Source organism: Bos taurus, chromosome 7 (assembly GCF_002263795.3).
Source record: "Bos taurus isolate L1 Dominette 01449 registration number 42190680 breed Hereford chromosome 7, ARS-UCD2.0, whole genome shotgun sequence".
NCBI lineage: Eukaryota > Metazoa > Chordata > Mammalia > Artiodactyla > Bovidae > Bos > Bos taurus.
In genome coordinates this window covers 7,435,426-7,506,826 of record NC_037334.1, presented here as the reverse complement: position 1 = coordinate 7,506,826, position 71,401 = coordinate 7,435,426, and the positions used below count along the sequence as shown (strand labels likewise).

The following is a 71,401-nucleotide window of genomic DNA, read 5'->3' as shown; positions in this document are numbered from 1 at the left end:
ACTCTTCGCATGAGGTGGCCAAAGTACTGGAGTTTCAGCTTTAGCATCATTCCTCCCAAGGAACACCCAGGGCTGATCTCCTTCAGAATGGACTGGTTGGATCTCCTTGCAGTCCAAGGGACTCTCAAGAGTCTTCTCCAATACCACAGTTCAAAAGCATCAATTCTTCGGTGCTCAGCTTTCTTCACAGTCCAACTCTCACATCCATACATGACCACTGGAAAAACCATAGCCTTGACTAGATGGACCTTTGTTGACAAAGTAATGTCTCTGCTTTTCAATATGCTATCTAGGTTGGCCATAACTTTTCTTCTGAGGAGTAAGCGTCTTTTAATTTCATGGCTGAGGTCACCATCTGCAGTGATTTTGGAGCCCCCCAAAATAAAGTCTGACACCATTTCCACTGTTTCCCCATCTATTTGCCATGAAGTGATGGGACCAGATGCCATGATCTTCGTTTTCTGAATGTTGAGCTTTAAGCCAACTTTTTCACTCTCCTCTTTCACCTTCATCAAGAGGCTTTTTAGTTCCTCTTCACTTTCTGCCATAAGTGTGGTGTCATCTGCATACCTGAGGTTATTGATATTTCTCCATACCTACACCGAAACCAAGCTCCACCCAAGAGCCAACAAGTTTCAGACCAAGACATACCAAGCTAATTCTCCAACAATGTGGGAACATAACCCTGAGCATTATAATACAGGTGGCCAAAAGTCACACCAAACCTATATACATCTCAAAACTCACTAGTGGACACTTCATTGCACTTCAGAGAGAAGAGATCTAGCTCCGTCTAACAGAACCCGATGCAAGCTCCCCTAACCAGGAAACCTTGACAGACCAATTGTTCAACCCCACGCACAGGGAGGAACCTCCACAATAAAGAGGAACCACAAACTTCCAGCATACAGAAAGGCCACCCCAAACACAGCAATCTAAACAAGATGAAAAGGCATAGAAATACCCAAGAGGTTAAGGAACAGGATAAAAGCCCACCAAAGCAAACAAAAGAGGAGGAGATAGGGAGTCTACCTTAAAAAGAATTCCAAATAATGATAGTGAAAATGATCCAAAATCTTGAAAACAAAATGGAGTTACAGATAAATAGACTAGAGACAAGGATTGAGAAGATGCAAGAAAGGTTTAACAAGGACCTAGAAGAAACAAAAAAGAGTTAATCAATAAGGAATAATGCAATAAGTGAGATCAAAAGCACTCTGGATGGAATCAACAGTAGAATAACTGAGGCAGAAGATAGGATAAGTGAGGTGGAAGATAGAATGGTGGAAATAAATGAAGCAGAGAGGAAAAAAAAAAAAGAATTTAAAGAAATGAGGACAATCTCAGAGACTTCTGGGACAATGTTAAATGCCCCAACATTCAAATCATAGGAGTCCCAGAAGAAGAAGACAAAAAGAAGGCCATGAGAAAATACCTGAGGAGATAATAGTTGAAAACTTCCCTAAAATTGGGAAGGAAATAGCCACCTAAATCCAAGAAACCCAGAGGGTCCCAAACAGGATAAACCCAAGGTTAAACACCCCAAAGCACATATTAATCAAATTACCAAAGATCAAACACAAAGAACAAATATTAAAAGCAGCAAGGGAAAAGCAACAAATAACACACAAGGGTGTTCCCATAAGGATAACAGCTGATCTTTCTATAGAAACTCTTCAGGCCAGAAGGGAATGGCAGGACATACTTAAAGTGATGAAAGAGAAAAACCCACAACCCAGATTACTGTACCCAGCAAGGATCTCATTCAAATATGAAGGAGAAATCAAAAGCTTTACAGACAAGCAAAAGCTGAGAGAATTCAGCACCACCAAACCAGCTCTTCAACAAATGCTAAGGATCTTCTTTAGACAGGAAACACAGAAAAGGTTTATAAACTTGAACCCAAAACAATAAAGTAAATAGCAACAGGATCATACTTATCAATAATTACCTTAAATGTAAATGGGTTGAATGCCCCAACCAAAAGACAAAGACTGGCTGAATGGATACAAAAACAAGACCCCTATATATGTTGTCTACAAGAGACCCACCCCAAAACAAGGGACACATACAGACTGAAAGTGAAGGGCTGGAAAAAGGTATTTCATGCAAATGGAGACCAAAAGAAAGCAGGAGTAGCAATACACATATCAAATAAAATATACTTTGAAATCAAGGCTGTGAAAAGAGACAAAGAAGGCACTCCATAATGATCAAAGGATCAATCCAAGAAGAAGATATAACAATTATAAATATATATGCACCCAACATAGGAGCACCACAATATGTAAGGCAAATGCTAACAAGTATGAAAGGGGAAATTAACAGTAACACAATAATAGTGGGAGACTTTAATACCCCACTCACACCTATGGAGAGATCAACTAAACAGAAAATTAGCAAGGAAACACAAAACTTTAATGATACAATGGACCAGTTAGACCTAAATGATATCTACAGGACATTTCACTCCCAAACAATGAGTTTCACCTTTTTCTCAAGTTCCCACGGAACCTTCTCCAGGATAGATCACATCCTGGGCCATAAATGTAGCCTTGGTAAATTCAAAAAAATTGAAATCATTTGAAGCATCTTTTCTGTTCACAATGTGGTAAGATTAAGATGTCTACTACAGGAAAAAAAAAAAAGTATTAACATACAAACATATGGAGGCTAAACAACACACTTCTGAATAACCAATAATCACAGAAGAAATCAAAGTATGCATAGAAACAAATGCAAATGAAAACACAACAACCCCAAACCTATGGGATTCAGTAAAAGCAGTGCTAAGGGGAAAGTTCATAGCAATACAAGCTTACCTCAAGAAACAACAGAAAAATCAAATAAATAACTACACCTAATGCAAATAGAAAAAGAAGAAATGAAGAACCCCAAGGTTAGTAGAAGGAAAGAAGTCATAAAAATTAGGGAAGAAATAAATGAAAAAGAAACAAGGGAGACTATGACAAAAATCAACCAAACAAAAGCTGGTTCTTTGAGAAGATAAAATAAACAAACCATTAGCCAGACTCATCAAGTAAAAAGCGAGAAGAATCAAAAAAAAAAAAAAATTAGAAATGAAAATGGAGAAATCACAACAGATGACACAGAAATACAAAGGATCATAAGAGACTACTATCAGCAACTATATGCCAGTAATATGGACAACTTGGAAGAAATGGACAAATTCTTAGAAAAGTATAACTTTCCAAAACTGAACCAGGAAGAAATAGAAAATCTTAACAGACCTATCTGGGGAAGGAAATGGCAACCCACTTCAGTATTCTTGCCTATAGAATCCTATGGACAGAGGAGCCTGGTGGTCTGCTGTCCATACGGTCGCATAGAGTCAGACATGACTGAAGCGACATAGCATGCATGCATGCATTGGAGAAGGAAATGGCAACCCACTCCAGTATTCTTGCCTGGAGAATCCCAGGGATAGAGGAGCCTGGTGGGCTGTCGCCTATGGGGTCACACAGAGTTGGACACAACTGAAGTGACTTAGCAGCAACAGAAGAAACAGACCTATCACAAGCACAGAAATCGAAACTGTAATCAGAAACCTTCCAACAAACAAAAGCCCAGGACCAGATGGCTTCATGGGTGAATTCTACCAAAAATTTAGAGAAGAGCTAACACCTATCCTACTCAAACTCTTCCAGAAAACTGCAGAGGAAGGTAAGCTGCCAAACTCATTCTATAAGGCCACCATCACCCTAATACCAAACTCAGACAAAGATGGCACAAAAAGAGAAAACTACAGGCCAATATCACTGATGAACATAGATGCAAAAATCCTCAACAAAATCCTAGCAAACAGAATCCAACAACACATTAAAAAGATCATACACTTGGGTCCTAAAAAGGTGGAGGAATAGGACAGGGAGCCCACTTTCTTCCCCACAAATTCATTAAATGAACATTTGAAAGCTGAGTAGATTCCACAAAACAACTTCTGAATGCTGGCAGAGGACATCAGGCACCCAGAAAAGCAGCTCATTGTCTTTGAAAGGAAATTATGTGCCCAATGGTAACTCCCAGAGGAGAAGCAGCACAGACACCTGCATCCACCACTAGCTAGTGGGGGCTGGGCAGGGAGGCATGGGCTGCATTGCTTAGAGTAAGGACAGGCCTGAATGCCCCGAGGGCAATCTGAGGGAACTAACTTGAGATAGCAAATCAGACTGTGGGATAGCTATCCCGTGAAAAGCCCTAACCTAAGGGCACGACAGAGAGACTTCACTTTCACTTTTCACTTTCATGCATTGGAGAAGAAAATGGCAACCCACTCCAGTGTTCTTGCCTGGAGAATCCCAGGGATGGGGAAACCTAGTGGGTTGCAGTCTATGGGGTCGCACAGAGTCAGACACGACTGACGCGACTTAGCAGCAGCAGCAGCAAGACACTGCCAGGCCCGCTCACAGAACAAAGGACTGAGCAGAGCTAGCTGGCTGCAGACTGGCCCATCCCCCACTGGAGACAGGCAGGTGAGGGCAGCCAGAGCCAGAAGGGGGCACTCATGGCCCCAGAGAGGCATCACCTACCAAACTGCAAGCAGGCTTCATTGCTAACCAAGACTTCTTGATATTCTGGATGGTCGACATCCACCGGGAGGGTCACAGCCAGAGATCAGCTTCCCAGAAGAGACACACGGCACACCGGAAAAGGTGCCCTAGTTGTACACCCAGAAAACCGAGTGGCAGGGATGGGGGAGGTGATAAGTTGCAACGACTGTGCTTGCCAAGCACCTGGTCACCTGAGCTGCTCGGACCTGGGAAGGGCACAAAACGCAGGTCCAACCAAGTCTGCACCTTTGTGGAGCACCTGAGTACCTGAACCTGAGTGGCTTAGACCTGGGAAGTGCATACAACCCAGAACCAGCCTCAGACACTTCCCGGCAGAGCAACCCAGAGCCTAAGCAGTGTAGACAGGGAAAGCACACATGCCGTGAGCGAGGGCAAACCCACTGTGGCCGAGACACTGCAAGCACATGACAGTGTTGTTTGCAGTGTTCCTCCCTCCCCACAGTAAGACTGAACAAGTGAGCCTAAAAAAGTGTCCACCACCGCCCCCTTGTGTCAGGGTGGAAATTAGACACTGGAGAGACAAGCAAACAGAAGAAGCTAAACCAAACAGAGGGAACCGCTTTGGAAGTGACAAGTGCAGTAGATTAAAACCCTGTAGTTAGCACCAGCTACATAGGAAGGGGCCTATAGATCTTGAGAAGTATAAGCTGGATCAAGGAACTATCTGAAAATGAACTGACCCCACACTGTCCACAACACCAGAGAAAGTCCTAGATATATCTTTACTATTATCATTCTTTAAATTAAAAATTTTTTAAAAAAATTTTAAGTCCTCTATTACTCCTTTAATTTTCATTTTTATAACCTACTACTACTTTAAAAAAAAGACCTTATCTTTTAAAGCAAACTTCATATATATATATATTATAATTTTTGTAACTTTGTTTTTTTTCCTTTAATATTGTATTTATGATAATCTAACCTCTACTCTAGATTTTTAATCTTTGCTTATTGGTATTTGTTATCAATTGTGTACCTTTAAGAACCCAATCTTCAATAGCCATTTTTACTTGGGTGTGGGATTACTGGTTTGATTGTTCTCTCCAGCTTTGGACTCTCCTTTTCTCCACCAGGTCTCCTCTATCTCCTCCCTCCCCCTTCTCTTCTCTACCCAACTCTGTGAATCTCTGTGTTCTGGACTGTGGAAAACACTTAGGGAACTGATTACTGGCTGGATCTGTCTCTCTCCTTTTTTTGTTTTTCTTTGTTTTTCTTTTATTTTTTTTAATTTTATTTTATGTTTAAACTTTACATAATTGTATTAGTTTTGCCAAATATCAAAATGAATCCACCACAGGTATACACGTGTTCCCCATCCTGAACCCTCCTCCCTCCTCCCTCCCCTGTCTCTCTCCTTTTATTCCCCCCTTTATCCTGCTGGCCACCTCTGTCTCCTTCCTCCCTCTTCTCTTCTCTGTGTACCTCTGTGAACATCTCTGAGTGGTCCAGACTGTGGAGAGTACGTAGGGAAGTGATTAATGACTAGCTTGCTCTCGCCCCTTTTCACTCCCCCTCTTCTTCTCCTGGTCACCTCTATCTCCCTCCTCCCTCTACTCTTCTCCATGTAACTTTGTGAACTTCTCTGGGTGTCCCTCACTGTGGAGAAACTTTTTATCTTCAGCTTAGATGTTTTATCATTGGTGCTATATAGATGGAGAAATCTTGAGGCTACTGTAAGAATAAGACTGAAAACCAGAGGCAGGAGGCTTAAGTCCAAATCGTGAGAATACCAGAGAACTCCTGACTCCAGGGAACATTAATCGATAGGAGCTCATCAAAGGCCTCCATACCTACACTGAAACCAAGCACCACCCAAGGTCCAACAAGTTCCAGAGCAAGACATACCATGCAAATTCTCCAGCGACACAGAAACATAGCCCTGAGCTTCAATATACAGGCTGCCCAAAGTCACACCAAACCCATTGACATCTTGTAACTCATTACTGGACACTTCATTGCACTCCAGAGAGAAGAAATCCAGTTCCACCCACCAAAACACAAGATTCCTTAACCAGGAAATCATGACAAGCCACTCGTCCAACCCCACCCACAGCAAGGAAACTCCACAATAAAGAGGAACCAACAACTGCCCAAACACAGAAAGGCCATGCCAAACACAGCAATATGAACAAGATGCAGAGGCAGAGAAATACACAGCAGGTAAAGGAACATGATAAATGCCCACAAAACCAAACAAAAGAGGAAGAGATAGGGAATCTACCTGATAAAGAATTCCAAATAATGATAGTGAAAATGATCCAGTATCCTGAAAACAAAATGGAATTACAGATAAATAGCCTGGAGACAAGAATTGAGAAGATGCAAGAAAGGTTTAACAAAGACCTAGAAGAAATAAAAAAGAGTCAATATATAATGAATAATGCAATAAATGAGATCAAAAACACTCTGGAGGGAACCAACAGTAGAATAATGGAGGCAGAAGATAGGATAAGTGAGGTAGAAGACAGAATGGTGGAAATAAATGAAACAGAGAGGAAAAAAGAAAAATGAATTGAAAGAAATGAGGACAATCTCAGAGACCTCTGGGACAATGTTAAATGCCCCAACATTCAAATCATAGGAGTCCCAGAAGAAGAAGACAAAAAGAAAGACCACGAAACACTTGAGATAATAGTTGAAAATTTCCCTAAAATGAGGAAGGAAATAGTCACCCAAGTCCAAGAAACCCAGAGAGTCCCAAACAGGATAAACCCAAGGCGAAACACCCCAAGCCACATATTAATCAAATTACCAAAGATCAAACACAAAGAACAAATATTAAAAGCAGCAAGGGAAAAGCAACAAATAACACACAAGGGTGTTCCCATAAGGATAACAGCTGATCTTTCAATAGAAACTCTTCAAGGCCAGGAGTGAATGGTAGGAAATACTTAAAGTGATGAAAGAAAATAACCTACAGCCCGGACTACTGTACCCAGAAAGGATCTCATTCAAGTATGAAGGAGAAATCAAAAGCTTTACAGACATGCAAAAGCTGAGAGAATTCAGCACCACCAAACCAGCTGTCCAACAAATGCTAAAGGATCTTCTCTAGACAGGAAACACAGAAAGGGTGTGTATACTAGAACCCAAAACAATAAAGTAAATGGTAACAGGATCATACTTATCAACAATTACCTTAAATGTACATGGGTTGAATACCCCAACAAAAAGACACAGACTGGCTGAATGGATACAAAAACAAGACCCCTATATGTTGTCTACAAGAGACCCACCTTGAAACAAGGGACACATACAGACTGAAAGTGAAGGGCTGGAAAAAGATATTCCATGCAAATAGAGACCAAAAGAAAGCAGGAGTAGTAATACTCATATCAGATAAAATAGATTTTAAAACAAAGGCTGTGACAAGAGCCAAAAAAGGACACTACATAATGATCAAAGGATCAATCTAAGAAGAAGATATAACAATTATAAATATATATGCACCCAACATATACATCTATTTATAATTGTTACATCTTCTTCTTGGATTGATCCTTTGATCATTATGTAGTGTCCTTCTTTGGCTCTTGTCACAGCCTTTATTTTAAAGTCTGTTTTATAAGATATGAGTATTGCTACTCCTGCTGGGAGAAATACCAATAACCTCAGATATGCAGATGGCACCACACTTATGGCAGAAAGTGAAGAGGAACTAAAAAGCCTCTTGATGAAAGTGAAAGAGGAGAGTGAAAAAGTTGGCTTAAAGCTCAACATTCAGAAAATGAAGATCATGGCATCTGGTCCCATCACTTCATGGGAAATAGATGGGGAAACAGTGGAAACGGTGTCAGACTTTATTTTGGGGGGCTCCAAAATCACTGCAGATGGTGACTGCAGCCATGAAATTAAAAGATGCTTACTCCTTAGAAGAAGAGTTATGGCCAACCTAGATAGCATATTGAAAAGCAGAGACATTATTTTGTCAACAAAGGTCCGTCTAGTCAAGGCTATGGTTTTTCCAGTGGTCATGTATGGATGTGAGAGTTGGACTGTGAAGAAAGCTGAGTGCTGAAGAATTGATGCTTTTGAACTGTGGTGTTGGAGAAGACTCTTGAGAGTCCCTTGGACTGCAAGGAGATCCAAACAGTCCATTCTAAAGGAGATCAGCCCTGGGATTTCTTTGGAAGGAATGATGCTAAAGCTGAAACTCCAGTACTTTGGCCACCTCATGCGAAGAGTTGACTCATTGGAAAAGACTCTGATGCTGGGAGGGATTGGGGGCAGAAGGAAAAGGGGACGACAGAGGATGAGATGGCTGGATGGCATCACCAAGTTGATGGGCGTGAGTTTGAGTGAACTCCGGGAGTTGGTGATGGACAGGGAAGCCTGGCGTGCTGAGATTCATGGGGTCGCAAAGAGTCAGACACGACTGAGTGACTGAACTGAACTGACTGATGCACCCAACATAGAAGCACTGCAATATATAAGACAAATGCTAACAAGTATGAAAGGGGAAATTAATAGTAACACAATAGTAGTGGGAGACTTTAATACCCCATGCACATCTAAGGATAGATCAACTAAACAGAAAATTAACAAGGAAACACAAACTTTAAAAGATACAATAGACCAGTTAGACCTAATTGATATCTATAAGACATTTCACCCCCAAAGAATGAATTTCACCTTTTTCTCAAGTGCACACAGAACCTTCTCCAGGATAGATCACATCCTGGGCCATAAATCTAGCCTTGGTGAATTCAAAAAAATTGAAATCATTTCAAGCATCTTTTCTGAGCACAATGCAGTAATAGTAGATGTCAATTACAGGAGAAAAACTATTAAAAATTCCAACATATGGAGGCTGAACAACACGCTGCTGAATAACCAACAAATCACAGAACAAATCAAAAAAGAAATCAGAATATGCATAGAAATGAATGAAAATGAAAACACCAGAATGCAAAACCTGTGAGACACTGTAAAAGCAGTGCTAAGGGGAAGGTTCATAGCAATACAGGCATACCTCAAGAAACAATAAAAAAGTCAAATAAAAGCCTAACTCTATACCTAAAGCAACTAGAAAAGGAAGAAATGAAGAACCCTAGGGTTAGTAGAAGGAAAGAAATCTTAACAATTAGGGCAGAAATAAATGCAAAAGAAACAAAAGAGACCATAGCAAAAATCAACAAAGCAAAAGCTGGTTCTTTGAGAAGATAAATAAAATTGACAAACCATTAGCCAGACTCATCAAAACACAAAGGGAGAAAAATCAAATCAATAAATTAGAAATGAAAATGGAGAGATCACAACAGACAACACAGAAATACAAAGGATCATAAGAGACTACTATCAGCAACTATATGCCAATAAAATGGATAACTTGGAAGAAGTGGACAAATTCTTAGAAAAAGCATAAGTTTCCAAAACTGAACCAGGAAGAAATAGAAAATCTTAACAGACCCATCACAAGCATGGAAATTGAAACTAATCAGAAATCTTCCAGCAAACAAAAGCCCAGGACCAGACGGCTTCACAGTTGAATTCTACCAAAAATTTAGAGAAGAGCTAACACCTATCCTACTCAAACTCTTCCAGAATATTGCAGAGGAAGGTAAACTTCCAAACTCATTCTATGAGGCCACCATCACCCTAATACCAAAACCTGACAAAGATGCCACCAAAAAACAACAACAACAACAACAAAACCCAAAAAAACTACAGGCCAGTATCACTGATGAACATAGATGCAAAAATCCTTAACCAAATTCTAGGAAACAGAATCCAACAACATATTAAAAAGATCATACATCATGACCAAGTGGGCTTTATCCCAGGGATGCAAGAATTCTTCAATATTCACAAATCAATCAATGTAATACACCACATTAACAAATTGAAAAAATAAAAGCCATATGATTATTTCAATAGATGCAGAGAAAGCCTTTGACAAAATTCAATATCCATGTATGATAAAGACCCTCCAGAAAGCAGGAATAGAAGGAACATACCTCAACATAATAAAAGCTATATGTGACAAACCCTCAGCAAACATTATCCTCAATGGTGAATAACTGAAATAATTTCCCCTAAAGTCAGGACCACGACAAGGGTGCCCACTCTCACCACTACTATTCAACATAGTTTTGGAAGTTTTTGCCACAGCAGTCAGAGCAGAAAAAGAAATGAAAGGAATCCAGATTGGAAAAGAAGAAGTAAGACTCTCACTGTTCACAGATGACATGATCCTTTATATAGAAAACCCTAAAGACTCCACCAGAAAATTACTAGAGCTAATCAATGAATATAGTAAAGTTGCAGGTATAAAATTAACACAGAGAAATCTCTTGCATTCCTATACACTAACAATGAGAAAACAGAAAGAGAAATTAAGGAAACAATTTCATTCACCATTGCAACGAAAAGAATAAAATACTTAGGAATAAATCTACCTAAAGAAACAAAAGACCTATATATAGAAAACTATAAAACACTGGTGAAAGAAATCAAAGAGAGCACTAACAGATGGAGAAATATAATGTGTTCATGGGTTGGAAGAATCAATATAGTGATAGTGGGTATACTGCCCAAAGCAATCTATAGATTCAATGCAATCCCTGTGAAGTTACCAATGGTATTTTTCACAGAGCTAGAACAAATAATTTCACAATTTGTATGGAAATACAAAAAACCTTGAATAGCCAAAGCAATTTTGAGAAAGAAGAAGGGAACTGGAGGAATCAACCTGCCTGACTTCAGGCTCTACTGCAAAGCCACAGTCATCAAGACAGTATGGTACTGGCACAAAGACAGAAATATAGATCAATGGAACAAAATAGAAACTCCAGACAGAAATCTACATACCCATGGACACCTTATCTTTGACAAAGTAGGCAAGAATATATAATGGAGAAAAGACAATCTCTTTAACAAGTGGTGCTGGGAAAACTGGTCAACCACTTGTAAAAGAATGAAACTAGAACACTTTCTAATACCATACACAAAAATAAACTCAAAATGGATTAAAGATCTAAATGTAAGACCAGAAACTATAAAACTCCTAGAGGAAAACATAAGCAAAACACTCTCCGACATAAATCACAGCGGGATCCTCTATGACCCACCTCCCAGAATATTGGAAATAAAAGCAAAAATAAACAAATGGGACCTAATTAAAATTAAAAGCTTCTGCACAACGAAGGAAACTATAAGCAAGGTGAAAAGCCTTCAGAATGGGAGAAAATAATAGCAGATGAAACAGCTGACAAAGAATTAATCTCAAAAATATACAAGCAACTTCTGCAGCTCAATTCGAGGCAAATAAACGACCCAATCAGAAATGGGCCAAAGATCTAAACAGACATTTCTCCAAAGGAGACATACAGATGGCTAACAAACACATGAAAAGACGCTCAACATCACTCATTATCAGAGAAACGCAAATCAAAACCACAATGTGGTACTATTTCACGCCGGTCAGAATGCCTGCTATCCAAAAGTCTACAAACAATAGATCCTGGAGAGGGTGCGGAGAAAAGGGGACCCTGCTACTCTGTTGGTGGGAATGCAAACTAGTACAACCTCTATAGAGAACAGTGAGGCGGTTCCTTAAAAACCTGGAAACAGAACTGCCATTTAGTTCAGTTCAGTTTAGTCACTCAGTCGTGTCTGACTCTGCAACCCCATAAATCACAGCACACCATCACCAACTCCTGGAGTTTACTCAAACTCATGTCCATCAAGTCAGTGATGCCATCCAGCCATCTCATCCTCTGTCGTCCCCTTTTTCTTCTGCCCCCAATCTCTCCCAGCATCAGGGTCTTTTCCAATGAGTCAACTCTTCGCATGAGGTGGCCAAAGTATTGGAGTTTCAGCTTTAGCATCAGTCCTTCTAATGAACACCCAGGACTGTTCTCCTTTATAATGGACTGGTTGGATCTCCTGTAGACCAAGGGACTCTCAAGAGTCTTCTCCAACACCACAGTTCAAAATCATCAATTCTTCGGTGCTCAGCTTTCTTCACAGTCCAACTCTCATATCCATACATGCCCCCTGGAAATACCATAGCCTTGACTAGACGGACCTTTGTTGGCAAAGTAATATCTCTGCTTTTTAATATGCTATCTAGGTTGGTCATAACTTTTCTTCCAAGGAGTAAGGGTCTTTTAATTGCCATATGACCCAGCAATCCCACTGCTGGGCATACACACTGAGGAATCCAGAAGTGAAAGAAACACGTGTACCCCAATGTTCATCGCAGCACTGTTTACAGTAGCTAGGACATGGAATCAACCTAGATGTCCATCAGCAGATGAATGGATAAGAAAGCTGTGGTACATATACACAATGGAATATTACTTAGCTATTAAAAAGAATGCATTTGAATCAGTTTTAATGAGGTGGATGAAACTGGAGCCTTTTATACAGAGTGAAGTAAGTCAGAATGAAAAACACCAATACAGTATATTAATGCATATTTATGGAATTTAGAAAGATGGTAACGGTGACCCTATATACAAGACAGCAAAAGAGACACAGATGTGAAGAACAGACTTTTTGGACTCTGTGGGAGAAGGTGAGGGTGGGATGATTTTAGAAAATAGCACTGAAACATGTATATCACCATATGTGAAATAGATTGCCAGTCCAGGTTTGATGCATGAGACAGGGTGCTCAGGGCTGATGCACTGGGATGACCCAGAGGGATGGGATGGGTGGGAGGTGGGAGGGGGGTTCAGGATGGGGAACACCTGTACACCCATGGCTGATTCATGTGAATGTATGGCAAAAACCAGTACAATATTGTAAAGTAATTAGCCTCCAATTAAAATAAATTAATTAATTAAAAATAAAAAAAATAAAAGAAAACTGAAGGTATTTTTTTCTGTAATGTCAAGTATGGCTACATGGGAAGATAAAGAAATCATGGAGATCTCAGAGGAATTTGGGAATGGGGGAGCAGAGATACCATTCTACTCTGGTTACTGTTACTGCTATAAGTAATAAATGGATTCTTAAGATCCAGTATTCTGTATGTATACATGGATATATACAGTCTATTTCTGCAGTAGACTAACTTACTAATTGGGAAGGAGAGTAAAATCTCAGGCCTTCACAATTTCAGACTTAGTAGTCCCCTGCAGGCTGCACCCCACGTGTGTGTGTGTTAGTCACTCAGTTCTGTCTGACTCTTTGCAGCCCCATGGACTGAAACCCACCAGGCTCTTCTGTCCATGGAATTCTCTAGGCAAGAATACTGGAGTAGGAGCCATTTCCTACTTCAGGGGATCTTCCTGACCTAGGGATCGAACTTGGGCTTCCTGCACTGGAGGTGGATTCTTGACTGTGTGAGCCACCAGGGAAGCCCTGTGCATTCCACATGGTCATCTTTAAAACTTACCCCTAACCCAGCCCTTCCTTCAACAAGAATCTCACATGGCTCCCCAGCACCCTCTGCATCCAGTTCAATCCAGTTTAAGTTTGATTAAATCAAGTTCCCAAGGCCTATACTGCTTCTTGAATTCAGATCCCAGAGGAGCCCACCTTGGTCAGCAGGAGTACATCAATAAAGTCCAAAGTCTTGGTCTTCTCCTTGGCCTTGAGGAAGTCATCAATATCTTCCTTGGGGAGGGTGCGGCGCCGCTCCTGGATGACAGCACCTGTGAAGTCGTGCACTAGGCGGCAGGCCCTGCGGAAGCGCCACCCATCAGGGGTGAGGTAGTACAGGAAGTCCATGTGCAGGAAGATCTGTTGATATCGTTTTGCCACAAGGGCACTGAGCTCCAAGATGGCAGCGATATAGTCACTGGGCTTCCTACAGGATGAGAGCAAGAAATATCTGATGTCTGAAATAAACTTTGAACAGAACCCTCTTCTTCTCAAACACCTTCCATGGCTCTCTGGAAAGCCCAGGAGAAAGTTCATATCCTCTTTGGTTTCAGAATGTTCTTAAGATATAAAGATACCAATGCCTCCATCCTTATCTCCAAGATGTCGCCTCACTATTGCACATACCGTGCTCCTCCTAGCCTCCTGGTCTTTATCAAACAGTTCTACCCACCTAAAAGGATGGCTTCTTCTCGTTCCCCTTCTTGTTCTTCAATGTCCAGATCTGACCCACCTCTTCCAAGAAGACCTTTCTGATTGTCCTGGTCAACCCTCCCTCACCCATCTACTCCCGTGGGTCTGTGGCTCATGTTCCCCAGGCCCTTGGGTAAGACTCACTCTTGGCAATTGCTGTCGTAACTGAAGACGCATTTCTGCAGACTGTCCAGGGTCATGAGGCTGATGTGTTCAAACATGTCCAGATGGGTGTGGCCCTCTATGATCAGACGCTGCCACTTGGCCTGAACAGAGAAGGGGACACAGCTGAGGCTGAGAACTGCCTCCTTGGTGCCCCTTCCTAACCCCAGATACCAAGATGCACTTCCTGGGCTCTGTCTCCTGGTCCGAGGCACCCACCCCCAGGGAGGACCAGGCTCATGTAGGAGTGAAAACTGTTACTATTAGGACATGAAGTCTCCATGACTGGGAGTCAGAAGGTCTGGGTTTTGTAATCCTGATTCTACCTACTATACTTTATGTGCATGAGTGTGTGCTCAGTTACTCATTCGTGTCCGACTCTGTGTCTGATACTTTGGACTGTGGCCCCCCAGGCTCCTCTGTCCTTGGGATTTTTCAGGCAGGAATAGTATGGTGGGTTGCCATTTTCTTCTCTAGGGAATGTTCCCAACCTAGGGATCAAACCCACATCTCCTGAGTCTCCAGCATTGCAGGTGGATTCTTTATCTGTTGAGCTCATACTTTGTGCACCATTGGTCAACTTTTCATAAAGTAAGTGCTAACAAATGTTAGTTTTCATCATTTTCATTGTTATAAGTTGATTAGGAAAATGATCCCTATGTTAATAGAGATAGTCCTCCATGGGCCCTGAGTACTCCTGCACTTTTTTTTTTTTTTTTTTGGTTTTGCCAAAAAGTTCTAAGACCCCTATGTTCTTTACCTGGACCATTTCTCAGAGTTGTGTTTGTAGCAAACAACCTTGATAAGTGAGGTAATGTGTCCCCCTGGAAAATATCAAGCTTGCTTCTAACTGCTATAAATGTCACAGAGTTCCTAAAACTAATATTCCCTCCCCTGTGATATAATATACTATATGAGTAGGCATCCATAGAAGCCCACCTGTGTTATTTGCATGAGATTTGGTGACTTGGAAGAAGAATGCAAACCAACAAAAAGCACATGCTGTTTGCTGTGCCAAGAGTAATAAACTGTCCTTGGTCTGTGACCTAGGAGTCTCACGTATCCTGGCAGAATCCAAGAAACAGTGACAAGCTCTCTTATGGGCTTGCAAGTATGAAAAAAATTACAGGCACTTCACAAAAGCCTGTGCTCCAGTTCTTTACTTTCCCATGTATATATCAAAACCCTTTGCAATGTAATTTTTCAGTAACTCTACTTGGAGGTGGAGCCTCTTTTACCATCCTTTGATTCTGAGCTGGCCCTGGACTTTCTTTGGTCAACAGACTGCAGTGAAAATGATGAGGTGATCATTCCAAACCTAGACCCCAAAGGGCACTTCTTCTCAGTCTTTTCATACCCTACGTCTACCATATGAACCAGCCTGAGATGCCTTTTGAAGGGAGAGAATCCCATGAAAGTAAGTCTATTTACCCTCTCTGAGGTCATGCTAGATCAGCTTACAGCCAACCAAGCTTCAAACCTGTGAGAGGACTGACCCCAGACCAGCAATGCTTCCTATCTGTATGGTCAGGCCACCCAAGACAGCTGTCCTCTTGTTCTCTGTACATCCCATGCTTGACCAGTCCCTGCTTCACCTACACCCTATTCACATTTCCGCTTACTCATGGAGCCTAATCGGTAAATGCTGACATACTTGCTGTCAGCCACAGATATACATGATGGGATATCACTCCAGGACTTTGCTTCAGACACATAAGATCCTCTTATCCATTAAACCACTGATGTATGTCTGTGTTATAGACTCCAGCTCTTTCTTCAGTCTTGAGTCTTGCAGTACCGCAGGGTACATTCCAGCATGACCAGACCCTCAGCTGATCACTGGTACATGAGTGGCCCCATCCACATCCAGAGAAACCACCCAATTGACTCACAGTCTTGCTGTAAATACTAAATCCTTATTGTTTCCAAGTGATTCATTACTCAGAAACAACTACTGCCTGATACTCATATTAATTATTACCATCAAATATGTCTCAAGATTCTAAGGCTTCTGGGAAGGTAAAATAGAAGCTAACACCTTCTGAGCATCTACTGTGTGCCAGGGATGTGGCTCCATTATGATATCTTGAAAGTGAAAGTGTTAGTCATTCAGTTATGAACGACTCTTTGTGACCCCATGAACTGTAGCGTGCCAGGCTCCCCTGTCTATGGACTTTTCCAGGCAAGCACATTGGAGAATGGCAACACTGGGTTGCCATTTCCTTCGCCAAGGGATCTTCCTGACCCAGGGATTGAACCCAGGTCTCCTGCATTGCAGGGAGATTCTTTACCATCTGAGCCACCAGGGAAGCTCAGCTTGCAGGATATCTTGACCACCCTGCAAAGCAGGGATCATATTACATTCTTTATATAGCCAAGGACATTGAGGCTGAGAAAGGACGAACGATGGACTTAAGCCAATCAGAAGAGGGAGAAATCCAGACAAGATGTCTCTGAGTCCCTGTTTTCCCCAAGACTCCAGCTGGGACCCTGGGTTCAAGAGACTCACATGCATGATGTCTGCGCTCTTGGTGAAAATCTTCATATAGGGCTTCAGGATGTTGAAGTGGAAGGCAGGTGTCAGCATGCGACGGTGGCTGCTCCACTTGTCACCAGCACTCAGCAGGAGCCCATCCCCTAGCAGAGACAGCCACAGGGAGTGAGCAAAGGAAGACCTTCCCCTGGGTCCCCAAAGTCACCCTCAACCCCCTTCACTCATAGTTACTCACCCAGCCAAGGCTTCAGAAAGTTGTAGAAGACCACATTCTTGGGTGCGATGGCAGCTGATATGAATGAGGACCACCAGGGACCAAGGAGATGGGGAGGGGAGGGTCTTTTAGTGGGGAGTGGAGGCTCCCAGCCAAGAATCAGCATTCCCCCTCCAAGCCCAACATAGCAGAATGGGACCAAGAGCACAGGAAGCTGGGAGGGGAGAGGAGACCAGACCAGACCAGGCCACAGCACAGAACAGAGCAAAGGCAGGGCCCATAGACACATCTCAATGTGCTTAGACACACCCCAACCTGACATATGACTGGACATTGCATCTTCTACCTCACAAGTATGGTCTATCACTTTACAAAACACCTTTACAGGGACCTAGGACACCACATCTGCCCCAGCACTGACCCCTTCTGAGACATCTGACATGGTCCCATATCTTAACAAGTCCTAACAAGGCCATACCATGAATGATACAAGATGACATGACAGGATGCTTTGCCATGGGCCTGAAGACAATCTGGCATCACCTCAGTGTGCCCCACGTGGACTCCAGACAGGACTTGAATACACTGATGACACAGACCTGAACCAGGCAAAACTCAAACATATCCTAAGCATCAGACAAGATTCACATAAGGTCTCAGGCATTTCTCAGAGTGACCCTGGAGTTCCAGACCTCAGACAGACACCCAGAAGTGACCAACTGGAGAACCAGGCAATTTCTAACAGCATCTCAGACAAGAACCAGAGAGGCTTCAAGATGCCTCAAATGTCCTTGGCCACAGATGAGCTCTAGACATGACTGAGAACATCTCTGAACTCAGATTTAAACATATACCAGGTATTACTAGATATAACATACACCAACTGTAACCAGAATCCACGTAGAAACATAAATCTGATCAGATGTGGCCATTCAGCAGACATTGCACAGACGTGACTGGAGAGCATGCAGCTGGGATTCTGCAGTGGGAGACAGTGGCATCTTTGCCATGCCCCCCTCTGCCTGCATCCTGGTCACTTGTACAACTAGAGGCAACACAGAGACCCTGGCAATGGGCAAGCTATGGCCAGGGAGGCGTCTACCTGGAGCAAAGAGCACAGGCTTGATGCAGGTGGGGTGGAAGATGCGGATGATTGTGTGCCAGGGTCCCATCCACCAGCAGCACGCATCCCCATAGGTGCTGGCTAGGCCCTGAGTGTACAGGAGACCTTCCTCTGAGCTCTGAATCTGGAGAGGAACAAATAGGACCCAATTCACACTCTTCTAGGCTGCCAGAGGGAAGGACCTGGAGGGCAGTGATCCAGAGCTGGGACGGTGAATCACCTCCAGCAGCTGCTCCTCTGTCCTAAGCCTCCTGCCACCCTCTCTCCCTTTATCCTCCATACGTGATAATTGGGGTCCCTTGAATATAGGGATAGGAAGGGTCTTTTTCTGTTTGGACCCCAAACACCGTGTTCCCCTGACTTCTCTTCCATTCCCATATTCTTGATAAGGAGACTGAGGCTCTGAACAATGGAGTCTGTTGCCCACATTCTCTCAGACAATAAGCCTGAGACAATAAGCCACATCTCTCTGAACCCAGGGTCTGTGTTCTTAACCATCAAATCACTCTGAGCCTCAAAACAACAGCTTAGAGGACCCTTAAACCACCTCCAAGATTGGGTACTCAGAGTTTCAGGGACACAGGAATGGGTCCTATAACACAGGCTAGGGAAATCCTGTGTCTTTTCCTGAAAATGTTGTCAATGAGCTCACTTTTCCATGGGGGTTGAGCTTGTTGGATTCAGTTTTACCAAGATGATAGGGAAGCCACCACAGAGGAACAGAGATCTAAACAAGGAAAACAGATTTCTTACGACATTATATAGATATGGATAGATTTGGGTCTGAAGATACCCCTCCTTGGACTTTATAGTCACTTGATTCCTTTTCTTTCCATAGGTCATACGGGGTGGCATTTCTACCACTAACAGCTGAAGGAGACTTCAGCAGCCAGAGTGAGCCAAGGCCCTTCTCATGTTCACTCTGCATTCTTGGGTCTGAAGCCAGGTTTCTGTTACACGCTGTCTGTTCCCCTGCTTGCCTGGTCATCTGTCTGCGGATGGGAGGGGTAGGGGACAAGGGAAGAGAGCCAGGGTGGGGTGGAGTCTCCTCAGGAAGATTCCTGGCAACTGGAGAAGGAGGGCACTGATCTAGAAGTGGACCAGCTCCAAGATAGGGGAAAATAAAGTGACCCACCAGAGAGGTAGATGTCATGGGAATAGCAACTTATATGTACACTAGCCATAAGCCATCATTGCTCAGCACCTGGGGATAGGTGGGGACTGAGGGAAGGTCTGGCAGGGGACCTGGGATGTTATGGATGCCCATGCATCACTCCATACTCTGTTTTAAAAACTTTCTGCTCGTCGTTCCAGACCCAGTTCCAACTACTCCTCCAGGAATCCTTCCAGCATCCCCTAGAAGAGAATCTTGCTTCTTCTCTGGGTTTGCAGAGCTCATTTCCCTCTGGCCAATTCCTGACCACACCAGGTCACAGATCTCTCTGCCTGAATCTGAATCTTCATGTCCTGTCTTTTGCCCAGGACACCAGGGTGGGGTGTAAATGGCAGTGAGAGAAAGGAGGAGGATGTGAGATGGCAGTGATCAATACATGAAGGAAAGAGGAAGATGGCAGAGAGAGGAGGGGAAGGGGGTTGGGGTCCTGTAGGGGCCACATGGAAGCTTGGCAGGGGTGCGGCTGGAAGCCCTGAGGTGTATCATGGCACCCACCACCACCAGCTCTGCCTGGGTACCTGAAGCACTGGCAAAAGTCCGGATCAAGTCAGGGTGGCAGAAAATGACCAGGGGGATGATGGGGCCCATCCACATCAAGTAACCCTGAGGGTAGTTGGTCACCAGCTGAGTTACTTTGCTCAAGCCCTGCTCCGTGGGGGGAACCTGTAAGCAAGGTAAGGGCCATCACTTCACAGAAGGAGAGTCCACTGAGGTGGACAGAGTGTGGGATCCTATACAGATGGAGGGAATCTCTGCTTCCTCCTTCCCTCTTGGGGAAGGAGGCACCTGGAGGCTCTCCAAGTCCCAAGGGTCTATCCCAGGGCACAGGGAGAAGACAGGCTCTCTGCCCACAGGGAGGCAAATCTTGGCTTGAGAAGACACATTTTTCTTGTCCTGGGAGTGGTCCCAGTGCAAGGGCAATCTAAGAAGGAGATCCTCAGTGGGCAGCTTTGTGGGTAGCAGGATGAATGGGCTTTGGTCCAACACCCTCCCATGTTTTTCCTGCTCCACATGGCTTCTGATTTCTTGCATGGCAAGGGTTCTGCAGACCTCTGACCTTATAGCCCTGGCCATCCCCCAGGGACAGACATGAACTCTGCCTATTAACCAAAGGAGGAACATGGACTATAACCTTCACTGATCAGGCTCGGTGCAGAGTGCATCCTGTCTGTTTCTCTGCAAGTTATGGGCATGCCTTTCAATTGTGACATTTTCAAAAGAAGTAACTGATGCCATATCCCCTCAAAGGGGAAGAAGTGCAGGTAGCCTCCTAGTGAAGCACCCTCTCCCTCACGATGCTCCATTCAAACCCGACAAATACCCTCAGGTACTCTAGGCAGGTGACATAAAACACTTTCACCTTTGTGACTTGCTCCCCTATCCGAAGGCCCTAAGGTGAGGATTCAAAGCACTAGATGAGACTGGCCCAGAGAGGGAGCGTGGCTCAGCTGAAGTCACACAGAAGAGTGACTGAACTGGTCCCCACAGCCAAGCCCTGGAGGCAGGGAAGGCAGAACTGGAGAACTTTGTAACATTCCTGCTGCTTCCAGGGCTCGCTGAGACCATTTGAAGATCTGGAACCTCAGCAAATCTTTGTGGTGAGCTTTGGACACCCTCCACTGTGAACTTTGCCTTAATGAATAGTAATTGCAATAAGTCCTCCCCCAACTTGTAGTTCTCATCCCAGGCATGAAAGGAAAAGTTGTCTGGGAGATAGGGGGAGCTGAATATAATCCCTTTGACCTTGACTGAGGGAGGTGATGGCAAGTTGATCACCTCGGTCATCAAGCATTTATTTTGAGCGCTTACATCGCTCCAGTCCTGGACTGGGCACTGTAGTGTCTGCTCCCCCAAACTATCATCAAATTGGGAAGTGGTTACTAAGTAATTGGATGATTACCTGTTTCATTAATCATGAGTGGGGTCAAGTCATAAGTATCAGTCTGGGGCACAATCTAGGCAGGTGTGGAGGTGGGGTAGGTCTAAGAAGGCTTTTGAAAGAGGAAGTGAGTAGCTGACTTTATCTAGATTGGGCAACAGGCCCTTTGGGACATCTTTGGGGGAGGGATGATAGTTAAATTAGAGGAAGGGGTCCTGGAAAGGGCAAGGGGTGGGCAGCTGTGCTCCTGTAGGTGGGAATGGGGAGGTGGTAGTTATTTCCCTTAGGAAAGCTGTGGCTGAGAACAAGACACAAGGATATGGGCCCTGTGCAGAGCAGACGCTGGACAGTGAATCTTATCAGGTGCATAACATGTGGAAGTCAGACAGGGAATGGACCCGAAAGCAGGCTAGGACTGGAAGGACAGGATGTGGAGAACGTCTCGATGGCAGAGTAGAGGAATGAATGAGTGAGGGAAGAGGGGGTTCCTTGGCTTCCCTGTCTTCTCTGCTGTCCTAGACCCCAGCTCAAACCTGAGCCCCATTCCTGACCTCCAGGAAGTCCATCTACCTTGATTTCCCAGACTCAATCTGCTGCCCACACTCACCAGGCCCAGGTGACCCAAGAACCAGTTACGTTTTGGGGGCTGCGGGAAGCATCGGAGGCGGAGAGAGTTGTTGTAGGAGGTGTAGGTCCAGGCCAGGACGTGGGCCAGGATCCAGGAAGCCCCGACCAGCAGCAGCAGCAGCCATGGGGAGGCTGCTACTGGCCCGAGTCCCAGCCAAGACAGGCTCAGCTCCAGCATCCTGTGGTCAGATGGGGTGGAGGGTGAGTTCTGAGGATGAAGGAAGAGATAGTGATGGTGAGCTGTGAGGCAAAGATGGATAGAGAGAGAGGAGCAAGGGAGGGAGAGGCAGGGATAGGGAGTGCTGGGGATGGGCAAGAAGTGCTCAGAGACAGACAGACAGGGACTGGGAGAGGGGAGGGAGAAACAAACTCAGAGGAAGAGGGAGAAACAGAGACAGACAGACACACACACACACAAACACACACACACACTGGTACCCACTCATCTCCCAGGTCATCTCATTCCCTGGAGCCACCCTGCCTTGGGCATATGCTTTCCCCACCTTGGGCCAGAACCCCCAGCCTCTTACCTTCCATGTGGGCTGGCTTGTCCCACACAACTTCTTCTGCCCTCCTCCTCGGATGGCTGGGTCTGACCCCAGATCTAGAGGAAGCTGCCAGGGGCCGGGCTAAGCCAGCCAATCCCCACAGCTTCTTTACTTCCTCCCTACCCGGAAGCTGTCTGGATACAGGGTGGGGGGAGGGGGAGCTGCCTGTGAATCAGCTCAGGATCTGCCCCCCTGTATGGACACTGGCTCCTCTGGACTCAGTACCTTCCACGTGAGCAAGTTGTGGTGCAGACAAAGGTGACTCTGGGCCTCCAGGTTCACAGCCACCCCTGCACTTCCAAGGCCGGTGTGTGGTAGGCAAACACATGTACAGGAGGGCAGGGCAAAGCTCTCTGCAGCTCCTCTCCACACATGGGTCAGGAAGCCTTCACGCACCATTTCCAGGCCTGGAATCAGGAAGCTCAGAACTGTTAAAATTCTGGCTTTTGGGAGCACACACAGCCTGGCAGGAGTTCAGGTTGTGTCTCCAAGCAGCCCAGGGTCTGGGGTGAGATGTGACTGCTGCAGAACAGGAATAGAGAAACCAGCTTGACTGGGGATTACCTGCATCAGACTCAGAAGATAAAGGGCCCATTTGGAAGAGGGCTCCTGGAGGCTGTGAGCGGCCTAGAGAGAGCAGGGTCCACACTGGGGAGGGCAGAGCTGGGAGTGTTCTGCCCTGCCCTCGCTCTGATTGTGGGCTATGTGTACCCTCTGTGGGCTCAGTATTCCCATCTGGGAAATGGGATGCTGGATAAGACCCTGAGAGGGGGACCGAGAAGGGTTCTACAGGAAGATGGTAAGGATCAAGAGCGCCCAAAAAGATGGAATGAAGGAAAAGGGCTAGCTACTACTACTTGTGCTAGTGTATGCTCTGGAGCCCTATGCCAAGTCATAGGACAAAACGCTCTGCAAATGACCAAGTCCCATAGCAACTGTTGCCATGAACCTCTGGACCTAAACTGGCTGGTTTCCTGACACCATGTTAGGTAAAATGTCCACCCTATAACAACCCACTCCAACATTCTTGCCTGAGAAATCCATGGACAAGAGAAACCTGGTGGGCTACATTCCATGGGGTTACAAAGAGTCAGATGCAACTGAATACACACGTAGCATCCTAACCAATCACCTAATACCACCATTGCAGCAGGAATTTTCTCTGTCTTGAGGCTACAAAAATTGGCTACTAGCCTGTGAAAGGGTTCAGCTCTCCTTTGAGCCTGCCCGCTGTTCTAAAAGCATCTCCTACTCTAATAAAATATTCTCTCATTCTGCCTCATGTCTGGAAATTCTTTTCCAACCCATATACAGACCACGACACGTGCCAGTAGCCCACATATAGTAAGCCTACTCTGCGCAGACAACTGTATGTAAAGATTGCCTACTCTGTGCTGGGTGCCTCAAAAAGCATGCCTACAGGGGGTCAGAAATTCTACATAGAGCATGCCTACTATGTGTCAGATGCTCTATGTAAAGTGCATCTACTGTGCCACGTACTCTGTATAAATCTTGTCTAGTGTATGCCAAGTGTTGTACACAAAGCATGCCCGCTGTGAGTTTGGTCATCTTTGTAAAGCACATCTACCATGTGCAGGTTGCTCTATGTAAATATGCCCACTGTGTGCCACATGCCTTACATAAAGCATACCTGCTGTGTGTCAACTGCTCTAAATAAAATGAACCTATTCTGTGCAAAGTACTTACATAAAGCATATTGACTATGTGGCCTTCCCAGGTGGGCCTAGTGGTAAAGAACTCACCTGCCAATGCAGGAGACTTACGATACATGAGTTCAGTCCCTGGATCAGGAAGATTCCCTGGAGGAGGGCATGGCAACCCACTCCAGTATTCTTGCCTGGAGAATCCCAAGGACCGAGGAGCCTGGTGGGCTATGGTCCAAAGGGTCGTAAAGAGTCAGACACAACTGAAGTGACTTAGCACAGACACATGCATATTGACTATATGCTAGATATTCTACATAAAGTGTACTTACTATATACTGGGTTATTGTTTAGTCACTAAGTCATGTTCAACTCTTTTGCAACCCCATGGACTGTAGCCCGCCAGGGATTTCAGTCCGTGGGATTTCCCAGGCAAGAGTACTGGAATGGGTTACCATTTCCTTCTCCAGGGAATCTTCCTGACCCAAGGATCGAACCAGCATCTCCTGCATTGGTAGGTGGATTCTTTACCACTGAGCCACCTGGGAAGCTCACTACACACTGGCTACTCTAAACAAATCCTATCTGTCATATCCAGTGTATTCTACATAAAGCATACCTGTCGAATGCCTGACATAATACACGAAGAACATCTACTATGTGCTGGGTCCTCTAAAAGAATCATGCCTACTATGTGTCAGGTACTGTATATAAAATATTTGTGCTATGAGTCAGGTGCTCTACACAAAGTACACCTGCTGTGTGCCAGAAGTTCTGTCAGTAAGATAGTACATCATCCTTCCCTCAGTGCTCTGGGATAGCACCCTGGAATCAGGCAGAGACCCAAGTGATGACAAGTGGGGAGATACTTATGAACAGAAGAGCAAACTGAGGCTCAAAGAGGGCAAGCCTCTAGCCTAAGTTGCAGAACTGGAAGGAACCCATGTCTGTCATATCACCAGGCCTAAGCCTTTCCCCTCTGCCATGCTGCTCCACCCTCATTCACAAGGGACAATGCCCTTTTAATCCAGGGATACTTATAAAGATGTAATCTCAGGCAAAATGGAGACCCCAATGGGGAGATACCTTGAGGTCTTTGTATTATCACATGGATCATACAGCCATATTTAGGATGCACCACCCAAAGGATCTTCAATGAATGCACCATCTCTTCCTGACCCTGTGGGGTGGTCTCTGGTGAGAGAAAACTTGAATGATGGGGCTCCTGGCAGAGCTACTGATCAGGAAAGTAGTGTGGGGAGGAAGGAGTCCTGACACTGGTAGGATGCTGGGGAGACCCTAAACCTCCTCCCCCAACACTGGCCAGGGGAATCAAGTGGAAGATCCTAAAACTGTCAGTGGGGTTGGGTGCACCCTGCCCCCAGAATTTTCTTCCCCTCCATAGATTTCACCTCCTGACAGTTCCATTTACATCAGAGTTAGGCAGGCAAAGCCAGAATATGATAAGCCAAGCAGCATCCTGGGACATGCAAGAGAAAGAGTCCCTAGTACTCAGAAGAGTCAGCTCACTGCAGACCTACTGTGTGCTGGGAATAGGGAGGCAGCTTAGAGTAGTAATTGTAGCCACCACACCAGCATTTTTCAACATAAGCCACTGAAGCTGTTTTAAGCCCCTTCCCTGGGTAGGGAAGACTCCTGGAAAAGGGACTGGCTGCCCACTCCAGTATTCTTGCCTTGAGAATTCCATGGACAGAGGATCCTGGTGGTCTACAGTCCATAGTGTTGTAAAGAGTCGGACACAACTGAGAGACTAACACACACACAAGTACATTAACTTTTTTCATTTCATACAGTTGAGGAAACTGAGACTTGAAAATCATGTAAGTGACTCACACAAAGCCATATACACCTGGTGGAACCACACTCTGCCCCAGGCTTCACAGTGGGTACTCTGAACCACTAAGCTCTGCCTCTTCCATATCTGTAAATGGGCATTTCATTAGCACCACTTTCCAAGATGGTGGAAATCACTGAAAGAGACCACACGTGTAAAACACATAGGATGGAGGAAGGGCTCAATAGAGGAAGTCATTATTGCTGTTGTCATTGTTTTTGTTGTAATCATCCGACAGCCCTGCAAGATCAAATTCACTACCTGTTTTTACAGAAGAGGAGCTGGAGATTTCAGAGAGGTGAAGCAACTTGCTCCACCTCACCAGCAATTTAGGTAAATGTGATAGGACGGGTGACAGCAAAGCTTGGCACATAGTACCTACTCATTAAATATCTGGGGAAGAAATATTTTTGAACTATGGTTGGTTTTATTGTATATCTTGAAAGGGGTCTTATAAATCCTTCAACTATTATACATTGCTCTTTTCCAGAAATATATTGGCTATTCTGAGTCCCTTGCATTTTCATGTAGATTTTGTGATCAGCTTATCTATTTCTACAAAAAAGTCCTTCTAGGATTGGGATTACTTAGAATTTGTAGATCAGTTTGAGGAGACTTAACATCTTAATGGGGCTTCCTTGATGGTTCAGTAGGTAAAGAATCTGCCTGCAGGAGATGTGGGTTCCATCCCTGGGTCAGGAGGATCCCCTGGAGAAGGAAATGGCAATCCACACGAGTATTCTTGCCTGGAGAATCCCATGGACAGAGGAGCCTGGTGGTCTATAGTCCATGGGGTCACAAAGAGTAGGATACCACTTAGCCACTGAGAGGGTAACAGGCAGGAAGGCCAGGGGTCTCCAAATGGAGGAAATAGGCTGCAAATGTCAGACATTTTTATCTCTCTTAAGTGGCAGGAGGAAACAAACTAGCAATATTTTTTTCCTTCTCTATACAAATTTAAAAGGAGATTTCTCGTAAAATACTGTGTTGCCATAATGACACCTGGTTTCACCTGAAGTTAACTATTCTCAAACCTTGAGTTAACCAATGCATTTTTCTTATGGAAATGTTTGTCTTAAGCTATGTTAATGTGCTATGCATTTACCCCAAACTCTGTCTTCAAATCGGTTCCACCTAATGGCTCAGAACCTACTTGACAAACCAGTATGTTATACACAGATACTGTTCCCCTAATCTATGTAAATGAAACTACTTGTATGGTAATCTGCCTTTCTACAAGATTCAAGTCAATCGTTTTACGGCCTGGGATGAATCATCTGGTGCCAAGATTATCTCAAAATGCCTCTTATGGATGAGGGGCCTGGTGCCATTCTGAGTTTTAAGACATTCCTTTCTTTCATTAATAGACTGTTAGTGACTATATAACATCCAGCTGAAGATTAGCAGGGGGACACTCTTTCTGCCCCCTTCTGATGCCTATGTCAGAAGCTTTCTCTATCCCCTTTATACTTTAATAAAACTTTATTACACAAAAGCTCTGAGCGATCAAGCCTTGTCTCTGGCCCCAGATTGAATTCTTCTCCTCTGGAGGCCAAGAATCCCGGTGTCTTTTTGTTCAGTAACAACCTTTCACTACTAAACCACCACCACCCAACATCTTAATGACATTGAGTCTTCTGCTTTATGAAGGTTTTTAATCTTTCCACTCACTTGGGTATTTATGGATTTCTTTCATCTGTGGCTTGAAGTTTTCATCCTGGAATTCATGAACATATTTTGTTAGATTTATACCTGAATATCCCACTTCTTCCAGTGAATGATTCTTGAAAAATGGTGTGTGAAAACATTTCCCAATTGTTTGCTGCTAGTGTATAGAAAGAGAAAGTGAAAGTGAAAGTGAGGTAGCTCAGTCGTGTCTGACTCTTTGAGACCCCCGTGGACTGTAGCCTACCAGGCTCCTCCATCCATGGGATTCTCCAGGCAAGGATACTGGAGTGGGTTGCCATTTCCTTCTCCAGGGATCTTCCCGACCCAGGGATTGAACCCCGGTCTCCCACATTGCAGGCAGATACTTTACTGTCTGAGCCACCAGGGAAGCCCCTAGTGTATAGAAGGATGATTCTATAATTCCATATAGTAAATATTTTAGTGCTTGCAAGTCATGGTCAGGAACTCCTCCTTCTCTTCCTCCCCCTCTTTTATAATCCTTGAAAAATATAGAAGAATTACTTTCTTGCATATCTTTCAAAGATAAGCCATAAGCCAGGTTTAGTCCATAGACCACAGTTTGATAACTCCTGGAATACAGAAATAGAATTAATTTTTGTATATTGAACATGTATCCTGAAGTCTATTGGATCATTCCTAATGGAATACAAATGATGTTTTTACCTCAATCTTAAAAAAAAAGAACAAAACCACTTTCAATTGACCCTGTAAGAAATAAAAAGCTTTAAGTGGTCTATTTTTAAAAATAGCTAGCTTTGAGTGACAGCTTGCTGATGTAATAGCTGATAGCCATAAGGCTTACAAAACTGGAAAGTCCAGGCAAAAAAAGGGAGGGTGGGATGCCTAGAATTTTCAAAGGGTTCATTCTGTTGGTGACTTCAAAACACAAGAATGGGAATAAGTGCACAGAAAAGGAGGAAACAAGATGTCAGGGAGGGGCCAGGCTTTAAAGAGGAAGGGAACAAACCTAGGAGACATCTGGGAAGATTGTTCACCCCATAATACTCAGCCAGTGAGGAACTGGCAAATCCTGGAGGGATTTGCGTGCTAGGATTACTTGCTCTGTGCAATGACTCTGGGTGTGCCTGCCCACCAGACACCCGATCTTGCAAGACCATCATCAAAGCCTTGCTTCCCGCTGCATCTCATGTCTCCAAGTCCATTCTTTTGAGTTTGGGCTGGTGATCGTCTTTCTCACAACCCCATTTTCCCATCAGTTAATACACTATGTTTTTCCCCCACTGTGGAGATAACCCCTTCAAAGAGTTGTGTATACTTGGGTGTCAAATGTCTCCCCTTTCACTAGACAAAGGCTTCGACTTGCCACTAAAGGCTGTGATGGTGAGTGAATGAGACAGAGGGAGGAGGAGAGGTGTGGCCCCTGTGGGGCCCCAGATGGTGCTGCACCTGTGGGTTTAATTTTCAGTACACATCCAGCCCTGGTTCTGACACTGGCTGCTATGAGGGTGTCCATTCCTCTCCTGAGTGTTTTGGAGGCTCCTTCTGCTGGAAGATTTGGAAACAACAAGCTCTAAGACATTTGGTCTCCAAGTCAAGTTTTCTTTTATGAAACCTTTAAAATTTTGTATTAACGATGTTGTGATAGTTTCAGGTGAACAGCAAAGGGACTCAGCCATACATATTTGTTGTTGTTGTTCAGTCATCAAGTCATGTCCTACTCTTTGTGATCCCATGGACTGCACCACTCCAGGCTGCCCTGTCCTCCACTACACGTATCCATTCTCCCCCAAACCTCCCTCCCATCCAGGTTGCCACGTAATATTGAGCAGGGTTCCCTGAGCTATACTATAGGACCTTGTTGGTTATCTATTTAAAATATAGCAATATATTCATGTCCATCCCAAATTCCCTAACTATCCCTTCCCCTAATCCTTTCCCATGCAACCATAAGTTCTATTATTTTATTCTCTAAATCTGTGAGTCTATTTCTGCTTTGTAAGTAAGTTAATTTGTATCATTTCTTTTTAGATTCCACTTATAAGGGATGTCATATGCTATTTCTCCTTCTCTGTCTAAAGTCATGTTTTCTGGTCCTAACAACTCTTCTCTTAAGTATCGGCCTGTTGTATAGTGAGGAGTATGAGCTTGGAACCAGTAACATCATTGTAGCCCATTTTATTATCCTGGGTCAGTGTCAGGTCCACATGCCCTTGTAGACAGGAGTTTACTCACCTGCTGTATACCTGGCCAGTGCCTTTGCCCATTAACTAAGCAGACACCCGAATTAGGATAAAAATTCTGTCTCTCCCCCTGCAGGCTCCTTCCTCTCCTTTTGAGTGATGGAGAAGGGAATGGCAACACACTCCAGTATTCTTGCCTGGAGAATTCCATGGACAGAAGAGCTTCATGGGCTACAGTCCATGGGCTCACAAAGAGTCGGATATGACTGAGCAACTAACACTACTCTTGCAGCTTACCCACATTCATTTTTTGGGGAGTGGTGGTGAAAAACACCCTTCCTCCTCCACAGGAGGAGTGGGATGCCATTTCCTTCTCCAATGCATGAAAGTGAGAAGTGAAAGTGAAGTTGCTCAGTCGTGTCTGACTCTTAGTGACCCCATGGACTGCAGCCCACCAGGCTCCTCTGTCCATATCTTGCCCCAAACCTCTGCTCTTAAAGCTTGGACTCTGTAACAAGGCTACCTCCTCAGGGAGGCTGTCTTTGATTGCTCCATTCAGAAGAACCCCCTCAGACACTTTCTAGCAGGCCACACTATGACTTTCCATCATCATTACCACCTTCTTCAGCTCAGTTCAGTCGCTCAGTCATGTCTGACTCTAGGCAACCCCATGAATCACAGCACGCCAGGCCTCCCTGTCCATCACCAACTCCCGGAGTTCACTCAGACTCAGGTCCATCGAGTCAGTGATGCCATCCAGCCATCTCATCCTCTGTCGTCCCCTTCTCCTCTTGCCCCCAATCCCTCCCAGCATCAGAGTCTTTTCCAATGAGTCAACTCTTCGCATGAGGTGGCCAAAGTACTGGAGTTTCAGCTTTAGCATCATTCCTTCCAAAGAAATCCCAGGGCTGATCTCCTTCAGAATGGACTGGTTGGATCTCCTTGCAGTCCAAGAGACTCTCAAGAGTCTTCTCCAACACCACAGTTCAAAAGCATCAATTCTTCGGCGCTCAGCTTTCTTCACAGCCCAACTCTCACATCCATACATGACCACTGGAAAAACCATAGCCTTGACTAGACAAAGCTTTGTTGGCAAAGTAATGTCTCTGCTTTTCAATATGCTGTCTAGGTTGGTCATAACTTTCCTTCCAAGGAGTAAGCGTCTTTTAATTTCATGGCTGCAGTCACCATCTGCAGTGATTTTGGAGCCCCCCCAAAATAAATTCTGACACTGTTTCTCCATCTGTTTCCCATGAAGTGATGGGACCGGATGCCATGACCTTCGTTTTCTGAATGTTGAGCTTTAAGCCAACTTTTTCACTCTCCTCTTTCACTTTCATCAAGAGGCTCTTTAGTTCCTCTTCACTTTCTGCCATAAGGGTAGTGTCATCTGCATATCTGAGGTTATTGATATTTCTCCCGGCAATCTTGATTCCAGCTTGTGTTTCTTCCAGCCCAGCATTTCTCATGATGTACTCTGCATAGAAGTTAAATAAGCAGGGTGACAATATACAGTCATGACAAACTCCTTTCCCTATTTAGAACCAGTCTGTTGTTCCATGTCCAGTTCTAACTGTTGCTTCCTGACCTGCATACAGGTTTCTCAAGAGGCAGCTCAGGTGGTCTGGTATTGCCATCTCTTTCAGAACTGTCCTCAGTTTATTGTGATCCACATAGTCAAAGGCTTTCAATAGTCAGTAAAGCAGAAATAGATGTTTTTCTGGAACTCCCTTGCCTTTTCCATGATCCAGTGGATGTTGGCAATTGGATCTCTGGTTCCTCTGCCTTTTCTAAAACCAGCTTGAACATCTGGAATTTCATGGTTCACGTATTGCTGAAGCCTGGCTTGGAGAATTTTGAGCATTACTTTACTAGCATGTGAGATGAGTGCAATTGTGTGGTAGTTTGAGCATTCTTTGGCATTGCCTTTCTTTGGGATTGGAATGAAAACTGACCTTTTCCAATCCTGTGGCCACTACTGAGTTTTCCAAATTTGTTGGCATATTGAGTGCAGCACTTTCACAGCATCATCTTTCAGGATTTGAAATAACTCAACTGGAATGCCATCACCTCCACTAGCTTTGTTTGTAGTGATGCTTTCTAAGTCCACTTGACTTCGTATTCCAGGATGTCTGGCTCTAGGTCAGTGATCACACCATTGTGATTATCTGAGTCATGAAGATCTTTTTTTGTACAGTTCTTCTGTGTATTCTTGCCACCTCTTCTTAATATCTTCTGCTTCTCTTAGGTCCATACCATTTCTGTCCTTTATCGAGCCCATCTTTGCATGAAATGTTCCCTTGGTATCTCTAATTTTCTTGAAGAGATATCTAGTCTTCCCCATTCTGCTGTTTTCCTCTATTTCTTTGCATTGATCGCTGAGGAAGGGTTTCTTATCTCTTCTTGCTATTCTTTGGAGCTCTGCATTCAGATGCATATATCTTTCCTTTTCTCCTTTGCTTTTCACTTCTCTTCTTTCACAGCTATTTGTAAGGCCTCCCCAGACAGCCATTTTGCTTTTTTGCATTTCTTTTCCATGGGGATGGTCTTGATCCCTGTCTCCTGTACAATGTCATGAACCCCCATCCATAGTTCATCAGGCACTCTATCTGTCAGATCTAGTCCCTTATATCTATTTCTCACTTCCACTGTATAATCATAAGGGATTTGATTTAGGTCATACCTGAATGGTCTAGTGGTTTCCCCTACTTTCTTCAATTTAAGTCTGAATTTGGCAATAAGAAGTTAATGATCTGAGCCACAGTCAGCTCCTGGTCTTGTTTTTGTTGACTGTATAGAGCTTCTCCATCTTTGGCTGCAAAGAATATAATCAATCTGATTTCAGTGTTGACCATCTGGTGATGTGCACGTGTAGAGTCTTTTCTTGTGTTGGAAGAGGGTGTTTGCTATGACCAGTGTCTTTTCTTGGCAAAACTCTATTAGTCTTTGCCCTGCTTCATTCTGTATTCCAAGGCCAAATTTGCCTGTTACTCCAGGTGTTTCTTGACTTCCTAGTTTTGCATTCCAGTCCCCTATAATGAAAAGGACATCTTTTTTGGGTGTTAGTTCTAAAAGGTCTTGTAGGTCTTCATAGAACTGTTCAACTTCAGCTTCTTCAGCATTACTTGTTGGGGCATAGACTTGGATTACTGTGATATTGAATGGTTTGACTTGGAAATGAACAGAGATCATTCTGTCGTTTTTCAGATTGCATCCAAGTACTTCATTTCAGACTCTTTTGTTGACCATGATGGCTACTCCATTTTTTCTGAGGGATTCCTGCCTGCAGTAGTAGATATAATTGTCATCTGAGTTAAATTCACCCATTCAGACCATTTTAGTTCGCTGATTCCTAGAATGTCGATGTTCACTCTTGCCATCTCTTTTTTGACCACTTCCAATTTGCCTTGATTCATGGACCTGACATTCCAGGTTCCTGTGAAATATTGCTCTTTACAGCATCGGACCTTGCTTCTATCACCAGTCACATCCACAACTGGGTATTGTTTTTGCTTTGGCTCCTTCCCTTCATTCTTTATGGAGTTATTTCTCCACTGACCTCCAGTAGCATATTGGGCACCTACTGAGCTGGGGAGTTCCCCTTTCAGTATCCTATCATTTTGCCTTTTCATATTGTTCATGGGGTTCTCAAGGCAAGAATACTGAAGTGGTTTTCCATTCCCTTCTCCAGTGTACCACATTCTGTCAGACCTCTCCACCATTACCCGCCCATCTTGGGTGGCCCCCCGAGCATGGCTTAGTTTCATTGAGTTAGACAAGGCCATGGTCCTAGTGTGATTAGATTGACTAGATTTCTGTGAGTATGGTTTCAGTGTGTCTGCCCTCTGATGCTCTCTTGCAAGACCAACTGTCTTACTTGGGTTTCTCTTACCTTGGACATAGGGTACCTCTTCACGGCTGCTCCAGCATAGCACAGCCACTGCTCCTTACCTTGGACGAGGAGTATCTCCTCACCGCCACCCCTCCTGACATTGAACAAGGAATAGCTCCTCTAGGCCCTCCTGCGCCCACGCAGTCACCGCTCCTTGGACGTGGGGTTACTCCTCCCGGCCGCAGCCCCTGGCCTTGGGCCTGGGGTAGCTCCTCTCAGCTGCCGCCCCTGACCTTGGACTGGGGTAGCTCCTCTTGGCTGCTGCCCCTTGGGCATGGGGTCCTCCCGGCTTCTACCCCTGACCTCAGACGTGGGGTAGCTCCTCTTGGCCATGCTAAGTGCGCCAGTGGCAGCCGCCCGCGCTAAGACCACCTTCTTACTTGGTCTTATTTCCTATTTGCTTCCCCCATGAGACATGAGCACACAATCCAGAGACCTTGTCCGTCTTGTTCATTCTGTGTTTGGGCCCCAGCGCTGTGCATGGTACAGAGTGAGTGGTCAGGTACAGTTTGTTGCTGAGGAGTGAACGACCTGGGAGGTATAAGCCCACCTCTCTATTTACACAAGAGGACGTGAAGATCAGAGAGGACAGTCGACAGGCCCAAGGTCACACAGCCAGCAAGTGGTAGAGCTTGGATTTGAACTCAGTTCTGCTGAAACTAGTGCTTATTTCTTCACTGCAGCCAAGGAAAGGAGAGATGAAATGCCAGCCAGCAGGCATTCCGCATGCTTACTCTAGAGAGACCCCTGACTGATTCTTGGGAAGTGTGTCTTTATGGTGACACAAAATAAGAACTGCTCACCTGTTTGGGCTCCGAAATCACTGCAGACAGTGACTGCAGCCATTGAAATTAAAAATACACTTGATCCTTGGAAGAAAATCTGTGACAAAACCTAGACAGTGTATTAAAAAGCAGAGATGTCACTTTGTGGACAAAGGGCCATATAGTCAAAGGTATGGTTTTTCCAGTAGTCATGTACGGATGTGAGAGTTGGACCATAAGGAAGTCTTGAGCTATGAAAAATTGATGCTTTTGAATGGTGCTGGAGAAGACTCTTGAGAGTCCCTTGGACAGCCAGGAGATCAAACCAGTTAATCCTAAAGGAAATCAACTTTGAATATTCATTGGAAAAACTGATGCCAAAGCTCCAACACTTTGGCTACTTGATGCAAAGAGCCAACTCATTGGAAAAGATCCTGATGCTGGGAAAGATTGAGGGCAGGAGAAGAAGAGGATGACAGAGGATGAGATGGTTGGATAACATCATGGACTCAATGGACATGAATTTGAGCAAACTCCAGGAGACAGTGAAAGACTGGGAAGCCTGGTGTGTTGCAGTCCATGGGATTGCAGAGTCGGACAAGACTTGGCAGTTGAACAACAACAACAGTTGTACCCCTCACTGTGCCAAATACTTCTTTTTAAGATTGTTTTAGTGATAGAAGTTCTAGCAGTTCAATGTGGCTGAAAAATGTACTAGAGACTTCAATTCTACTTCCTCCAATTCCACCATGATGTGCAGATTCTTCTGGATTTTTTCAATGCATATACAAACACGTTTCCCCCCGCCCCCAACCACACACACACACATTCACAAGTTTTATTTATAGATAGAATCTTTATTCACATACCATTTTGAAACATACTTTCCCCTGCTATTTCTGCCTGTGTCTAATGGGATGCTTGCAACTCTCTGTGAGGTATTATCAGGTCCATTTTAGATTTGAAGAGTGACGTTCAAATGGTTGATGTGTTGTGCCCAAGCTGGTGACTCACAGTGACTGCTCCCACGTGTCTGATACAGGTTTGCCTTCTGCCTGACTCTGAGTTGGGGTGGAAGGACCCATGAAATGGGACAAGAGGCAAGTGGGTCCTCTCTTTCTAGCACTGGCTGAGGAATATTCCATAAGCCAAGCTTGTGTAATTTGGCAGCTGAGATGCTCCTTGTTTTGTTGAAAGTCCTTTGACAATGTCCCAGAACTTTCCTGTCGATGAACAGAATGTCCCTACCTCTGGCTTCCTGCCTCCTGTTCTGGTTCCTTTCCCCTTATACTGAAACCACATACTTCATCTCAGGACTGAAGCTCAGTTTCTTTTATCTTGGTGCAGAAGAATTCTGTGAGAGGCAAAGTAACAGATAAAGAGTGAAATTATTAGCTTCGGATGCTTGTGAGAGATACAAGCGGGCAGGCAGAAGGGCTTTGCCCTTAGAAGCGAGTAAGCTTTAGTTTCATAAATGAAAGAAAAGTGGTGAAGATCCCCTTCTTACTCATTTTTTGAGTAAATGTCAAGTTTTCATCATTAATTTCTCCTACAAGTCTTGAGGGGGAGTTTTTGACCCTATATGGCCCAACTGGGAGTGTCATGGTGCTATGTAAAAGAGCAGAAGGCTGGCAACATACATACATTCATGGTGAATCATCTTAAGTTTCAGTATGATGTCACCTTCCCCTAGTTTCTTTCACCTTTCCCCCACATTCCTATGGAAGCTGTGTATAGGAAAGCGGTTTTTCGGAGTCCATTATCTTATAGACCTCACCAGGCCAAATGCAGATCTCAAATCCATTGTTCTGTGGTATGCCTTATTCCTGATTATATAGACTAGTGGTCTAAGTAAGTCTGTTTAGTTTTAAAATATTTGGATTGTTGTTTAGCTGTCAGATGTTCTGGGCATCTCCTGTTTGGAGTCTAGCTTTTGGTGATCTCCATTAGTCCCTCTCTATCTTCCCCAAGTGGGTTTTCTAAACCAGCAGTGCAACTATCCTCTTCTGTCCCTTTCACTACCACCTGATCTAGGAAATCAGAGGAGCCAGGTGTTAGACGAGGAAGTCCGACACTCATTTATTGCTTCCGTAAGGGGCCAGAATTTGCTGCCCATGTTGGCCTTCCCAAGTGTCAATTACATGATGTCAAATGTTAGACCCAGTGTCAAAAGAATAAAACTCACCTGCTTTTTTTGTGCAGTCTTGGATTTCCACCTTGTTCTGTTCGTGGAGGCTCTCTTTCCTCATTCAGGTCTCTGCTCACCCTGGCTCCTGGACTATGGTAGGACCCCTCCTCAGGCACATAACTCATCACTGTCTGACACATCCTTGGTCATTTGTTCCATCAAAACCCATCTCCCCACAAGATGTGAGCCTCTTGACAGCAGGAATGACATCTGCAGTGCTCACTGCTTCATTTCAAGTGACCAAAATAGTGTCCAGTTCATAATCTTGTTGCTGTTGTTGTTCAGTTGCTCAGTAATGACCGACTCTTTTGTGATCCCATGGACTGTAGCCCCACTAGGCTCCTCTGTCCATGGGATTTCCCAGGCAAAATATTGGAGTGGGTAGCCATTTCCTCCTCCAGGGAATCTTCCTGACTCATGGATCGAAACTGTGTCTCCTGCATTGCAGGTGGAGTCTTTATCTCTGAGCCGCCGGGGAAGCCCAGCTCATAATATGTGGTGCATAATCATATGTTTATAGCCCCAGGAGATATAGATTTTTCTCTTTACTTTATAACTGAAAACAACTCTGAGAACCAAAAGGGTTGAGGCTTTGGCTTCCTGCATCCCTTGCAGAATCCAGACTCCAGAGTCTTAAAGCAACACTTCTAATACTTGAAGAAGTGTACACAGTTCCCCCAGAAGATCTAGTTAGATGCAGTTCTGAGTCTGTGTTTCCACATGGGGGTGTGAGATTCTGCATTTACTGCAAACTCTCAGGTGATACTGATGATGGGAGGTGGGTGGTTCAAGGGTCAGAGTTTCAGCAGCTGAACTTTAGAATTTACTCTTTGAAACTTTTCTATTTTCCCCAGACATTTAATGAACATGTACTACATGCCAGGCTTTTCAGTCACTTGTAATGTGGTATTTACCTACTTTTCCGGGAGGCTGGAGAAAGTTGTTTCACATGTTTGGATTCTCTCTTCTGTAAAAACAGACTCATGGATTTTATCTTGCAGGTCTATTGGGTGATTGCATGAAGAACAACCACAATGACAACAACAGCAAAACAATGGCTTGCATTTATTGGGCCCTTGCTCTGTTCTTTGTTTTTACACTCATGGTCTCCCTGAATGATTTCCACCATCTGTGGAGGTGGTGCTAATGAAATGTCGATTTATAGATATGGAAGGAGCAGAGCTTAGTGGTTCAGGGTACCCAGGGTGAAGCCTGGGCACAGCCTGGTCTGACAGCTGTGTGGCTTTGGGCAAGTCACTCACATAGTTTTTGTCTGTTTCCTCATTTATAAAATGAAAAAATAAAAGGTTAATATACTTAGAGAACTTAAAACAGCTTCAGTGGCTTATGTGGAAAAATGCTGGTGTGATGGCTGTGGTCCTACTATAGGATGCCTGCCTATTCCTGGCACACAGTAGGTCTGCAGTGAGCTGAACCCCTCTGGGCACTGGTTTCTTGTATGTCTCTTGTGTGTCCCAGGACTCTGCCTGGTTTATCATATTCTGGCTTTGCCTGCCTGACCCTGATGTGAATGGGACTGTCAGGTGGTGAAATCTACTCCTGCAGAGGGGAAGGAGATTATGCAGGGGTGGGGATGGGTCCACCCCACACCACTGGGAGTTTTAGGATCCTGCTCTTGAATCCCCTCACCAGGGTTGGGGGGAAGGAGGTTTGGGGCTCCTGATCCTTCCTGTTTTTCCATGAAATCCTCTTTGGTGCCCCTCTCAAGGCTCTCATCCAACAATCCCATTTGTCGGATGGGAAGACTGAGCCCAGGGAAGGTCGGCACAGCCCATAGTCACGGTGAGGCTGCCTACTCAGGATATTTCAGCTCCTCCCTCCCCTATGAGCCCCTTGCAGCCTTACCCTCATGCCTCTAGATGTCCTCTTCTAACTGGGCCCTTTACCCTCTGAATCTGATGAAGGTAATCCACAGCCAGGCTGGATTCTATTCTGTTCCCAAAAGTCATGTTTCACCCCAGGCCCTGGGTTGCTTGGAAATAGGACTTGAGCTCCTGCCAGGCTGTGTGCCCTGGAGACCAGAGGCTTCATAGTTCTGAGCTTCCTGATTTTGCGCCTAGTGGGTCAGTCGCTCAGTCATGTCTGACTCTTTGTGACCCCATGAACTGTAGCCCAACAGGTTCCTCTGTCCAAGGAGTTCTCCAAGCAAGAATACTAGAGTGGGTTGCCATTCCCTTTTCCAGGAGATTGTCCCAACCCAGGGACTGAACCCAGGTCTCTCTCATTGTGGGCAGATTCTTTACCACCTGAGCCACCAGGGAAGCCCATCTGTGCATCATGTCCTTCTGGCCCACAAAGAGTCCAGGAGATGCTTCCCCTGCTCACCTGGCACCCGAACGTTTATGCTTTTGCCTGCTGCACCCTGAGCTTGGAAGGGCAGGGGCGGCTGTTAACTTGAGATTCAGAGTCACCCTTTCCCGCCCCCCATCTTGTTATCATGGGAGGTACTGAGTCCTGCAGATCAATTTTCACACTATGGTACTCTGAGCTGATTTGCAAGACCTCTCTCAGTATAGCCCCTCTTACTCCAAAGTCTATTTGGGCAGCTGCCAGGAATGGGGTGGGGGAGGTAAACAGGCTGTGGGGATTGGCTGGCTGGGCCACCAAGCCCAGCCTCTCCTAGATCAGAGGTCAGGCCAGGGAGAGAGACCTTCTAGGAGGAGGGGCCAGGAAACCCTGTGACAGCAAGCTGCTCCTGACAGAGAGTGCTAGGTTGGGAGACAAGAGGTGGGCAGTGGGTTGGGTGGTGGTGCCATAGCTAGGGGTGGGGCAGACTGCCCTAGGCGGTGGTTCCAGGTAATAAACTGGCCTGGGAAATGAATAGATACCAGTGGGTAACGAATACACACACTCTATCTGTGTGTATGTCTTTCTGTCTCTCTCTCTTTGTTTCTGTCTTTCCTCTGAATTTCTCTGGTTCTCCCTTTCCTCTCCCAGCCTCAGTCTCTCTCTCTCCCTCTTCCTCTAAATTTCTGTTTCTCCCTCCCCTCTCCCAGCCCCTGTCTACCTGTCTCTGAGCCCATCTTGCCCGTCCCCATCACTCCCCATCCCTGCCCCTCATTCCCTTGCTCCTCTCCCTCTTTCCATCTCTGCCTCACAGCTCACCATCACTGTCTCTTCCTTCATCCTCAGGACTCACTCTGCACCCCATCTGACCACAGGATGCTGGAGCTCAGCCTATCCTGGCTGGGACTCAGGCCGGTGGCAGCCTCTCCGTGGCTGCTGCTGGTGCTGGTTGGGGCCTCCTGGATCCTGGCCCACGTCCTGGCCTGGACTTACACCTTCTACAACAACTCTCGCCACCTTCAGTGTTTCCCACAACCACCAAAACGCAACTGGTTCTTGGGTCACATGGGCCAGGTGAGTGTGAGCAGCAGGACAGGTCTCAGGGATCAGGTTGGATGGACTTCATGAATAGGCCTCAGGGTTTGGGCTGGGGTCTAGGACAGCAGAGAAGCCAGGGAGGCCAGGGAGCCCCCTCTTCCCTCCCTCCCTCATTCCTCTGCTCTGCCATTGAGACCTTCCCCACATCCTGTCTTTCCAGCCTTAGCCTGCTTTGGGGTCCATTTCCTGCCTGCCTTGCACACATTAGTGCACCTCAGAGGCTGGGCTGCACAGAATCTGGTCCCTTGGCCTCTCCAGTCTGCATGGTGGCCTTGAGACCTCCTCAAGGGTGCTGTCCAGGGTCTGCTATGTGGCCACTTTCCTGTGTCTTTTCATTCTGGGTTACGGCTTCCTTCCAGGAAACAGCTATCACCTCCCCATCCCCACCTATGGCATAGAGCTACCCACCCCCTCCCTGTTCAGGGACCCCTCCCTCTTCTCTTACTCCCCCCCAACCAAGAGGTCCCACTGGTCCCCTCACCCCATCTGGATAAAGTTGGACAATCATTTCCTCTTTCAAAAGCCTTTTTAGACCTTCCTCTCCTCCACGCCTGCCCACCTTGTGCACCAGACCTTGAACTTTCATTGGCCTTTCTCATGATAATTGAACAGTAAATTGTCCAATTACTTATTAACCACCTCCCAATTTGATGACAGTTCTGGTGAGCAGACACTACAGTGCCAAGTGCGGGGCTGGCATATACTGTAAGCATGCAAAATAAATGCGTGAGGACCTAGGTAATGAACATTCCATCACCTCCCTCGGTCAAAATCAAATGAATGGGTGTCCAGCACCTTCTGCCTAGCAGCCCAGCTAAGAGATGAATGCAACTTTTCTTTCCTGCCTGGGATGAGAACTACAACTTGGGGGAGGACTTACTGCAATTTTATTGTTTATTATGGCAACATTCAGAAGGGAAATACATTCTAAAGCCTGCAGGGAAGATTTCCTGAGATTCTGGGTCTTGAAAGGGTCTCAGCCAAGTCTGGGGAAAGTAGGAATGTTACAAAATCACTGCAGTTCTGCCGTCCCCTCTAACGGCTTGGTGGTGGGGTCTGGTCTTGGTCACTCTTCCTTTCTCTAGCCCCTCTTTCTGTGTGACCTCAGATAAGTGACTCTTCCTCTCTGGACCAATCTCAAGTGCTTTGAGTGCTCAGGTGGCCTTTGGGCAGAGGAAAGCAAGTCACAGAGGTGAGAGTGACTTATGTTCACTTCCCAAGAACATCTGGGGGTATTTGTCAGACTTGAATGGGGCACCCAGACGGGGAGGATTCTGAGGGTTTCACCAGGAGACAACCCTCCACTCTACCCTCTTTGGGGAACATGGCCTCTGTTTCTTCTGTGTAAATGGTACACCCATAGGTTAGACAGGATGCAGAGCCTGGCCAGCAGAGATCAGAGCCGCTTTCCTGATGGTTAAGCAGAGTTCACATCTGTCCCTTGCAGTAGATCAGGACTGGAAGGTCTTAGGTCTGCAGACCCTTCAGCATGCCAGGAACTGGAGACTATGTAGATGGAACAGACTATGAAATAAAGTGAGAACAAACCCAGGGAGGAGTCCTGAGGCCACCCTGCTATCCACAAACCTCCCCGGTGGGCATCTCCTCTATGGCCACCCCCTGGGGCTGAAATCACTCCCAGGTCAAGAAAAACTTGCCTTCTCAAGCCAAGATCAGCCTCCCTGTGGGCAGAAAGCCTGTTTTTTTCCTGTGCTCTGGGGTATATCCTTGGGACTTGGAGATGCTCCAGGACCCTCTCTCCCCCAGAGGGAAGGAGGAAGCAAAAGTTCCCTCCATTTGTGCAGAATCCCACACACTGTCCACTGCGGTGGCTTCTTTAGAAGAGTGATGGCCCTTACTTTGCTTGCAGTACCCCCCCACGGAGAAGGGTTTGCGGGACTTCACCCAGCTGGTAGCCAACTACCCCCAAGGATTTAGGATCTGCCTTGGCCCTGCCATTCCCATCATCATTTTCTGCCACCCTGACATGATCCGGATCGTCGCCAATGCCTCAGGTACCCATGCAGAGCTTGTGATGGTGGGTGCCATGACACACCTCTGGGCTTCCAGCTCCTCCCTGCCAAGCTTCTATGTGGCCCCTACCAACCCCACTCCACTTCCCCTCGTCTGTCTCAGCCATCTTTCTCTTTCCTTCAAATATTCACCAATACTGTTCTTGCTGCCTCTTCCCTCCTCCCAAAGCTGTCTCTACCCAACCCTGGTGTTCTGGGTGAAGGACACCCTTAGTCTTGAGGTCACATATCTGGTGTGGTAGGTCAGGACCTGGCCAGAGGAAGATGTTGGGCTGTGACAATGCAGAGAAGAAGCAAGGCTCTCTGCTGGGGCATGCTGGAAGTCTTCCTGGAGGAGGAGTTTCTGGAACTGGGTCTGGAGCGATGAGCAGAAATTTTTTCAAGCAAAGAGTAGAGGGATGTTATAAGCATCCATGGCCTCCCAGACCCCTTTCCAGGTCTGGCCTCATCCCACCCATCCCCTGTCCGAGAGCAATGAAGGCTCCTAGCTGGTGCAGGATCCAGGTTGCTATTTCCATGACATCTACCTCTCTCTCTCTTTTTTTTTTTTTTCTTTTTTTTAAACGATTCTCGGCCCGTTTGACTTCGTAAGGGCCTTCACCTCGGCCTTTCGGTCAACCACCCAACCACCGCCATCTTGAAACCTGACATCTACCTCTCTGAAGGGTCGGTTTCTTTGACCCAATCCTGGGGCTTGACCACTTCCAGTTCAGTGTCCTCCTTCTCCAGGCCCCAGGAATCTTCCTGAGGAGACTCTACCACACCCTGGCTCCCTTCCTTTGTCCTCTGCCCCTCCCACTCTTCGACAGTCCAAGCAGGCAAGGGGGACAGGAAGCATGTGGCAGAAACCTTGGCTCTGACACCATAATGCTGGGTGAGCCTTGGAAGCACCCTGACTGCCTCTGGCTGCTGAAGTTGTCTTTCATTGTTAGTAGTGGGGAAAAAACCACCCTACTATGAACTTCGCTAAGAAATCAATTGACTTTGAAGTCACCCTCCTTGAGGGTATATTCAGGCCTAGCTGGGCTCCACATACTAAATAATGTCATCAGACATCGGTCTTCATCATTTAGTCCTGAGTTCATCTATGATGGCTTCCCTGTCATCCTGGTTAAGATTAAGCCCAGAAGCTCAATCCCCACAGAAAAATCAGCTCATTCACAACATTTCTAGGAAAATGATAGGATTTCCTTTAATTTCCCTTGCCAGATTCATAGGACCAGTTCCGCAAGCCTCTGAGTGTCTGGTCTTGGAGGCACAGGGTCCTCTGAGCTATTGTTTTGGGATTCAGAGCAGTTTAATGGCTAAGAACTCAAGCTCTGTATTTGGACAGACTTGGACTGCCACCTCAGGCTTACTGTCTTTGAGAATGTTGGCAAATTATTATGTAGAGCCAGAGTTTCTTCACCTGGAATATGGGGATGGAAGAGAAGTTGCATGAAAATGGTGTTTGGGGTCCAAACAGGGAAGTCCCCTTTCTATCATGTATCCTTGCAAGCATGCTGAGTTGCTTCAGTCATATCCAACTCTGTGTGACCCCATGGACTGTAGCCCATCAGGCTTCTTGGTCTGTGGGATTCTCCAGGCAAGAACACTGGAGTGGGGTTCCATGCCCTCCTCCAGAGGATCTTCCTGACCCAGGGATCGAATCCCTATCTCTTACATCTCCTGCATTGGCAGGCAGGTTCTTTACCACTAGCACCACCTGGGAAGGCCATTCTGTACCCAACAGATCCCAGTTCATAAAAGGTGCAGGAGGGACCCTGGGAAGAGACTGAGAACAGAGGAGCAGCTGCTAGAGGTGATCCATGAGTGCAGGTGTCAATTACTGCCTTGCCAGTCTTTGCCTCTGGCAGCCTAGAAGATTGTGAATTGGGTCCTTTTTGTTCCTTTCCAGATTTGGAGCTAAGAGGAAGGTCTCCTGTACACACAGGGCCTGACCAGCACCTATGGGGATGTGTACTGCTAGTGGGTTGGGTCCTGGAATGTGATCATCCGCACCATCCACCCCACCTGCATCAAGCCTGTGCTCTTTGCTCCAGGTAGATGCCTCCCTGGCCACAGCTTGCTTGCTGCCATGGCCAAAGTGTTGCTTTCAGGTGTGTGGGTGACCAGGGTGCAGGCAGAGGGGTGTGTGGCAGAGATACCAATGTCTCTCTCTCACCTGGATCCCTCATCTGCCTGACCTCCAGACATGTCTACTCATGCCTAGGGCATGTCTGTGTGATGTGGGATGCATGGCCATGTCTGGTCAGGTTTATGTTTCTCCCTGAACTCTGGTTACAGCTGGCATACGTTATACTGGTGACACTTGATATATGTTTACACCTGAGGTCAGAGATTCATACCTGAGGTTCAGCTGTGGCCAAAGGTATCTGAGGCATGTTAGGACCTGACTGGTTCTTCTCTGAGATTGTCTGATTCTCCTGCTGGTCATGTTTGGGCCACATTTGGGGTCTGTCTGAGGTCTGGGACTCAGGGTCACTCAGAAATGCTTGAGACCTTATGTGAGTCTTGTCTGATGCAGGTTTTAGGGTATGCTTGGGTCCCCTGGTTCAGGTCATCAGTATATTCAAGTCCTGTCTGGAGCCTGCCTGGGGCACACTGAGGTCAGGTCAGATGGTCTTCAGGTTCATGGCAGAGCTGTTGGGTCATATCAGGTTGTGTCATTCATGTTGGAGCCATGTCAGGACATGTTAACACATGTGGCCATGTCAGATGTCTCAGAAGAGGTCAGTACTGGGGCAGATGTGGTGTCCTTGGTCCCCATAATGATGTTTTGTAAAGTTCTGGGTTATGCCTGTGTCTTCATAACCTGTTGGACCATGTAGGAGCCGTGTCAGGGAATGTTGGGGCATGTTGTGTCATGCTGGGGTGTGTCTAAGCACACAGAGTTGTGTCTATGGACTCTGCTTTGCTCTTTTCTGTTCTGCAGCCTGGTCTGGTCCCTGCCTTCTGTCACATCTCCACCTGGCTTCTGGCTTCCTATGCTCTTGATCCCATTCCTGCTATGGAGGGCTCAGAGTGGGCAGATTCCTGGCTGGGATCCTCTATTCCACACAAAAGATCGTCCCCTCCCCCTCTCCCTGGCCCCTGATGGTCCTCTTTCATGTCAGCTGCTGCTGCACCCAAGGATGTGATCTTCTATGACTTTCTGAAGCCTTGGCTGGGTGAGTAACTGTTTGTGAAGGGGGTTAGGGATGACCCTGGGGACCCAGGAGAAGGTCTTCCTTTGCCCACTCCCCGTGGCTGTCTCTGCTAGGGGATGGGCTCCTGCTGAGTGCTGGTGACAAGTGGAGCAGGCACCGTCGCATGCTGACACCCGCCTTCCACTTCAACATCCTGAAGCCCTATATGAAGATTTTCACCAAGAGCGCAGACATCATGCATGTGAGTCTCTTGAACCCAGGGTCCCAGCTGGATTCTTGGGGATAATGGGGACTCAGAGATATCATTTTGGAATTCTGCCTCTTGTGGGCAGCTTGAGTCCATTGTTCTTTCTGAGCCTCAGTTTCTTCAGCTGTAAAAATGAGTACGCTGTGATCCCTGCTTTGCAGGGGGTTGAGACGTATGGAGCCATGTCTCTGGCACATAGTAGGTTTTAGTTTCTCTGTTTCCATTAGGGAAGCCTTGAAATCTTGGAATATGTTTGGTGATAATGAGGCACACTGTGTAGTGGTTATTCCCAAGTAACAACTTCGAAACAATAAGAGTTTAGTATTGACAACAGGACTGTAAGTCAGTTGGCCGGTCCTTGTGGAGGTGGATGGGGCCGCCCATGTATCTGTGATCAGCTGTGGGTCAGACAGGAAACTTTGCTGAGCCGAAGTTCTGTGCTCTGTCACATTAAGGGCTTGGCTGGCTGCAATTTGATCTAGGATGACCTCGCCTGGGGCAAATGGATTTCCTTTCATGACTGTCTTCCTTTAGAAGGTATCTGAGGCTTGTTTACATCACAGAAGCAGGGTTCCCTCAGATTGAGGGGAACTACAATGTCCTTTGGGATCTAGGTTTGGGATAAGCATCTCATCATTTTCAGCATGGTCTACTGGCCAAAACAAGTCTAGGAGCAGGTCATAAATGAAAGATGGTGAAATAGGCTCCATCTCATAATAGAAGCTTCTGAGAAATTACATTGCAAAGGCTTGGGATATATACATAGGGAAATGAAGGACTAGAAGGCAGGCTTCTGTGAAGTGCTTGGAATTTTTCCTACATACAGGCTTCAAGTGAGCTTGCTACTGTTTCATGGATTCTGCCAGAATACATGAGATCCTGGGTCAGAGACAAAGGACAGTTTCTTACTTTTGGCCCAGCAAACAGCATGTGCTTCTAGTTGGTTGCGTTCTTCCTCCATGTCACCAAATCCCATGCAGATGCCACAAGTGGTCTTCAATTGCTGCCTGCTCATGTAGCATGTTGTATTACTGGGGGTAGGAGTATAGGTTTAGGGACTCTATGAATTTTATAGAATTAGAAGCAAGCTTGATATTTGTCCAGAGGGAGACATAACCTCACCCCTCAAGGTTGTTGCCTATAAATATAACTCTGCAAAATGGTTAAGGTAAAGAATGTAGAGATCTGGCTTTTTTTTTTTTTTTTTTTTTTGCATACCCAACATTAAAGGGCAGGGTTACTCAGAGCTCATGTAAGACTACTTCTTTCAACATAGGGGACATTTTCTTAATCAATTTACAAAAATAAGCAGGAAGAAAGTTAACATTTGCTGTGTACCTACTTTATGCATTAATGTTACCACAGGATACAAAGATGTAGGAAGCAGAGCCAGGATTTAAAAAACCCAGATCTCCTGACTCCTAGCCATGGGGACTTAACGTCCTAACAGTAACAACTTTCACTTCCACCCAAGCCTGGTTCTTCCTGGAAAGGGGATCCCAGGCCCAGGATGCAGGATCTGAGGGAGTCCATCCAAGTGGTTCAGACTGAGGAGAGGCTCAGAGGAACTAGCTTTCAGCCCTAACGCTGTTCCCTTCTCTGTCCAGGCCAAGTGGCAGCGTCTGATCACAGAAGGCCACACCCATCTGGACATGTTTGAACACATCAGCCTCATGACCCTGGACAGTCTGCAGAAATGTGTCTTCAGTTATGACAGCAATTGCCAAGAGTGAGTCTTGGCCAAGGGCCTGGGAACATGAGACATAGATCCAAAGGAGCAGATGAGGGAGGGGAGACTGGCTAGGACAATCAGAAGGGACTTCCTGGAGGAGGCGGGTCAGAGCTCGACATTGAACAACAGGAAGGGAAAGGAGAAGGAGATATCCTTTTATTTTTTCTTCTCTTTTAAAATATAAATTTATTTATTTTAATTGGAGGCTAATTACTTTACAATATTTTAGTGGTTTTGCCATACATTGCCATGAGTCTGCCATGGGTGTACATGTCCCCATCCTGAACCCCCCTCCCACCTCCCTCCCCATCCCATCCCTCTGGGTCATCACAGTGTACCAAGCCCAGGCATCCTGTATCATGTATTGAAACTGGACTGGTGATTCATTTCACATATGATAATATACATGTTTCAATGCCATTCTCCCATTTCATCCCACCCTTGCCCTCTCCCACAGAGTCCAAAAGACTGTTCTATACATCTGTGTCCCTTTTGCTGTCTCACATACAGGGTTATCATTACCATCTTTCTAAATTCCATGTATATGCGTTATTGTACTGTATTGGTGTTTCTCTTTCTGGCTTGCTTCACTCTGTATAATAGGCTCCAGTTTCATCCACCTCATTAGAACTGATTCAAATGCATTCTTTTTAATGGCTGAGTAATATTCGATTGTGTATATGTACCACAGCTTTCTTATCCATTCGTCTGCTGATGGACATTCTAGGTTGCTTCCATGTCCTGGCTATTATAAACTGTGCTGCGATGAACATTGAGGTACACGTGTCTCTTTCAATTCTAGTTTCCTCGGTGTGTATGCCCAGCAGTGGGATTGCTGGGTCATATGGCAGTTCTATTTCTAGTTTTTTAAGGAATCTCCACACTGTTCTCCAGAGTGGCTGTACTAGTTTGCATTCCCACCAACAGAGTAAGAGGGTTCCCTTTTCTCCACACCCTCTCCAGCATTTATTGCTTGTAGACTTTTGGATAGCAGCCATTCTGACTGGCGTGAAATGGTGGTTTTGATTTGCATTTTGCATTGTGGTTTTGATTTGCATTTCTCTGATAATGAGTGATGTTGAGCATCTTTTCATGTGTTTGTTAGCCATCTGTATGTCTTCTTTGGAGAAATGTCTGTTTAGTTCTTTGGCCCATTTTTTGATTGGGTCGTTTATTTTTCTGGAATTGAGCTGCAGGAGTTGCTTGTATGTTTTTGAGATTAATTCTTTGTCAGTTGCTTCATTTGCTATTATTTTCTCCCATTCTGAAGGCTGTCTTTTCACCTTGCTTATAGTTTCCTTTGTTGTGCAGAAGCATTTAATTTTAATTAGGTCCCATTTGTTTATTTTTGCTTTTATTTCCAATATTCCAGGAGGTGGGTCATAGAGGATCCTGTTGTGATTTATGTTGGAGAGTGTTTTGCTTATGTTTTCCTCTAGGAGTTTTATAGTTTCTGGTCTTATGTTTAGATCTTTAATCCATTTTGAGTTCATTTTTGTGTATGGTGTTAGAAAGTGTTCTAGTTTCATTTACAAGCGGTTGACCAGTTTTCCCAGCACCACTTGTTAAAGAGATTGTCTTTTCTCCATTGTATGTTGTTGCCTTTGTCAAAGATAAGGTGTCCATCAGATCAGATCAGATCAGTCGCTTAGTTGTGTCCGACTCTTTGCGACCCCATGAATCGCAGCACTCCAGGCCTCCCTGTACATCACCAACTCCCAGAGTTCACTGAGACTCACATCCATCGAGTCAGTGATGCCATCCAGCCATCTCATCCTCTGTCGTTCCCTTCTCTTCTTGCCCCCAGTCCCTCCATAGGTGCGTGGATTTATCTCTGGGCTTTCTCTTTTGTTCCATTCATCTATATTTCTGTCTTTGTGCCAGCACCATACTGTCTTGATGACTGTGGCTTTGTAGTAGAGCCTGAAGTCAGGCACGTTGATTCCTCCAGTTCCATTCTTCTTTCTCAAGATTGCTTTGGCTATTAGAGGTTTTTTGTATTTCTGTACAAACTGTGAAATTATTTGTTCTGGCTCTGTGAAAAATACTGTTGGTAGCTTGATAGGGATTGCATTGAATCTATAGATTGCTTTGGGTAGTATACTCATTTCCACTATATTGATTCTTCTGATCCATGAACATGGTATATTTTTCCATCTATTTGTGTCCTCTTTGATTTCTTTCACTAGTGTTTTATAGTTATATATATATAGGTCTTTTGTTTATTTAGGTAGATATATACTTAAGTGTTTTATTCTTTTCATTGCAACAGTGAATGGAATTGTTTCCTTAATTTCTCTATTTTCTCATTATTAGTGTATAGAAATTCAAGGGATTTCTGTGTGTTGATTTTATATCCTGCAACTTTACTATATTCATTGATTAGCTCTAGTAATTTTCTGGTGGATTCTTTTGGGTTTTCTATGTAGAGGATCATGTCATCTGCAAACAGTGAGAGTTTTACTTCTTCTTTTCCAATCTGGATTCTTTTTATTTCCTTTTCTACTCTGATTGCTGTGGCCAAAACTTCCAACACTATATTGAATAGTAGTGGTAAGAGTGGGCATCCTTGTTTTGTTCCTGACTTTAGGGGAAATGCTTTCAATTTTTCACCATTGAGGATAATGTTTGCTGTGGGTTTGTCATATATAGCTTTTATTATTTTGAGGTATGCTAATGCTATGCTAAGTCACTTCAGTCGTGTCCGACTCTGTTCGACCCCATAGATGGCAGCCCACCAGGCTCCCCCGTCCCTGAGATTCTCCAGGCAAGAACACTGGAGTGGGTTGCCATTTCCTTCTCCAATGCATGAAAGTGAAAAGTGAAAGTGAAGTCACTCAGTCGTGTCCGACTCTTTGTGACCCCATGGACTGCAGCCTACCAGTCTCCTCCATCCATGGGATTTTCCGGGCAAGAGTACTGGAGTGGGGTACCATTGCCTATTCCTGCTTTCTGGAGGGTTTTTATAATAAATGGATGATGAATTTTGTCAAAGCTTTTCTCTGCATCTATTGAGATAATCATATGGTTTTTATCTTTCAATTTCTTAACGTGGTGTATTACATTGATTGATTTGTGGATAGTGAAGAATCCTTGCATCCCTGAGATAAAGTCCACTTGGTCATGATGTATGATTTTTTTTTTTTTTTTGCTAGTGGTTCTCTATTTATTTATAGTATTTTGCTCCCGCCAATCCCACAAACTACATATTTGATAATAAACGAACATGGAGATCTTTTTAATGTGTTGTTGGATTCTGTTTGCTAGAATTTTGTTAAGGATTTTTGCATCTATTTTCATCAGTGATATTGGCCTGTAGTTTTCTTTTTTGTGGCATCTTTGTCTGATTTTGGTATTAGGGTGATGGTGGCCTCACAGAATGAGTTTAGAAGTTTACCTTCCTCTGCAATTTTCTGGAAGAGTTTGAGTAGGATAGGTGTTATCTCTTCTCTAAATTTTTGGTAGAATTCAGCAGTGAAGCCATCTGGTCCTGGGTTTTCATTTGTTGGAAGATTTCTGATTACAGTTTCAATTTCCGTGCTTGTGATGGGTCTGTTAAGATTTTATATTTCTTCCTGGTTCAGTTTTGGAAAGTTGTACTTTTATAAGATTTTGTCCATTTCTTCCAAGTTGTCCATTTTATTGGCATATAGTTGCTGATAGTAGTCTCTTATGATCCTTTGTATTTCTGTGTTGTCTGTTTTGATCTTTCCATTTTCATTTCTAATTTTATTGATTTTTCTCTCTTTGTTTCTTGATGAGTCTGGCTAATGGTTTGTCAATTTTATTTATCTTCTCAAAGAACCAGCTTTTGGCTTTGTTGATTTTTGTTATGGTCTGTTTTGTTTCTTTTGCATTTATTTCTGTCCTAATTTTTAAGATGTCTTTCCTTCTACTAATCCTGGGGTTCTTCATTTCTTCCTTTTCTAGTTGCTTTAGGTGTAGAGTTAGGTTATTTATTTGACTTTTTTCTTGTTTCTTGAGGTATACCTGTATTGCTATGAACCTTCCCCTTAGCACTGCTTTTACAGTGTCCCACAGGTTTTGTGTTGTTGTGTTTTCATTTCCATTCATTTCTATGCATATTTTTATTTCTTTTTTGATTTCTTCTGTGATTTGTTGGTTATTTAGCAGCATGTTTTTCAGCCTCCATATGTTGGAATTTTTAAGTTTTGTCCTGTAATTGAGATGTAATCTTACGGCATTGTGGTCAGAAAAGGTGCTTGGAATGATTTCAATTTTTTTTAATTTACCAAGGCTGGATTTATGGCCCAGGATGTGATCTATCCTGGAGAAGCTCCCATCTGCGCTTGAGAAAAAGGTGAAATTCATTGTTTTGAGGTGAAATGTCCTATAGATATCAATTAGGTCTAACTGGTCTGTTGTATCATTTAAAGTTTGTGTTTCCTTGTTAATTTTCTGTTTAGTTAATCTATCCATAGGTGTGAGTGGGGTATTAAAGTCTCCCACTATTATTGTGTTATTGTTAATTTCCCCTTTCATACTTGTTAGCATTTGTCTTACATATTGTGGTGCTCCTATGTTGGGTGCATATATATTTATAATTGTTATATCTTCTTCTTGGATTGATCCTTTGATCATTACATAGTGTCCTTCTTTGGCTCTTTTCACAGCCTTTGTTTTAAAGTCTATTTTATCTGATATGAGTATTGCTACTCCTGATTTCTTTTGGTCTCTATTTGCATGAAATATCTTTTTTCCAGACCTTCCCTTTCAGTCTGTATGTGTCCCTTGTTTTGAGGTGGGTCTCTTGTAGACAATATATATAGGGGTTTTGTTTTTGTAACCATTCAGCAAGAGTTTGTCTCTTGGTTGGGGCATTCAACCCATTTACATTTAAGGTAATTATTGATAAGTATGATCCCATTGCCATTTACTTTGTTGTTTTGGGTTTGAGTTTATACGCCCTTTCTGTGTTTCCTGTCTAGAGAATATCCTTTAGCCTTTGTTGGAGAGCTGGTTTGGTGGTGCTGAATTCTATCAGCTTTTGTTTGTCTAAGCTTTTGATTTCTCCTTCATATTTGAATGAGATCCTTGCTGGGTACAGTAATCTGGGATGTAGGTTATTTTCTTTCATCACTTTAAGTATGCCCTGCCATTCCCTCCTGGCCTGAAGAGTTTCTGTTGAAAGGTCAGCTGTTATCCTTATGGGAATTCCCTTGTGTGTTATTTGTTGTTTTTCCCTTGCTGCTTTTAATATTTGTTCTTTGTGTTTGATCTTTGGTAATTTGATTAATATGTGTCCTGCGTTGGTTTACCTTGGGTTTATCCTGTTTGAGACACTCTGGGTTTCTTGGACTTGGGTGACTATTTCCTTCCCCACTTTAGGGAAGTTTTCAACTATTATCTCCTCAAGTATTTTCTCATGGTCTTTCTTTTTGTCTTCTTCTTCTGGGACTCCTATGATTTGAATGTTTGGGCATTTAACATTGTCCTAGAGGTTTCTGAGATTGTCCTTATTTCTTTTAATTCATTTTTCTTTCTTCCTCTCTGTTTCATTTATTTCCACCATTCTATCTTCTACTTACTTATCCTATCTTCTGCCTCCATTATTCTACTGTTGGTTCCCTCCAGAGTGTTTCTGATCTCATTTATTGCATTATTCATTATATACTGACTCTTTTTTATTTCTTCTAGGTCCTTGTTAAACCTTTCTTGCATCTTCTCAATCCTTGTCTCCAGGCTATATATCTGTAACTCCATTTTGTTTTCAAGATACTGGATCATTTTCACTATCATTATTCTGAATTCTTTATCAGGTAGATTCCCTATCTCTTCCTCTTTTGTTTGGTTTGGTGGGCATTTATCCTGTTCCTTTACCTTCTGGTATTTCTCTACCTTTTCATCTTGTTTATATTTCTGTGTTTGGGGTGGGCTTTCCGTATTCTCACAGTTTCTAGAGTTCTCTTTATTGTGGAGTTTCCTCACTATGGGTGGGGTTGGACCCGTGGCTTGTCAAGGTTTCCTGGTTAGGGAAGCTTGTGTCAGTGTTCTTGTGGGTGGAGCTGGATTTCTTCTCTCTGGAGTGCAATGAAGTGACTAGTAATGAGTTATGAGATGTCAGTGGGTGGTGTGACTTTGGGCAGCCTGTATATTGAAGCCCAGGGCTATGTTCTTGTGTTGCTGGAGAATTTGCGTGGTATGTCTGCTCTGGATCTTGTTGGCCCTTGGGTGATGCTTGGTTTCAGTGTCAGCATGGAGGCGTTTGATGAGCTCCTATTGATTAATGTTCCCTGGAGTCAGGAGTTCTCTGGGGTTCTCAGGATTTGGACTTAAGCCTCCTGCCTCTGGTTTTCAGTCTTATTCTTACAGTAGCTTCAGGACTTCTCCATCTATACAGCACTGATGATAAAACATCTTGGTTAAAGATGAAAAGTTTCTCCACAGTGAGGGACACCCAGAGAGGTTCACAGAGTTACATGAAGAAGAGAAGAGGGAGGAGGGAGATAGAGGTGACCAGGAGAAGATGGGGAATCAAAAGGGGCAAGAGCAAGCTAGCTAGTAATCAATTCCGTATGTGCTCTCCACAGTGTGGATCCCTCAGAGATGTTCATGGAGTTACACAGAGAAGAGAAGAGGGAGGAAGGAGACAGAGGTGGCCAGGAGGATAAAAGGGGGAATCAAAGGGTGAGAGACAGGTCCAGGCAGTAATCAGTTCCCTAAGTGTTCTCCACTACCCAGAACACACAAAGAGATTCAAAGTTGAGTAGAGAAGAGAAGGGGGAGGGAGGAGATAGAGGTGACCTGATGGAGAAAAAGGAGAGTCAAAAGAGGGAGAGAGCAGTCAAGCCAGTAATCTCACTCCCAAGTCAAAATGGGTACTGAAGATTGGGTTCTTAAAGGTGCAAAATTGATAACCAATACCAATAAGCAAAGATTAAAAATCTAGAGTAGAGGTTCAGTTCAGTTCAGTTCAGTTGCTCAGTCATGTCTGACCCTGAGACCCCATGAATTGCAGCACGCCAGGCCTCCCTGTCCATCACCAAAATCCCAGAGTTCACCCAGACTCACGTCCATTGAGTCAGTGATGCCATCCAGCCATCTCATCCTCTGTCGTCCCCTTCTCCTCTTGCCCCCAATCCCTCCCAGCATCAGAGTCTTTTCCAATGAGTCAACTCTTCGCATGAGATGGCCAAAGTACTGGAGTTTCAGCTTTAGCATTATTCCTTCCAAAAAAATCCCAGGGCTGATCTCCTTCAGAATGGACTGGTTGAATCTCCTTGCAGTCCAAAGGACTTTCAAGAGTCTTCTCCAACACCACAGTTCAAAAGCATCAATTCTTCAGTGCTCAGCCTTCTTCACAGTCCAACTCTCACATCCATACATGACCACAGGAAAAACCATAGCCTTGACTAGACAAAGCTTTGTTGGCAAAGTAAATGTCTCTGCTTTTGAATATGCTATCTAGGTTGGTCATAACTTTCCTTCCAAGGAGTAAGCGTCTTTTAATTTCATGGCTGCAGTCACCATCTGCAGTGATTTTGGAGCCCAGAAAAATAAAGTCTGACACTGTTTCCACTGTTTCCCCATCTATTTCCCATGATGTGATGGGACCGGATGCCATGATCTTCGTTTTCTGAATGTTGAGCTTTAAGCCAACTTTTTCACTCTCCACTTTAGATTCTCATAAATACAATATTAAAGAAAAAAAAACAAAGCCACAAAAATTATAATATATATATATATATATGAGGTTTGCTTTAAAAAATAGGGTCTTTTTGTGCAAAGTAATAGTAGGTTATAAAATGAAAATTAAAAGAGTAATAGAGGACTTAAAAATAATTTTATATTTAATTTAAAGAATGATAATAGTAAAGATATATCTAAGACTTTCTCTGGTGTTGTTGTGAACAGTGTGGGGTCAGTTCATTTTCAGATAGTTCCTTGATCTGGCTTATACTTCTCAAGATCTATAGGCCCCTTCCTATGTAGCTGGTGCTAACTACAGGGTTTTAATCTATTGCACCTGTCACTTCCAAGGTGGTTCCCTCTGTTTTATTTAGCTTCTTCTGTTTACTGGTCTCTTCAGTGCCTAATTTCTGCCCTGACACAAGGTGGCGGTGGTGGACACTTTTTTAGGCTCATTCCGTTGTGCTGTGGGGAGCGAGGAACACTGCAAACAAATAACACTGTCGTGTGCTCGCAGTGTCTCAGCCACACTGGGTTTGCCCCAGCTCCCAGCATTTGTGCTTTCCCTGTCTGCACTGCTTAGGCTCTAGGTTGCTCTGCCGGGAACTGTCTGAGGCTGGCCCTGGGTTGTATGCACTTCCCAGGTCTAAGCTGCTCAGGTTCAGGTACTCAGGTGCTCCAGAAAGGTGCAGGCTTGTTTTAGCCTGCATTTTGTGTCTTCCCAGGTCCAAGCAGCTAAGGTACCAGGTGCCTGGCAAGCAGGGTCGCTGCAACTTATCACCTCCCCCGCCCCTGCCACTTGGTTTTCTGGGTGTACAACTAGCGCACCTTCTCAGGTGTGCTGTGTGTCTCTTCTGGGAAGCTGATCTCTGGCTGTGACCCTCCCGGCGGATGTCGACCATCCAGAATATCAAGAAATCTTGGTTAGCAACGAAGCCTGCTTGCAGTTGGTAGATGATGCCTCTCTGGGGCCACGATAGCTCCCTTCCGGCTCTGGCTGCCCTCACCTGCCTGTCTCCAGTGGGGGGTGGGCCAGTCCACAGCCGGCTAGCTCTGCTCAGTCCTTTGTTCTGTGAGTGGGCCTGGTGGTGTCTTAGGTTAGGGCTTTTCGTGGGATAGCTATCCCACAGTCTGGTTTGCTATCTCAAGTTAGTTCCTTCAGATTGCCCTCAGAGCATTCAGGCCTGGTCTTTACCCTAAGCAATGCAGCCCTTGCCTCCCTGCCAAGCCCCTGCTTGCTAGTGGCGGATGCGGGTGTCTGTGCTGCTTGTTCACTGGGGTTACCACTGGGCACATAATCTGTGGCTTTTGATTATTTATTTATTTTTCCTCCCAGTTATGCTGCCCTCTGAGGTTCCAAGGCTTGCCACAGACTTGCCAGTGAGAGTGTTTCCTGGTGTTTGGAAACTTCTCTCTTTTTACAGACTCCCTTCCCAGGATGGATCTCTGTCCCTACCTCTTTTGTCTCTCTTTTTATCTTTTATATATATTTTCCTACCTCCTTTTGAAGACAATGGGCTGCTTTTCTGGGTGCCTGATGTCCTCTGCCAGCATTCAGAAGTGGTTTTGTGGAACTTACTCAGCATTCAAATGTTCTTTTGATGAATTTGTGGGGGAGAAAGTGGTCTCCCTGTCCTATTCCTCCACCATCTTAGGACCCTTCTCCCACTTCTGGAGATATCCTTTTAGGTAGGTAGAATTGCTTGGAAAGTGAAGTTGCTCAGTCGTGTCTGACTCTTTGTGACCCCGTGGACTGTAGCCCACCAGGCTCCTCTGTCCATGGGATTCTCCAGGCAAGAATACTGGAGTGGGTTGCCATTTCCTTCTCCAGGGGATCTTCCCAACCTAGGAATCAAACCCAGGTCTCCTGCATTGCAGGCAGATGTTTTAACCTCTGAGCCACCAGGGAAGCCCTTGATAAAAACTAGCAGGCTAAAATGAGCAAAGTGTGTGCAATAGTGAGGAGACACCTTGGAAATAAGTTTAGAGGAGTGGGCTTAAAACCTTCTGAAACCAAACAAAAAGGATAGGAAATTTATTCTGAGGTTTCCAGAGAGCCAAGGAAGATATTTGAGCACACGAAGGTCATGGTCAAAGTTGAGCTTTGAAGATGTCCAAGAGATCACTTGTCAGATGACTCAAGACCAACTGTGATAGGCACAACACCATTCAACTGTGTTGACACGGGAAGTAAGGAGAGTAAGGAAGCTGTTATCCTCATTGATCAGCTGGGCAAGGTTAAGGTTCTGAATTGAGTGAACACTGTGGGGAAGGAATGGGGAACAGAAACTGGGTGAGAAAGGAGAGAAGCCTGATGTCTAAGCTGTACTCTGGGTGCCTGGGGAATGGAGGCAGCTCACGGAGATGGGATGTGGGTTGAGAAGAGTTTGAAGAGCCACATCTCCTGGCTCATCCCCACACTGTATCTATGAACCATCTGTTTCTGGAGCCTCAGCTTCCTGAAGGGAGGTAGCCCCCAGCTTCTGGGCTTCTGGTATTTTAAGTGGTGGCTTCCCTTCATGCTCTCATCCTTCAGGAAGCCCAATGAATATATTGCCAGCATCTTGGAGCTCAGTGCGCTTGTGGCAAAGCGGAACCAGCAGATCTTCTTGCACATGGACTTTCTGTACTTCCTCACCCCAGACTGGCGGCGCTTCCGCAGGGCCTGCCGCCTGGTACATGACTTCACAGATGCAGTCATTCAGGAGCGGCGCCACACCCTTCCCAGTGAGGGTACTGATGACTTCCTCAAGGCCAAGGTGAAGACCAAGACTTTGGACTTCATCGATGTGCTTCTGTTGACCAAGGTGGGTTCCTCTGGGATCTGAGTTTAGGAAGTAGAATGGACTTTTATCTGATCAGAGAACTTAAATAAGATACAGAGGGTACTGGAGAGTCATGGAAGGTGCTTGAGGAAGGGAAGTATGGGTCAGAGAAAAGTTTTAAAGATGATTGTGTGGAATACTGTCTGCAGGGACTGCTATTTCTGAAACTGTCAAGGGCCTGAGACTTTAGTCTACTTCCAAGTTGATAAGTTAGTCTCTGTGTGTGTGTGTGTTGTATGTATGCAGAACCTTGGATCAGAGCAGAGCATTAATTTCAGTAGTCATAGTAGAATTTAGCTCTGGTTCTCCATTTGTAAATTCTTTTGAGGGCACCATGATACTTGTACTTGTACATGCAGCCATGCTAGCATCACAGCAGAATTACCTCCAGATTTTGAGATTTGGAACCCATACAGGACAGCTAATACTTCTGCCCCTTCTTCCCTAAAGTGGGTAGGGAAAGGTATATGGATAGGCATAGGAAGACGGAGAGAGAGAGGGAGAGAGGAGAGAAGAAAAGAGAGATTGTTTGGAGCTTAAATAAATCATCTTTGGTGAGAAAGCAGTCTATGATTCTATAGGTTTAATACCCATTCCCTATCTCCAGGATAAAAAGATCTTTGAATTTACTCACCAAGCCTGTGAGCAGATGTCTTTGGGGACAAGGCTCAATCTCTAGCTTCCAAAACAAGTTGCTAGTTGAGTTGATCATCCTGTAACCCAGGTGGACATTAACTTTTTTCCTCCAAAATCCCTCATCATATCAAAACATAAAAATATGAATGGATCACTGATTCCTATCACCAGGCACAACATAGGAGGCAAAGAAATAGAGACATTTGGAGTGGGCATAAGAGGTCTAGGAGTTCCGGGTGGGCTTGGGTTTCTGGATCGATGATGGAGATTCAGAGGTTTTTGCAGTTTAGGCTCAGGGACTATGAGCTAGTGTGATTCTGGGGATCTTGCTTTCTCTCCAGGATGAAGATGGGAAGGGATTATCAGATGAAGATATCCGGGCTGAAGCTGACACCTTCATGTTTGAGGGTGAGAGTCCCAGTGTGGGACTACTTAGAAGGCTGGGTCTCTACTCCAGGATGTTGCCAAGGGGACCTTGGACCACTCAACCCCTCCCCATCCTCCCCATGGGAGGGTACTGTCCACCCTCTGGTGCTGAAGTAGCCCAGAGATCCAAACCTCTCTTGATACTCCTCAGGCCATGACACCACAGCTAGTGGCCTCTCCTGGGTCCTGTACAACCTTGCAAAGCACCCAGAATACCAGGAACGCTGCCGGCAAGAAGTGCAAGACCTTCTGAGGGACCGTGAGTCTAAAGAGATTGAGTGGTGAGTGCAGGTCCTCATGGTGTGCTCCTGAACCCCTCTCACTGACTCTGTTTCCTGGCTGGGGATAAGGGAAATTTTGTGTGGATTTTGTCATTATTACTTAGTGGGAATAGTAGCAAAGCTCAGAAGGTGGATCTGTTACTCAGTATGGATAGCAGGGTAAAATTTTCTGGCTTTGAGGACAGAAACTTGGATTTCTGAGATAACTGGTGACAATGTGGGAGGGCAGATGTTGCTACTTAGCACGTATTCACTATGTGAACTTCCCCTTCACTCTGTTACCTTTCTAAAAATCACGTTTTCAAACATCTTCATTCCATGAGTGTTTGCTGATCTCCTGACCCCTATATCCTCATATTATTTAGTCCAGGATTCACATGGAACTCTTAGGGACTAAAGTCATTCACCACCTGTCCAGGGATACCCGCATCTTCCTCCATCCAGTCCCCATTCAACAAACACTGGTACACTGCCTCCTTCTTCTCAGTTCTATGACATCTCCAATTCTTCTAAGTCCCATTCTGTGTCCTGGAGACTCGGGAAGGACCAGACCCAGTCTTGCCTTCCAGGAGCTCTTAGCCTGGTGAGGAATAGTCCCAGGTCAGAACATTACCAGTGTAGATGGCCAGGGTGGGGTTTTTATTTAGAGAGGAAAATCGAGGTTGGAAAAAATGTCCTCAACTTAGATCTTCCAAGATGAGCAGTAGCTATTTTGAGGTGCATTTTAGGTGCTCTGTGGTCAAGAAATAGCAGGGCCAAAATGAAGAGATGGAGAGTAAGAAGGTGTAGGGGAGAAGGGGAGTGAGAGGCAGGAGGGAGGGAGGGGTTCGATTTGTACATGTGACTGACTGTGTAAGGTAGATTAATTCCTAATATCAACACACACTACTCCAGAGTGTGGAGTGGATAACCAATTTTGGATATTAAAATAATGTAGTTTAAATATAGTCTGAGATTTTAGTATGGAGACCGTATGCACATTTTGTTAAATTAACCCTTAAATACTCTCGTTGTTATGGTAAATCATATATTCTACCTGAATAGAGAAACATCTATATGTTCATGTGGCATACAGACACTAACATTTCTTGCTAAATTTAAACCAAATAGTCGATGTCATCATCATCTTTTTTCATCATCTTTTCTATTATTTCTCACAGGAAAGCTAACAATGTATGGATATAAATTTCTTGCCCAGTGAACATGGTAACACTAAAAATATGGAGTGTCATATCAATAGGAAAAATAAAGCCTGTTTAATAAAAGCTCTTGTAACAACTGGAGAGTTAGATGGAAAAAATGAATCCAACTTCTTTCTCAGGTCTTACATGAACGTAACATCGACATGAATCAAAGGCATAAAATATAAAATAAATGTATCTTAAAGGCTCTAGAGGGCTTCCCAGGTGGCAGAGTGGTGAAGAATCCACCTGCCAATTCAAGAGACACAGGAGACATGGGTTCTGTCTCTGGGTTGGGAAGATCCCCTGGAGCAGAAAATGGCAACCCACTCTAGCATTCCTGCCTGGAGAACCCCATGGACAGAGGAACCTGGCGGGCTACAGTCCATGGGGTAGCAAAGAGTCGGACACAACTGAGTGACTGAGGAAGGCTCTAGAGGAAGCCATGGGAAATTATTTGTAGTTCCGCAGAAGAGAAGGCCCTATTCTTGACACAAGTCTAGGAGCTGTACAAGAAGACACTGATATACTGTTACATGAAAAAGATACAGACCAGGGTGTACATTATACAGCATGCTATTAATACTATATAACTTTTAAAATGCAATACACTCTCCTTGGAAGGATACATAAAACAAAGTTACCTAGGGAAACAGTGAGGAGGGGAAATGAGTGTTGGGCCATAGGAGTGTGTAGTTTTCTAATTTTGAACTAGTTAACTGTACCATTTATTAAGAATTTAAATCACCACACAAAATGAAGAGGATTAGGGAAAAAACTCAGTCCCCTTACTGGATCTTATCTTCAAAGTTTATAGAAATTTTCTAGTGAATTCTCTTGTTTTCTAAATATAAAATCATTATCTGCCAAAAATGACACATTTACCCCCACATTCAAATGATATTTCTCTCCTCCCCACCCCCATCTAATTGCATTAACTAGTGTCTGTAGTGCAGTAATAAATAAGAGTAAACATCATTTAATCTGTTTCTTTTGCTTCTTACTCATCTGCCTTTTGATTTCGTTCTTGCTGTAAAGAATAATATATTTCTATACAAATTTTTGAATATTTTTATGGCTAGATTTTGGGTATGTTGCTCAGAAAAGCTGAAAACATCAGACTCAATTTTGTCTGGTTCTTCTGTGATACTGCTTTTCTTTCTATCTTTTTAAAAACCATTTAATTGAGGTACAAGGGATAAAGAAAAAGCTGTATAATTTATGTATATGACTTACTGAGTTTGGAGATATTTGATCCATCTGTGATTTTGTTCTGGGCAGAGAGGATCTTATGGGGCACCAGGAGGGCTGGTGGTGTGTCTCTGTTTTTGCTCCCTGGATAGTTGTCGTGGGGCTTCCTTAGGGACGACCTGGCCCAGTTGCCCTTCCTGACCATGTGCATCAAGGAGAGTCTGCGATTGCACCCCCCGGTCTCGGTCATCTCCCGCCGCTATGCCCAGGACACTTTGCTTCCAGATGGCCGGGTCATCCCCAAAGGTACTCACAATGACTAAGGGAGGAGTTTCCTGGTGAGAAAGAGGGGTCAATGAGGCAGTGAGGACCTAGCCCTGCTGCCCTCTCTTGTTCCACAGGTGTTATCTGCCTCATCAATATTATTGGGACCCACCACAACCCATCTGTGTGGCCAGACCCTGAGGTGATTCCTCCCCCACGTCATACCTCCATCATCCCTGTCCATTCCCCTTGGGAGGCCCAGGGGAGACTACAGAATTCTGATTGGCAAATCAGACATCACCTCCCTCCCATTATACACACATCTGCTTCTCCAAGGATGGATGTCCTGGGAGATCCCATCCAGTAGCCTTGTCTTGTTTTGCCCCCAGGTCTATGACCCCTTCCGCTTCGAGCCAGAAAACATCAAGGGGAGGTCACCTCTGGCTTTTATTCCCTTCTCAGTGGGTCCCAGGTGAGGGTAGTGGGCATCTGAGGTAGGGATGGGGTGGTGTGTTGGAGGTTCTGGGACTGAGATTCCAGACTTGACTCTCTGGTAGGGGAGTGGGGAAAATGAAGATGGTCAGAGTTTTGGTTCTCCTTCCCTCCCCTCCCCTGGAAGTTATAGGAGTGTTTGGGGAATGATAGTGGGTCCAGAAGGGGTCTACATTGTGCTGGGAGTCCTGTTTCCCTGCCTGCTGGTCTGTGTCCCTGAATGGGTTTTCGGTCAGGCTTAGATATTCAAGCCTATGTGGGGGTCCCAGGCAAGTTTCGTATTCTCTATCACTGTGGGTGGGGGTGGGAGTTGTGAGCTAGATTCTAGGAGCGATGGGGCCTGGATGAAGTTTCCCAGCACAGTCAAAGACCTCACTCCGGCCCACAGGAACTGCATCGGGCAGACATTTGCCATGACGGAGATGAAGGTGGTCCTGGCGCTCACGCTACTGCGCTTCCGCGTCCTGCCTGGTGAGGAGCCTCGCCGGAAGCCAGAGCTGATCCTGCGAGCGGAGGGCGGACTTTGGCTGCGGGTGGAGCCGCTGAGCGCAGACCAGCAATGACACAGCAGCCCTTTCTCTCCTGGAATCCTCCCCTGGTCTAGCCACCTCCCTGAAAATTTCCAGGAATAAAAACTATGTGGTCACTTCTGCGCTAGTCTCATCAACAGCCAGCAGGGGGCGCTTGGTACTTTCTAGGTTCAACAGGACCGGAGTGGCTGTGAACTTGGGTGATAGGAGGAATGTGTGCGGGAGGGAACGCTGATGTGGTAGCTGGAGCGCCAACCTGAGTCATGAGGGTAAGACTACTCGTTAGGGAAGGTTGACCAGAGAGCTTGATGTAGCCAGGATCAGATTCACTCCCTGCTATTGTACTGCCAAGGTCACCATCCCTGTCTGCCATTTACTAGCTGTTTTGTTTGGGGGAAATCGTTTCTCTCTCAAAGCCTCATTTTATATTACATAATAGTAGCCATGTCATTGCGCTGTTGCGGAGACTGTATAAACAAGTGTGTGCAAAGTGACTGACTCGATATCTGGTAAGCATCAGTACTCAATAAGAGTTCATTTCCTCCTTTCTTTATGTATCACTTTCTCAAATTTAAAATGCTTCAAAGTCATACAATTCATATTTAAGTTTTGAGACAGGTGGAAACCTGCTGTTGAAGAAAACTATCAGTAGAAGAGTCAGAAAGTAAAAAAATCCCCATAGTTACATCTATTACACAGTTGCCAGGAGCTTTAATGTGAAGCTGACCTGAAGTTAGGTACTGAAAAAACCAACTTTTTCCCTTCACAGAGACGTGACCCAGGATTTCATTTTTGTCTTGCTGTTCTAGGAAGTGGAGGTTAAGCAGGTTCACATTAGTCAGAGAAGATGGAGGTGGCAGGAATGGGACCACTTCCTTCAGCACCTGGGACAGTAGCTGCCCCAGGACTAGGCACACCTTGCCCCACGACTCAGGCCGCAGGGGTTTCTGGGGCAGAGTCCTAGTCTCAGACCCTTTCAGGAGTCTACAAGTTGAGGGACAGAAAACTTAATGGTTAACTAATAAGAAAGAAGCCCTGTAACATAAAAGAGCAAGTATTTAATATATTCTAAGCTGAAAATCACATTTGTTTTTCTTTGCCTTCAGAGTTCTTATTTAAAATGTTTGTCTTGTACCCTAAATGATACCTTATCATAGAAGAAAAATGTGAATAAAAAAATAAGAAGTAAAAATCATGTCCATAGCCCAAACATATCAAAGTAATCACTGTTCATATCCTTTCACACAAATTGCCACGTTTTAAATGTATATGTAATCCTTATATCAGTAAAAATTTGGCTTTACATCTGAATGTATTACAATTACATCATGTAATCGCCTTTAAAAATGCTGTTTTACTGACTACCAAGCACATGAAAGGATGCACAACATCATTAGAGGTTATTGAAATGCAAATCAATGCCAGAGTGTGATACTGAGAGGGTAACAGGCAGGAGGGCCAGGGGTCTCCAAACGGAGGAAATAGGCTGCAAGTGTCAGACATTTTTATCTCTCTTAAGCAGCCGGAGAAAACAAACTAGCGATATTTTTTTCTTCTCTATACAAATTTAAAAGGAGGTTTCTCTTAAAATACTGTGTTGCCATAATGACATCTGGTTTCACCTGAAGGTAACTCTTCTCAAACCTTGAGTTAACCAATGCGTTTGTCTTATGGAAATGTTTGTTTTAAGCTATGTTAATGTACTATTCATTTACCCCAAACTCTGTCTTCAAGCCGGTTCCACCTAATGGCTCAGAACCTACTTGACAAACCAGTATGTTATACACAGATATTGTTCCCCTAATCTATGTAAATGAAACTATTTGTATGGTAATCTGTCCTTCTACAAGATTCAAGTCAATCGTTTTATGGCCCATCTGGTGCCAAGATTATCCCAAAATAAATCTTATGGATGAGGGTTCTGGTGCCATTCTGAGTTTTAAGACACTCTTTTCTTTCGTTAACAGACTGCTAGTGACTATATAACATCCAGCTGAAGACTAGCAGTGGGGGTACTCTTTCTGCCCCCTTTTGATGCCTATGTTAGAAGCTCTCTCTATCTCCTTTATACTTTAATAACACTTTATCACATAAAACCTCTGAGCGATCAAGCCTTGTTTCTGGCCCCAGATTGAATTCTTCTCCTCCAGATGGCAAGAATCCTGGCATCTTTTCGTTCACCAACAACCTTTCAATACCATTTCACACCCACTAGGATCACAAGAATATGAAACAATGGAAAATAAAAAGTTTTGGTGAGGATGTGAGATAATTGAAATCCTTATACACTGTGTTGGGAATGTAAAATGGTACAGCCACTGTGGAAAATAGTCAGTAAGTCAAACCTCGAATTATTATATGATCCAGCCATCTCATGCTTAGGTATATACCCAAAAGAATTGAAAACAGATACTTGTACATGATTCTTTGTAGTGACACTGTCCATAATTGCCAGAAGTTGAATATTTGGGAAACAATCCAAATATCTATTAACAGATGAATGGGTAAACAAAATGAGGTATCATAATAAGGAATATTGTTGGGTCATAAAAACAAATGAAGCACTGATATATACTCCAACATGAATGAACTTTGAAAACATGCTAAATGAAGGGAGCTGGACACAAAGCATCCATATTATATATTTTCATTTATATGAAATGTGCAGAATAGGTAAATCCATAGAGAGAGATTCACGAGATGGAGGGTGGAGTGGGAAATAGAGAGTGACTGCTATTGGGTACCTTACTCCTTTCAGATGATGAAAATATCTTGAAAGCAGAAAGAGGAGATGTGGTGGCTGTACAGTATTGTGAATGTACTAGATGCATGGAATTGAACCTTTTATAGTGGTCAAAATAGTGAATTTTATCTTAAGTGAATTTTGCATCAAGAAAAAAATGCTATTTTATCCTATTTTTTTTCTTGCTAATCTGGGTTTTCATATAATAATATATTATGAACATCCTCCCACAACATACAATCATCATCTGGGGGTCTTTAAAAATCTTTAAGTGTTAAGTATTCAAGTCACTCTTTATTTTTGTAAATGGCACTGTGTTAGGAAAAAGCTTAGTAAGGATTCTCTTTATGCACTTTTTATATCACAAGTTACAAATTGAGTTACTCTTAATTGCATACCTTTGGGTGTAGAAATTTCATTTATATGTAGTAGATACACATACATGAAACACTTTTCATACAGCATGTGGTACCTGGTGACTCTAGACACTGTTCACTTGGTCCTAGTAACAGAGGTAACTAAGACTCATGTAGGTTCACTCCTCCAGTCCCCAAGGGCCTGTGTTTATTACCTTTTTTACTGAGAAAGAATGTGAAGTTCAGAGAGGGCACATCAGCTGGAGAATGGCAAAGACCAGCTTTGACCATGAGCCCTCTGACCCAAAGCCCAGTGTTTGCCCAAGTCCTCATTCTGTTATGAAATCAGGAAACAATGGTAGTTATTCATGCTTGGTGCTGACTCTGAGCCTGGGAGTGTTGTTATAACCATTTAACTCATTTAAATTCATTTAAGAAGAGCATGCCCAAATTTAGTCTGGTGGTCCTGATTTGAATCCTGGAACCTGGAGTCCTTGTATTTTTCTTTTTTTAACGAGCATGCATCTGGCTTTTCATAGTTTGTATATGTTGTATCCTGCTGCATGGAAGGCAGGGCATTAAGTATGCAATAAGCATATTACTACCATAAAACTAAGCATTTTTCTTTTTAATTTTAAAAATTTTGAAAATTAAAAATTTTATAATTTTCAAATTATTTTTTAAATTTATAATCACATAGATTAGCAATTACAATGAAAAACATTTTGCAAGATTCATCTAAGGAAAGAAACAATTGGTTACACATAGACTACTTGTAGTCAAAGGCCAAAGCCTTTGACTGTGTGGATCACAACAACCTGTGGAAAATTCTTAAAGAGATGGGAATACTAGACCACCTTACCTGCCTCCTGAGAAATCTGTATGCAGGTCAGAAAGCAATAGTTAGATCTGGACATGAAACAACAGACTGGTTCCAAATAGGGAAAGGAGAATGTCAAGGCTGTACATTGTCACCCTGCTTATTTAACTTCTATGCAGAGTACATCATGAGAAATGCTGGGTTGGAGGAAGCACAAGCTGGAATCAAGATTGCCGGGAGAAATATCAATAACCTCAGATATGCAGATGACACCACCCTTATGGCAGAAAGCGAAGAACTAAAGAGCCTCTTGATGAAAGTGAAAGAGGAGAGTGAAAAAGTTGGCTTAAAACACAACATTCAGAAAACTAAGATCATGGCATCAGGTCCCATCACTTCATGGCAAATAGATGGGGAAGCAATGGAAACAGTGAGAGACTTTATTTTTTGGGGTTCCAAAACCACTGCAGATGGTGAATGCAGCCAAGAAATTAAAAGATACTTGCTCCTTGAAAGAAAAGTTATGACCAACCTAGATAGCATATTAAAAAGCAGAGACATTACTTTGCCAACAAAGGTCCATCTAGACAAAGCTATGGCTTTTCCAGTAGTCATGTATGGGTGTGAGAGTTGGACTATAAAGAAAGTTGAGCACTGAAGAATTGATGCTTTTGTACTGTGGTGTTGGAGAAGACTCTTGAGAGTCCCTTGGACAGCAAGGAGATCAAACCAGTCCATCCTAAAGGAAATCAGTCCTGAATATTCAATGGAAGGACTGATGCTGAAACTGAAACTCCAATGCTTTGGCCACCTGATGCAAAGAACTGACTCATTTGAAAAGACCCTGATGCTGGGAAAGATCTGGGAGGAGAAGGGGATGACAGATGGTTGGATGGCATCACCAACTCAATGGACATGAATTTGAGTAGGCTCTGGGAGTTGGTCATGGACAGGGAAGCCTGGCGTGCTGCAGTCCATGGGGTCACAAACAGTTGGACACGACTGAGCAACTGAACTGAACTGAACTGAGACACTTAACAGAACCATTGTTCCTTCTACTCCGCCCTCCCATTCCAGGTGTTGGGTGTAATATTTCAATTTTTCTGTGCCTACACAATCAAGGACACTGTCATGGCTGGATTGCTGAGGTGTTCCATCTCTTTGGGGAATGTAATAGTTGGTCCTGATAGGGACCTCAGATGGGCTACTTTGTCGGGTTTAGGTAGGGGCTGTTTACAAAATATGAGCTGTGTAAGCAAGAAATACTTCTCGCTATCTGGTTCTATAAGGATTAAATCATTAGCCACTGCAGTCACTATTCAGCACAGAGAACAGGATGGGGTACTCTGTACATTGGGAAAAGAGGCAAAAAATGCCTTTAGATACTTATACATATATATATATATTTCAGGAAAAAATTTTTATGAGCCTGAATTTTGCATCTTGCCATACTTAGAAAAGTACTTCAATGATTAACTGAGAAATCTGTTCCCTGTGACTGGCAATAACCTTATCCCAAGGTGTATATTGGATTGTCTGTACCCCTTAGCCAAAATCACATGTATGCTGACCTCCCCTCTTACCTCTTTGGAGCAGTTTCTCAGAGCTATGTGAGAGGCTGTATTCTGGGCTACAGTCCCCAGTAGGGTCTCTGAATTAAACTGAAACTCGCTACTCTTACACTGTGTGTTTTTCATTTCAGTTGACAACAGGACCAAGGGGAACCATCAAGTGTAGCACTCTGGGAGCTAGCATCAGTTGAGAGCTGACACAACCCCCAGGACAGGGAGTAGCTGGTCCTGGAATACAGAGAGATGAGCTGAAACTGCAAGCAGGTGGCCACTGGAAAGGATAGATGTCAATCCTCTAACGCTGTCTGATTGCCTGAAGATGCCTTCCACTACCAAATGTCATCTCCTTTCTCGACCCAGAGAGGCTGTAGGTAGATGGCTAAAAACTCCTGTTGTAGCAGGGAAGAACAAACGTGACTTCACATCAGATCTATTCCTTTATCTCTAACCTTTGGTGCTGTGTTGCCAGTGCTTAGGCATGCTGACTCTGCACCTTTGTAAAAGAACATTGCCTATAGCCTGAAATATACATGATATCCCTTTCTCAAGACTTTGCCTCCCAGGATTGACCTTTAAAGCCATAACACTTTTTGTTCACTGGTGTTGTTGTTCAGTCCATAAGTCACTTCTGACTCTTTGCAACCCCATGGACTGCAGCACACCAGGCTCCTCTGCCCTCCACTATCTCCCAGAGTTTGCTTAAATTCAGGTCCATTGAGTTGGTGATGCTATTTAACCATCTCACCCTCTGCCTCTCCCTTCTTTTTTCGCCTTCAGTCTTTCCCAGCATCAGGGTCTTTTCCAGTGAGTGAGCTCTTTGCATCGGGGGCCAAAGTATTGGAGCTTCAGCTTCAGCAACAGTCCTCCCAATGAATATTTAGGGTTGAATCTTTAACTGATTTCTTTTAGGAGTAACTCCTTGCATCCCAAGGGACTCTAAAGAGTCTTCTCCAGCACCACAATTCAAAAGCATCAATTCCTTGGAGCTCAGCCTTCTTTATGGTCCATCTCTCACATCCACACATGACTACTGGGAAAACCATAGCTTTGACTATGTGGACCTTTGCTGGCAAATTGGTGTCTCTGCTTTTTAATACACTGTTTACCTTTGTCATAACTTTCCTTCCAAGGAGCAAGCATCTTTTACTTTCATGGCTACAAGCACCATTTGCAGTGATTTCAGAACCTAAGAAAAGAACGTATGTCCACTTTTCTCTCTTCTATTTGCTGTGAAGTGATGGGACTGGATGCCATGATCTCATTTTTATTTTAAATGCTGTGTTTTAGGGCAGCCTTTTCACTCTTCTTTTTTACCCTTTTCATTCATATACAGATAAAATGCTGCAAAACAGAAAATGCTTGTCTTCTTGTAGGTTTACATAAATATCTTGACAACAGCTGCATGGAGAGCTTTAAGAACAAGGGATTATCACACCTCCTCCAGTGTCTGGCTGGACCCAAGAAGTCTACAACAACCAACCACATTACCTCCCTTTCTAGTGTAAAAGAAGCCTGACTTCTAACTCCAGTAAGATGTTTCTTTGGGTCAGTTGCCCATCTTCTCGGTCTGCTAGCTTTCCAAAAAAGTTACTATTCCGTGCCCCAGCACCTTGTTCTTTGCCTGTCTTGTGGTGAGCAGTAGAAATCTGTACTCAGTAATGCTACTGTAGTCCATTTTCTCAACCTGGGTCAGTTTCAACTCCACATGTCACTACAGATGGGAGTTCACTCACCTCCTGTGTACCTGGCCAGTACCTCTGCCCCCTGACTAAGCAGACACCTGAATGGAGAGCAAAATATTGCCTCTCTCCCTATAGGCACTTTCTTCTCCCTTTGAGTGATGTTTTTGGGGGCTGTCTCCATTGGTTTTTGGGTGAGAAACCCCTCTTTCCCCCTCCACAGGGATGTTCTCTATTGCCCAGCCCCCCCCCCCCCCCCCCCCCCCACCCAGTGAGTGCCTCCACTTCTGAGTGGTTGGAGTGGTCAGAACTAGCATCACCCAATAAATTCCAACCAAGGGAAGTGAATGCAATTTACAATGGGTCTTTTGGACCTTCCTGAAGTTTTCCTTGTGCCTTACCTTTTCCAAAACCAGCTCATTTGTTCTTCTGGTATGTATGCCAAGAAGTTGGCAGCCCCAGTCTACAGATTTGGTCAGCTCAGGCTCCGTGTGCCCTCAGGGGCTGGTTAGGTTTCCTGATCTTTATTATGGTAAGTGAGATGCAATAGTTGCTTCCTGCTTGAGTCTCTGGCCAGATTTCTTCATCAATGTGCCTGTCCAGTACACCTTGTGTGCATGAATTAGTTGTTCAGTCATGTCTGAATTTTTGTGACCCCATTTTCTGTGTAGCCTTTCAGGCTCTTCTGTCCATGGAATTCTCCAGGCAAGTGTTCTGGAGTGTAGCCATTCCCTTCTCCAGGGGATCTTCCTGACCCATGGATTGAACCCAGATCTCCTGCATTGTGGGCAGATTTCTTACCATCTGAACCACCAGGCAAGGCTAATACTTGCTTTTCCCACATAATGACATGGGATGAAACTGCCTCCCTTTCTCTGTGTATTTCAGTGTGTTTGAGGAAGTAAGCAATAATGATACCTTTTTAAAAAGTCTATTTGATTACCCCAACTTGTGCTGGGTCTTTACAGTCCTAGCAAGGCTTTAGGGGGCATGGGTGGTGATCTTTATTCAAGACCCACTACTCCGTGTCTTCAAAGGCTGTGTGCTCATGGAGGACTTCCCTGATTGTCCAGTCTACAGCAGCCCCCTTGGTCACTTTCTAGCACATCTCATGCTGTTGATTTCACTCATTATTGCCACCATCTGACTTGTTCTTAT

The 71,401-nt window shown here is 44.5% G+C and overlaps 2 protein-coding genes across 9 annotated transcripts in view; one reads left to right on the top strand and one right to left on the bottom strand.

Annotated features, from left to right (window-relative positions):
- Positions 1 to 22,885, bottom strand: part of LOC100295883 (cytochrome P450 4F3) — a 31,402-nt gene extending 8,517 nt beyond the window's left edge. For 2 of the 5 annotated variants that reach the window (XM_005208567.5, XM_002688556.6), the window contains exons 1-7: positions 22,822 to 22,885; positions 22,272 to 22,499; positions 20,304 to 20,448; positions 17,510 to 17,563; positions 17,290 to 17,417; positions 14,763 to 14,884; positions 14,082 to 14,352 (exon numbers count right to left, since the gene is read on the bottom strand). In XM_005208567.5, the coding sequence (XP_005208624.1) occupies positions 14,082 to 14,352; positions 14,763 to 14,884; positions 17,290 to 17,417; positions 17,510 to 17,563; positions 20,304 to 20,448; positions 22,272 to 22,469 (918 nt within the window). In that variant the 5' untranslated portion in view covers positions 22,470 to 22,499; positions 22,822 to 22,885. Of the gene's footprint in view, positions 1 to 14,081; positions 14,353 to 14,762; positions 14,885 to 17,289; positions 17,418 to 17,509; positions 17,564 to 18,590; positions 18,736 to 20,303; positions 20,449 to 22,271; positions 22,500 to 22,821 lie in introns of all 5 variants that reach the window. The other 3 variants (XM_024994820.2, XM_024994822.2, XM_015471934.3) reach the window with 2 other exon arrangements.
- Positions 22,886 to 39,708: 16,823 nt separating this feature from the next.
- Positions 39,709 to 63,194, top strand: CYP4F47 (cytochrome P450 family 4 subfamily F member 47). Of its 4 annotated transcripts, none has more exons than XM_010806625.4 (13): positions 39,709 to 39,780; positions 40,186 to 40,413; positions 42,308 to 42,452; positions 45,587 to 45,640; positions 45,733 to 45,860; positions 47,474 to 47,595; positions 57,785 to 58,055; positions 59,051 to 59,117; positions 59,287 to 59,416; positions 61,961 to 62,094; positions 62,190 to 62,254; positions 62,442 to 62,524; positions 62,933 to 63,194. In XM_010806625.4, exons 2-13 carry the CDS (start codon positions 40,216 to 40,218, stop codon positions 63,105 to 63,107), a joined length of 1,572 nt encoding a protein of 523 aa, XP_010804927.1. In that variant the 5' UTR covers positions 39,709 to 39,780; positions 40,186 to 40,215; the 3' UTR covers positions 63,108 to 63,194. The 4 variants fall into 4 exon arrangements, 3 of the variants coding, with proteins under 3 accessions (XP_010804927.1, XP_002688601.1, XP_015327417.1); XM_002688555.7 differs by having other exon boundaries at positions 39,709 to 39,849; XM_015471931.3 differs by lacking the exon at positions 39,709 to 39,780 and adding an exon at positions 39,860 to 39,915.
- The last annotated feature ends 8,207 nt before the right edge of the window (positions 63,195 to 71,401 follow it).

Coding starts and splice junctions, on each gene's coding strand:
- CYP4F47 (XM_010806625.4), top strand. CDS start 40,216: ATGCTGGAGCTCAGCCTATCCTGGCTGGGACTCAGGCCGGTGGCAGCC. Junction 45,641..45,732: donor CTTTCTGAAGCCTTGGCTGG/GTGAGTAACTGT, acceptor TGTCTCTGCTAG/GGGATGGGCTCCTGCTGAGT. Junction 62,095..62,189: donor TGGCCGGGTCATCCCCAAAG/GTACTCACAATG, acceptor CTTGTTCCACAG/GTGTTATCTGCCTCATCAAT.